At 39.9% G+C, this 72089-nt stretch overlaps 1 protein-coding gene and 1 pseudogene across 1 annotated transcript; both read left to right on the top strand.

Moving 5' to 3' along the window:
- The first annotated feature begins 8322 nt into the window (after nt 1–8322).
- On the top strand, nt 8323–10718 carry LOC119868897 (annotated as a pseudogene).
- Nucleotides 10719–31605: 20887 nt separating this feature from the next.
- On the top strand, nt 31606–69756 carry LOC119878439 (MAM and LDL-receptor class A domain-containing protein 1-like). Its single transcript, XM_038589064.1, has 6 exons — nt 31606–31627; nt 33953–34198; nt 58207–58362; nt 63809–63927; nt 64608–64667; nt 68802–69756. Exons 1-6 carry the CDS (start codon nt 31606–31608, stop codon nt 68832–68834), a joined length of 636 nt encoding a protein of 211 aa, XP_038444992.1. The 3' UTR covers nt 68835–69756.
- Nucleotides 69757–72089: the final 2333 nt, after the last annotated feature.

Below are 72089 nucleotides of genomic sequence, written 5' to 3'. Positions count from 1 at the left end.
TACATTAAAACAAAAAAGAAAACATGGAACAATACATCTCCAAAGCAACTAGAAAACATTTAGACATGGAGAGAGAGGGAGAGACATGGGCAGAGGGAAAAGGAGGCTCCCCATGGGGAGCCAGATGCAAGACTCGATCACAGGACCCTAGGGTCACGCCCTGAGCCAAAGACATATGCTCAACCACAGACCACCCAGCATCCCAAAAGCAAGTTTTTAAAGGGCAAAAATAAGTCCTGATCTATCAATAGCTACTTTAAATGTAAATAATTCTCCAACCAAGACAGACAGAATAGCTAAATGAATTTAAAAGAGAAAGAAAGAAAGACCTAATATTTTAGCCTCAAAGACACACATAGACTGCAACTAAAGGGAAAGGAAGAGATATTTCAAGAAAATGGTAATGAGGGAAAAAAAAGCAGGAATAGCTGCATTTATATCAAACCAAGAGGCTTTAAAATCATAAAAAAGAGAGGCACCTGGGTGGCTCGGTCAATTAAGTGTATGCTTTGGGCTCAGGTCATGATCCCCAGGGTCCCCAGCAGGGAATTTGCTTCTCCCTCTCCCTCTACCCCTACTCATGCTCTCCCTCCCTCTCTCAAGTAAATAAGTAAAATATGTGAAAAAAAGAAAAAAACAAAGTAAAATTATAAAAAGAGAGAACAAAAAGGTCATTATTTAATGATAAAAAGGTCAACACATCAACAAGATATAACAACTAGATATTTATGGAACCAACATCAAAGCATCCGAATAAATAAAGCAAAAAAGAACAGAGGTAAGAGACGAAATAAACACTAATACAATAACAGTTAAAGACTTTAACATGTTACGCTCAACAATAGTAGATTATCCAAGGAATCTATAAGTTAATAGCAGATTTGAACAATGCTAGAGGCCCAATGGACTTAGACGTATACAAAACATTCTGTGCAATAACAGCCAAACTCATTCTTCTTAAGTGCACATGGAACATTGTCTAGGATAGACTATATGGTAGGCCATAAAACAGGCCGTACCAAATTTGAGAAAATTAAAACCATATCAAATATTTTTCTGACCACAGTGATGTGAAAAGAAGTTGAGGGCAGCCCGGGTGGCTCAGCAGTTTAGCGCCGCCTTCAGCCCAGGGCGTGATCCTGGAGACCTGGGATTGAGTCCTGCATGCTGCTCCCTGCATGGAGCCTTCTTCTCCGTCTCCTGTGTTTCTGCATCTCTCTCTCTCTCTCTCTCTCTCTCTCTCTCTCTCTCTCTCTCTCCCATGAATAAATAAATAAATAAAACCTTTTTTAAAAAAAGACAATAGAAGTTGAAAATAAGGAAAACAGGAAAATTCATGAATACTCAGAAATTAAATAACACATTCCTGAACAATCAATGAATCAAAAAAAATGGGGGGGAATAAAAGTTCCTTGAGACAAATGAAAATGGAAACATTACAAAAATTAAGGGGTGAAGCAAAAGCATTTCTAGGAGGAAAGTTCATACCAATAAATGTCTACATTAAAAGGCAAGAAATATTCCAAATAAATAACCTAACTCTATCCTTAATGAACCAGAAAATAACTGAGCCCAAAGTTAGCAAAGAAAATGGAAAACAATGAAGATTAGAGCAGAAATAAATGAAATGGAGAAATTAAAAACAATAGAAAAGTTAACCAAACTAAGAGTTGTTTCTTTGAAAAGATAAACAAAATTGATACATTTTAACAGGAAAAAAAAAGAAGTCAAATTACAAAATTATAAGTGAAAAGGGAGATATTACAATGAATACCACAAAGGTACAAAAATTCATACAAGGTTACTACAAACAACTATACACCAGGAAACTGACAACTGAGAAGATATAAAAAAAGTCTTTGAAACATACAACTTACTAAAATGGCGTCAGGAATAAATAGAAAATAAATAGACTAATTACTAGTAAGGAGAGTGAATCAGAAAAGGAAGAAAGGAAGGAAGGAAGGAAGGAAGGAAGGAAGGAAGGAAGGAAGGAAGGAAGGAAGGAAACAGAGAACAAAGGAAAGAAAGAGAAAGAGAAAAAGAAAAAAGAAAAAAGAAAAAAAAAACAGAAAAAGAAGTTCCTATGAAGAAAAGTCTAGAACCAGATGGCTTCACTGGTATATTTTACCAAACTTCTAAGAATTAATATACCAATATTCTCAAACTTCTCCAAAAAAAAAAAAAAAAAAAGCAGAGAACATTCCCAATAAGCCTTATGAGGTCAGCACTATCTTCATGCTGAAAGACAGATGAGAACCCTACTAAAAAAGAAAACTATAGGCCAACATCCCTGATGATTATAAATGTGAACATTCTCAGCTAAATACTAGAAAAGATATCAGCAGCCTATTAAAAGGACCATTCACCATAATCAACTTGGATTTATCCCTGGGATGAAAGGATGGCTCAAAATATGGAAATCGATCAATGTGATACATCACATTAATAGAGTGAAAGAAAAGAATCCTATTATCATCTCAATAGACACAGAAAAAGCATTTGACAAAATCCAACAGTCATTCATGAAAAAAACAGTTAACAAATGAGGTATGGAAGTAACATGCCTCAAAATAATAAAGGCCATATTGACAAGCCCATAGCTGATGTCACACTCAATGGTGAAAGGTTGAAAGCTTTTCTTCCAAAATCAGGAACAAGATAAGGTGCCCACTCTCACCACTCCTCTTCAATATAGTACTAAAAGTCCTAGCTAGAGCAATTAGTCAACAAACAGAAAAGGCATCAGAATTCAAAAGGTAGAAGTAAAATGGTCTCTGTTTGCAAATAACATGTTTTTGTATAGAGAAAATCCTAAATATTCAACCAAAAAACTGTTAAAATAATCAACAAATTGAGCCCAGTTGTAAGACACAAAATTGACATACAAAATAAAATTTCTATAATAACAAATTTTCTGAAAAGGAAATAAAGAAACATATCCAATTTATAATTGCATGAAAAACAATAAAATACTTAGGAATAAATTTAAGGAAGTGAAAGATCTATGCTAACAACTGTAAGACAATGATGAAAGCAATTGAAGAAGACATAAATGAATGGAAAGATAGGGCAGCCCAGGTGCCTCAGCAGTTTAGTGCCGCCTTCGGCCCAGGGTGTGATCCTGGAGACCCAGGATCAAGTCCCACGTTGGGTTCCCTGCATGGAGCCTGCTTCTCACTCTGCCTCCGCCTGTGTCTCTGTTTCTTTCTCTGTATCTTTCATGAATAAATCAATAAAGTCTTTTAAAAAATGGAAAGGTATCCTATGTTCCTGGACTGCAAGAATCACTATTATTAAAATGTCAATACTACCAAAAACCATCTATAGATCAATGCAGTCCCTATTGAGATTCCAGTGGCTTTTTTTTTAAAGCAAAAGTAGAAAAAAAAACCCTAAAATTTATATGAAGCCAAAAAAAAAAAGCAAGAAATCCTGAGAAAGAGCAAGGCATGAGGCATTATTGTTCCTGATTTTTTTAATATTTATTATAAAGCCATGGTCACTAAAACAGTAGAGTACTGGCACAGAAGCAAAGAGAACAATGGAATAAGGAATTCAGACACAAATCCAAGCATATATGGTCAACAAATATTTGACAAGCAAGTCAAGAATGCTCAATGAAGAATTGTCTCTTCAATAAATGATGTTGCAGCAAATGGATACTCACATGTAAAAGAATGAAACTGGGCCCATAGCTTACACCACTCACAACATTAACTCAAAATTAAATAAATGCTTAACTGTGAGACCTGAAACCATGAAACTCCTAGAAGTAAAACACAGGATAAAAGCTCCTTGACACTGGTCTTGGTAATTATATTTTGGAAATCACACCTAAAATGTAACCAAAAAATAAAAAATAGACAAGTGGGAATACATCAAACTAAAAAGTTTCTTCACACCTGAGGAAGCCATCAACTAATTGAAAAGACAACCTACAGAACAGAGAAAAAATATTCACAAACCATATATCTGATAAGGGATTAATAGCCAAACCAAATAAATAATGCACATAACTCTATGGCAGAAAAATCACCCAATTTAAAAATGAGCAAAAAACCTAATAACCATTTTTCAAAAAAAGATACACAGATAGGCAACAGGTATATGAAAAGATGTTCAACACTTCTAGTCATTAGGGAAATACAAATTAAAACTACAATGAGATACCACCTCATGCCTGTTAGAATGGCCATCATCCAAAAGACAAAAGATAACAAATGCTGGTATGGATGTAGAGGAAAGCGAACCCTTGTGCACTCTTGGGGGCGGTGTGTGTTGTAAACTGGTACAGCCACTGTGGAAAACAGAATGAAGGCTCCTCAAAAATTAAAAATAGAACTAGTTACAGTCCATTTCTGGGAATATATCCAAAGGAATTGAAAACACAAGAAAAGATAAATGAACCTCCCGATACACAGCAGCATTATTTATAATAGCAGAAACAGGGAAACAATCGAAGTGTCCAATGATGGAGGAATGGTTAGAGCAGTTGTGGCATATATGGTTGACTCCTGAACAACGAGGTGTGATCCTCCACATAGTTGAAAATCTGCATATAAAATTTGACTTTCCAAAATTAAGAGGCAGACTCTTAATAGCTTACCGTTGACTGGAAGCCTTACTAATAGCATAAACAGTCAACTAATACATACTTTGTTTATGCATTATATATTGTATTCTCACAATTAGGTAAACTAAAGAAAGGAAGGCGCTATGATGTATACCTTAAACCTCATTCAGTGATGTATGTCAACTATCTCTCAATAAAAGTGAAAAGAGATGAAAAGATACAATTGTCACTTGCTTTTTTGAAATATTTGCAGTAGCCTCCTACTGACTCCTCTTTCCTGAAGGACCCTAGAGGTCCAAGTTGGGAGTCATTAATCCAGTGAGGGAGGGGGGGAATGTGCTTCTCCCCCCGCCACTATCAGAGTCTTTAGTATCACCCAAGAATCTTCTATTTCTCCATTAGTCCTAGTTTCCAAGACAAAATTTCCATAGTGATCACCACCACAGCTCCCCACCTTGCAGAGTCTACCCCTGTATACTCCATCACTCCTCTGTTACCACAGATAAATTGTTTGGGTTCCTAGCAGAGGCCATTCTCTACTCATATACTGGGTCACATCCTCTCTTGGCTATTCAACTCTATCTCTCCAGAAAATCCTCCCCCCTCTTGCATCACGCACACTATCCTTCTTTATTCTCCACACCTCTTCCACAAGTCTAGAGAAACATGTTGGTAAACTCTCTTGGCCCCATTTCATGTAAGAGCCACCACCTCATTTCTCAGTTTTCCTAAATGAAATCTTAGAGGTTGATGAAAATTATAACTTTCCAATTTTCTCTTGAGCTCCCTCCATTCAAGCTTTCTCCTCTTGCTAAGATCCACAATTACTTCATAACATTGTATCCGAAGTCAATTCGCAGTCCTCATCTTGGTCTATCAGCAATATGTGACAGTTAACCAGGTTTTCCACTATCTTGAAACACTGAGAACTTGCCTTTCAAGACAGTAAATTTTCTGAATTTCCTTCCTTCTTTCCTCATTGTTCCTTTCTTCATCTCTGCTGGTTCTTCCTTTGACCCTTGTTTCTAGATCTTTGATCTTCTATCTTCATTACTTTAGAGAACTCTTCTAGTTGCAGGATTTAAGTGTCATCTCTATGCTGATGTCTCACCAATCTGTATCTCCAGCCTGAACCTCTTCCTTGAACTCCAGATTCATATATCTAATTCTCTATTAGACATTTTTTTCTGGGCAGCCCAGGTGGCTCAGCGGTTTAGCACCACCTTCAGCCCAGGGTGTGATCCTGGAGCCCCAGGATCAAGTCCCATATCAGGCTCCCTGCATGGAGCCAGCTTCTCCCTCTGCCTATGTCTCTGCCTGCCTCTCTCTCTCTCTCTCTCTCTGTCTCTCTCTCTCTCTCTCACACACACACATAAATAAAATCTTTAAAAATATATATTTAAAAAATACATCTTTTCCTGAATATCTAACTGGCATCTCCAATGTAATACAACCAGGAATGATCTTCTGAGCTTTTCCTTCAAACATTCAAACATAAGTTTTTCTTAGAGACTCCTAAGGTCTTAGCAGACAGATTGTGAACCTTGGTTGCATGTTATAGTCACATGGGGGGCCTGAGTTCCACCTCCCAATGATTGTAACCCAATTGGTCATGGCATCCAGAGTGTTAGAAGCTCTCTATGTAGCTTCTCCAAAGAAGCCAAGATTGAGGACTGTAGCTCTGGATGGGTTGCTTCTTCCTTTAACCTCAAATCCTATTATTTTTTCCCCATAAACACTCTCCTCCAGCCACACTGGTCCCCTTGCTATTGCTCAACTCACCAAATATGCTCCCCTTTCAATTCCTTCTTTGTGCCTGGAACACTTTTACCTAAAATAGCCTTAAGATTTATTTCCTTATCTTTTCAAGTCTTTGCTTTAAATCACTGTGTCATTGAGATCTACTATGACCACCCTATTTAAGTTTGCAAAGTTCTCTGCCAACCACATCATTTCCCCATTACCCTTACCAGGACTTTTTTTTTTCCTTCAGCATTATGCCATTCAAAAAGATGTAATTTACTCATTTATTATAGGTTCAGTCTCTCCCCAGTTAGGAAGCAGACTCTGAGAGCAGAGGAATATCTGCATTTTTGCTTACTGTGGGATCTCAGATCATGCATGATATATAGCAGGTACTCAAAAAACGAGCACTAGTGACATTCCTTTTTCTAATATGAAATTTTCTCCTTTCTCATTTTCATCAAATTCTTGGTTCTGTTTAAGAGTTAGACCTATTTGCTGGTATCCCAAAACAACCCTACTTAATAGTTCATCCACTTCTAATTTTTTTCCAAAGGCTTATCTTTCCTTACATTTCCTTAATTATGAGCTTCTCCTTAGGGTTTAGTATTTGACCCTTTATCCTTATTTATATTTACACTTAATAACCTCTCTCCTTTGAAAAGAGGAGACTTCATTTTTCAGACTTCAGCTAGAATGGAAAATTTAAAGTGGTGCCGCCATGTCAAAGTTTTAGTTAAGAACACTGGACCTTCCTCTCACCCAGGTAAGTCCAGTACAGTATCAAAGCTTCAATTATTTATGTCAATAAATCCAAATATTGTTTCTCTAATGCACTGTTCTCTTATTAGTGTCAAAAAAAGTAATGATCTCCTCCCTCCCTCCTTCTCCCCCCCCACACACTCTATATCTTATAAGTCAAGATAAAAATTCAGGAGTATTACTTAAAACATCCCTTTTCCCTTTCTCCCAAAACTCAGCCAAGCGTTTCTTTATTCTACTTATTAAATTTTTATTATGACCTATCTCTTCCATGTCATTTCTGTTCATGATAATCTCTTACCTTTCCTCTTAAAGCCTCCCAACTGAAACCATTATTTCCCTACTTTCCCCTTCAATACATTCTACACACTGCCAAAGTATAAACATTTAAAGACCTTTAAAATTCATGCAATTGCATTAAAATCCTTAAATGGCTTTCGTATTATTTAGTATAATAATCCTTACCATGGTTAAGCTAATACTCAACAATCTCTATGCTTCTCTTGCACATAAGCTCAAAGTATCACAGTTTCTTTAATAAATCAAGATTACTTTCCTCCTCACTCATTTTAATGCCTTACCACAGTCCATTTCTTCTGTTTGGAACCTCCCATTTACGTTCACTTAGCTATTCAAATTCATTCTATCACATCCTTTTAAAAGTTAATGAGATTCATATAGTCAATGGATCTTGACAAAGGACTAGACAACACAGTGAAAGAAAAGGACAGTATTTTCAACAAATGATAATGTAAAACTGGACACCACATGCAAAAATACTGAGTCCAGACACAGACTTCACATCCTTCACAAATATAAACTCAGATCACAGTTCTAAATATAAAATGCAAAATTATAAAACCTCTGCAAGATAATGTAGGAGAAAATGCAGGTGAACTTGGGTATGGCTATGATTTTGATCCAACACCAGGGCACAATCCATGAAAGAAATAACTGATACACTGGACTCCATTAAAATTTTCTGTTCTGCAAACAGCAATGTCAAGAGAATAAGAAGACAAAGCACAGAGTTGGAGAAAATATTTACAAAAGAACCATCTAGTAAAGAACTGTTATCCAGAATCTATATAGGGAGCGGAGGGACGGCCGTCGGAGCCGCCGAGGCCAAGTGCTGCCTGGCTGGGCCTACAAAGGGGATGTCAGGCCTCCAAAAGGAGCGCAGTGGAAGCGAGGGCCTCCCTGAGCCGCTGCTGTGACGGCCAGTGAGCGAGCCGCGGAGGATGTCCACCACCAGGACGGTCGCGCCCGCGGGGATCCCGGGGAACCCGCGGGAGGTCTCCAACCCCGCCAAGCCTGGCCGCAAGACCAAGCAGCTGCAGTACGCGCAGAACGTGGTGGTAAAGACGCCCTGGAATCACCAGCTCGCCTGGCCCTTCTACCAGCCCGTGGATGCAATCAAGCTAAACCTGCCCGATTACCATAAAATCATAAACACCCGATGGCTATGGGGACTATTCAGAAGAGACTAGAAAATAATTATTACTGGAGCGCCGGCGAATGTATGCAGGACTTCCACACCATGTTTACAAATTGTTACATTTACAACAAGCCCACAGACGACACAGTGCTAACGGCCCAAGCCTTAGAGAAAATTTTTCTGCAGAGAGTGGCCCAGGTGCCCCAGGACGAAGTTGAATTATTACCCCCTGCTCCGAAGGGCAAAGGCCGGAACGCGGCGCAGGAACCCGGAGTGCAGGTGGGCAGCAAGTGGTGGCCGTGTCCTCTGTCTCCCCAGCAACCCCCTTCCAGAGCGTCCCCCCACTGTCTCCAGACGCCTGTCATTGCTGCCCCCCTCTGCCGACCATTACCGCAAACATCACGTCGGTCCCTGCGCCCCCGCCGCCGCCCCACCCCCTCCCTCGACGCCCATCATCCATCCCTGTGGTCCCTCCCACAGCGCCTGTCGTCAAGGAAAAGGGTGCAAAGCGGAAAGCAGCCACCACGACGCCCACTCCATCCGCGAGCCGGAGCGAATCGCCGCCGCCATCGTCAGACCCCAAGCAGGCCGAGGTGGGGGCTCGGCGAGAGAGTGGGGGCCGCCCCATCGCACCGCCCTGGAAGGGTCTAGAGGACGGCGAGGTGCCTCAGCATGCGGGCCGGAAGGGCGAGCTGCCGAGCACTCGCGGCACTGTGACAGCGTCCTCGAGGACATGCCGTGCAAGAAGCGTGCGGCCTGCGCCTGGCCCTTCTCCAGCCGGTGGACGCCGAGGCCCTGGAGCTGCACGACTACCACGACGTCACCGAGCACCCGATGGACCTCAGCACTGTCAAGAAGACGGACAGTCGCGAGTGCCCAGACGCGCAGGGCTTCGCTGCTGACACCCGGTTCATGTTCTCCAGCTGTTACCAGTACAACCCCCAGGCCACAAGGTGGTGGCCGTGGCCAGGAAGCTGCGGCCGTGTTCGAGGTGCGGTTTGCTAAGATGCCGGCTGAGCCCGCAGCCCCCGTGCTGAGCAGGGGCGCCGAGAGCAGCCGCAGCAGCGAGGAGAGCTCGGAGGAGGAGGAGGAGGAGGAGGAGGAGGAGGAGGAGGAGGAGGAGGGGAGGAGGAGGAGGAGGAGGAGGAGGAGGGGGAGGAGGAGGAGGAGGAGGAGGAGGAGGAGGAGGAGGAGGAGGAGGAGGGGGAGGAGGAGGAGCGGGCCCGGCTGGCGGAGCTGCAGGAGCAGCTGAAGGCTGTGCACGAGCAGCTCGCCGCCCTGTCGCGGGCCCGGGAACAAGCCAGAGAGGAAGAAGGAGCCGAAGGGAAAGGAGGAGAAGGAGGAGGACGCGGACGAAGACGAGGACACGGAGAGGCACAAGGCCAAGTCTGAGGACGAGAAGGCCAAGGGGGCCCCGCCGCCAAGCAGGCCCAACCGAAGAGGGCTCCCGCCGAGAAGGCCGGCAGCGCAGCCAGGCCAGCAGGCAGCCGAAGCAGGGCGGCAAGCAGGCATCGGCCTCGACGACCCGGAGAGGAGGAGCAAGGCCTGCCCGTGAGCTAGGCCGAGGGCGCCAGCTCAGCCTAGACCACCCGGCTGCCCGGGGACACGGGGCTGCGGGGTCCACTTCATCCAGTCCCGGAGCCCTCGCTCAGGGACCCAGGCCTGAGCAGAGAGAGATTGACTTTGAGCCTCTGAAACCCACCACTGTGCGGGAGCAAGTGTTGTTGACAGGAAAAGCAAAGGGAGCCTTTCTCCACGAGCGGGAAGAAGCAGGCGGCCAAGTCCAAGGAGGAGTTAGCTCAGGAAAAGAAGGAGTCGGAGACGCGCGGCAGGACGTCCGTGGGCAGCTGAACAACAACGAGAAGCCTGCCAAGGAGGAGAAAGCGGGCTCTGCGCCCTCGGGAGGGCCGCCCGGCTCAGCAGCAGCAGCTCCTCGGTCCGGGAGCAGCAGTTCGGCGGATCCAGCTCCACTGCAGCGACTCAGACTGAGCGCTGGACTCGCACATCAGGACAAAACCAGCGAAGTCGCACCCGCCGGAACTCTGCAGTGTCCCTTGCTCTGGTTGATCTGCTGCTCTGGTTCCGCGCCTGCAGGTTTTCTTTAAAACTCAGTGTTACGGAATCCAGGGATCCCGGGTGGCGCAGCGGTTTGGCGCCTGCCTCTGGCCCAGGGCGCGATCCTGGAGCCCCGGGATCGAGTCCCACGTCGGGCTCCCGGTGCATGGAGCCTGCTTCTCCCTCTGCCTGTGTCTCTGCCTCTCTCTCTCTCTCTCTCTGTGACTATCATAAATAAATAAAAATTAAAAAAGATAAATAAACTCAGTGTTATGGAATCTTCCAGTTTTGGCTTTAATAGGTCTAAGATCTTTCTCGTGTGTATGTGAGGCTTTATGAGAAGGTGTGAACCCGCATAAAGCCTTCCCTTCCTTACTGAGTTGAGTTGCTTGGAGACGGCAACTTCAAACGCTGACCTGATGACCGTAGAAAACCATGTCAGATGTGATCTGAAGTTTCTTGCAAAGCCCCTTTCTTATGCCCAAGCTGGTCTGTAGCTCCAGAAAGCATTGTTTGAAAGGAAGTTTCTCTGAGATGGTACTGCACCGAAGGCTGTCAGCTTTGCAAACAGGCGATGTCTCTGTCCCCCCAGCTCAGCCCCGCGGCTGGGGTCACCTCTTGCTGCAGGGTGGGGGGACTGTGGAGGTGCTGCGGGCTCCAGTCCGGGCTTCTGCAGGGGTGGGGAGAGGCGGGTGGGCACCGAGGGAGGGGCCTCGGGAGCTCCTGGGAGGGAACACGGGGGCGCGTGTGCCACGCGCAGCTTTCCATACACTGAAACTTTTACCTCAACTGAAAAAAAAAGATAAAAAACAAAACAAAACTAAAGGAGACTTTTTTGTAAGGTTCAGCAATTTTCTACGAAAATCTAATGTAAATTTCACTATCTACATGGTAAAGTTCTGCAAGGCAAGGAGACATGGGCTGCTAAGGAAACTTGGTGTTGACTAGGGGAGGATCATTGTCTCTTCTTATACTTTTCATACACACTGCTAGTATGAAAATAGAAACAAAATGGACCAGAGCGATACTTACGGGAGAAAAGAAAAAGACTTGAGAAGTTCTGACATACAAGCAAAAACAAAAACAAAAAATGCCCCTTATAGTTCTAATTTATAACTTTTAGAGTGAAGAACAATGATCTTGCAGAAAAATAAAATCCAAAGGAGCTCAAAGAAAAGGCACAGGAAAAAAAACTACTCTCTCCATAGACATCCTTGATAATGTAACTTATTGAAATTTAATCTTGAATAATCATAGAAAAATACTTTCTTATTAAATATGGATCTTATTCTCAATAGAATTTTCAAATAAGAAAAATCTTTTATTTTTTGTCTTGACTCCATAGTATATACTTTATGTTTTATTATTTATTTCTACTGACCTGAATTTCTCTAATCCAGCAACATAATTATCTACAGCAAAGATTCTTCAAAATACCATGGGTTATTTACCAGATTTTACTTGTCTACAAAAAATATATATTTTCCCCCAGTCAGTGATCAGTGACTCCATAAATGGGAAGGAATGGACTTTTTCTCCATTTCTTGGTTTTATGTCACAGTAACGATGAAACTTTTACCTCAACAACTTCTCATTCCAGTCTTTTACAATCACTTCTGTCGAGGGACTGTGTTTGTTCACTGCCAAACAGTGTCTAAATTATAACTTGAGGACAATATGAAGATGACAATAAAAATCCAGTTTACTAAGAAGAAAACAACTAGATACCCTTCTTTCTACAAGGACTTATTTATGAATATGCACTTAATAAAAAATAAGATGCTCGATAATTAACAAATTTAGGTTTATTCTGCAGTTAGGTTTATAGAAAAGAGCATAAACTGGAAAATAGTCGCTTCATTCCCCATCTTCTATTTTAGGAAGACTTTAAATCTATAATGAAGTTTAAAAATGCCAAATCTCACACACAAAAAAAAACACTTTCTTGAAACATTTTTTTCACAATATATGCAGAAAAAGCACAGCCCTAAATAGAAGACCAAGATGTGCACACACACACACACACACACACACACACACACATCCACATGCTCAATATATTCACAGCAAAAAAACATAAGGGATGGGCAATTCAAGCTTTCTCCCAAAGCATACATGGGATGAAAGAAATTCCTAAATCTCAATGCAGAATAGAACAATTACTACCAGAGGGTAATGAATTAATGAAAACATGAATACAGTTACTACTGGAACTGGCTTCCGAAGCACCAACACACAAACTCATTCAAGACTCTCTTTTAGATCTCAGCTACAGAAATGCCAACCAACATTCCTATATTTAGCAGATATAGTAGTTTGAGGAAAAGCTACAATTAGTATTTTAAGTTTGAAAATGAACATCAGGGATCCCTGGGTGGCGCAGCGGTTTGGCACCTGCCTTTGGCCCAGGGCGCGGTCCTGGAGACCCGGGATCGAATCCCACGTCGGGCTCCTGGTGCATGGAGCCTGCTTCTCCATCTGCCTGTGTCTCTGCCTCTCTCTCTCTGACTATCATAAATAAATAAAAATAATTTAAAAAAAAGAAAATGAACATCATAAAAAATAATAAATCACTCCTTTTTCCTATATTGTTCCACCTGTCTTTGCTTAGCCTTTACTGAATCCAAATGCTAAGTATTGACTTATGTGGTTTTCCTGTGAACAGATAAAGTAGAAAATGAGAAATAGTTTAGATCTCAAAAAGAAAAAAGCACATGACTCAAAAGTTTGCAGGCAGAAATAAATTACAGTGATCAAAAATATTGTTTGGGAATATTAAAATATCTTTACTGTGTACAGAGTTGTTTATGAAAACTTTGGCTTTCTCATCTACATTATACCATGGAGAATAGAACAAAATAATGTAAAAATGTCCTGTTTACACAACGTAGACTTGAGAAAATGCACCACTGGTGCTATTTGATGTATGAAATCTTCATTTTCCAGTATATGGGTTATTTTCTGGGACTAAATCAAGCTCAGTGTATTTTAGTCTGAGAAAGCTAATATGTTTTCACAAAAATAGAAACTTCTGAAGAGTATCTTCATGACCATGAGAGGATTAAAAGCAAATTTCAAAATGCACTTTAAGCACAGACAAACTAGAACATTTCTATTTTGTTGCTTTGACTGTTTTTTTAACATAGTGACCCTTAAGGGAAAAAAATGGGTGGGGGGCAAGGTGGCAGGAAGATAGGCTTCATAAAATACACTTAGGTTGAATTAAAGTAGTTGTAGTTTAGTATTCTAAATAAGGAAACATTCAATTAAATAATCAAGATTCTCAATAATCTGCAAATTGCTATAACCTCTAGTTTTGAAATCCCCAATTTTTTTTTGAAATCCCCAATTTTTGAAAAAAATTCTTTTTTCGTGCCAAAATTGTGTTAAAACATATGTTTGGTATTCTCTTTCCTAAAAAGTTTGGAGATATTTTAGAAGCACCCAAAACCTAAATCCATGGCAAATTTAATAACTCTTTGGAGGTAAGTAATAGTCTCATCTAAAAGAAAGAGAAATCGAGTTGGGTTACAGATGCTTACAAAAATGAGAAAATTAGGATAAATTTCATTAAAAAATATTAAATATCTGAAATTCTAGATTGCCAGTATTCCTTTTAAGGAGGATTTATGTTTATGAATAGAAATCCTCAGGGTGGTATTGTGTTTTTCTCCTCATAGGAAACGCCTGTTTTGTCAAGCAATTAAGGTTCTCTGTGGAGAAACTGATATGTCAGTCAGTCCACCACCAGACTCTCAGCCTAAAATCCATGGGCTTCTTCTCTCCCTTTGCTGCAAAACAAAGACCCCTACTCTTATTCTCCTGAACTCTTTGTCTTTTCCTCAACTCAAGTGTCAGAATTTTTAACACATAGATTCATAAAAATTGGGTAAAAAAAACAATTTCTATAAATAAAACAGATCCACAGTATAACATTAATTCTGCCAAAAAATCAGACAAAGAAATAAAAATAAATACTCTAGAAATTTGGAGCTCATTTGCTAATTTTCTTTTTTTTTTAATTTATTTTTTTTAAATTTTTTTTATTTATTTATGATAGTTACAGAGAGAGAGAGAGGTAGAGACACAGGCAGAGGGAGAAGCAGGCTCCATGCACCGGGAGCCCGATGTGGGATTCGATCCCAGGTCTCCAGGATCGCGCCCTGGGCCAAAGGCAGGCGCCAAACCGCTGCGCCACCCAGGGATCCCCTCATTTGCTAATTTTCTAACTCAATTCACTATGATCATGGGTCCATAGCCAAATCATGGTCTCCTATCCTCTTTTCAACTATCTTATTAAATATAATGTGATTAAATAAATAATTACTAAAGGGAAAGGATAATCTTTTTATTTAAAAAAAAGAACATGAAGAATCACATCACCAAGATGGCAACATAGGATATTCCTGACTTCACTCCCCTCCCAAAACAAATGAACAACTATTCAAGAGCAAGACAACATTGAAAGAACCCTAGAACATGATGGTGAGGTACTCCCCACACCTCAGAGGCCAAGACAAACTGCATAGGAAGAGAAGGGGCCACACGCTGGCTGCACTTCTCCCCCCAAATCCAGGCCATTTCAGCACCAACCTGAGGTCTCAACTAAGCCTCCAATTCTTCCAGTGGGAAAAGAGAGCACAGGGGGGAATAGCCAGCCCCCCAACTCAGCACTGTGGCTGCTTTGTTTGAACCCCTACTCTGATCTCATGCCTACACAGGGATTGCTGGAAAACTATAAGGTTCAAACACTGGGATTCTAACTGTGACAAAGAATAGGAGAGAGGCTTGCAACAACTAGCATACGACCTTGGCCGACCAAGTCCATACTTGCAGTGTCCAAGTAATAATACCAACCAGAGGCTTTCCTCATTATCAGAACCAAGATGGATATATACTCTGACCAGGGAATTAGCAGAATATAGATCTTATTTATTCTGATCAAATGAATACTGTTGACCATAGAGCCAAGTTTGCCTAAGCCCAGGCAGGGAACTGAATCACAGCTCCCTTCCTCGACTGTGGAGAGTATCTTCTAGTCCAATTTGACAAGAAGGGCTGGAGAAAACTCCTGAAAGCTTTGTGACCCAATAGCAGTCAAGCTGAGAAGCTGGTAGAATTGAAGTTGCACAGCGGCCCTGTTTGGTCAGGGAACTTGGGGAATGGATCAGCCTGAGTTGAAACAACAAACAAAGAACAATAGCAGCTTTAACTGCTTCTCCCACTGCACCCAGACAGGGAATCTAATTCATAACCCTGCTCATTGTTGAATGCCATCAGTCTATCCAACCAGAGAATCTAACCAAAGCACAAGGAAAGCTCTGTAGCCCATCCAACAGCCCTACCTACAGTGGCATTTGAACAAAGAGCATAGCCTGTGGCTTCCCCAGTCTGCAGAGCAAAACCAGTGGCCTCACCTGACCAAGCAACTCAGTGCAGACACTACACTGATTCGGGTCCACCAACAATGAGCTATACAGACCCTGGTTCTATCTGCTGTCATGCTAGGGAAGGGAAACTAATTCATAGTCTTATCTACTGCTGAATATAGTAGCCAGTCCAGACCATCCATGAAGCCTAACCAGATTAGGAGAGAATCCAAGCAATTGTAGAGAAGCCAGGCAACTGCAAAGCCCATCCTATAGCTTTTCTTAGGGAGGGAACCAAGCTGGCAGTCCTATACAACTCTCTCAGTCACTGGAACATCTCCTATCCCTGACCTTAAAGTATGAAGCATGGCCCCATCCAAGAAAAGACCACAATAGCAGACCCCATTTGCCCAAAGAAATTACCAGCAAAGGCCCAGAAACTGAAACTGAGCTGAATGGTGAAGAAGTGTCTCTGCCAAAGCAAACTTGTCAAGTATGGAATTGGAGCCCAATTACTTAAATGCACAGATTCCAACATCAGGAATCAAAGATCACTAAAAAAAAAAAAATCAGGTAAATAGGACACCACCAAAATAAACTCATAAAGATCCAAAAGCTAAACCTTAATAAATGGAGATCTAGGAACTGTCAGAAAGAATTCAAAGTGAACCACCTTTAGGAAGTTAGTGAACTACAAAACACACAAACACAGACACACACAGAAAAGCAAATGAAATTAGGAAAATAATGAATAATAAAAATGAGAACTTTGAAAGAGCAACCATCAAAAACAAATCCAAATATAATTCTTAGATTTGAAAAATAAGTAAACTGAAGAATTCAACAGAAAATGTCAAAAGTAGACTCAACCATGCAGAAGAGGGAATCAGTAACTTGAAAGAGAAGTCATGGAAAATAATCTAGAGGAGCAAAATGAAAAAAGAATGACAGAGAGTGAAAAATCCTACGGGAATTATGAATCACAATCAAAAGGAATGACATTTGCGTTATAGGAATTTCCTGAAGGAGACAAGAAAGGGAGAAAGACCAGTAATGGCTGAAATGTCCCCTAATCTAGGGGAAAAAATGAACATCCAGATTCATCAGGTCCAGAGGACCTCAAATAGGATGAACCTGAATAGGGCTACACTGAGACACATTATAGTCAACTGCCAAAAGTCAAAGACAAAGAAAGAATTTTAAGAGCAGTGCAGGAAAAGTTACGCACAAAGGAACACCCAAAAGATTATTAACACATTTCTCACAAAAACATTTTAGTCAAAAATCAAAACATTTTAATCAAGGAATGGGATGACATACTCAAACTATTGGAGGAAAATAACTGTCAACCAAGTATTATTCTATATTGGCTAAACTGTCCCTTGAAACAAAGCAAGGATAAAGACTTCCCTGAGCAAATAACCAGTAAAGGAGTTCCTTATCACTATATCTACCTTACAAAAGATGCTAATGGAAGTTCTTTAAGTAAAGGAACAATAATTATCACAAAAACATAAAAAGATAGCAAAAATCTCAGTGGTAATGGTAAACATACAGTCATATATTCTGCAATATGGTAACAGGGATAGTTAATTCACTTAAAACTCTAGCTGAAGTTTTAAAAAATGTACTAAAAATAACTATGTTAATCTGTTATTACACAATGTAAAAGCGATAACCAAAAAGGAGGAGAGGGAGTAAAAGTGTAAAGGTTATCAATTTTATCAAAGTTGTATCAGTTTAAAATGAGGTGTTATAAGTTTAAGATATTATATGTAAGCCTCATTGTAATTACTAGGAAAATCCTTTAGTAATTACATAAAACATAGATAGGAACTCAAAGCACAATGATACCAAAAGACATCAAAACACACCCTAAAAAAGTAACAGGTTTAAATAAGAAATAATGGGTGTACAAAATAACCAGAAAATAATGAACAAAATGGCAATAGTAAATCCTTATCTATAAATAATTACTTTAGTTGTAAACAGATTTCTTCAATTAAAAGCCACAAAATGGCTAAATGGATTAAAAAACCATACCCAACATTATGGTGCCTAAAAAAGACTCACTTTACCCTCAAAGACACACAGAATAAAGGGATGAAAAAAGACGTTTCAAGCAAATGGCACTAAATTACTGGCACTAAATTTACTTACATTACATGTATTATAAAAACGATATGAGATAAAGAAGGTTATTATATAATGAGAAAATGGCCAATGCTTTAATAAGATAACAACAATTGTAAATATTTTGTGCATAACGTTGGAATACCTGAATATATATAAGGCAGAAACTGACAAAGCTCAAAGGAGAAATCAACAGTAATGCAATGGATAGATCATCCAGAAAACCAATCAGGAAACAGTATACCTAAAAAACATTACAGACCAAACAGACCTAACACATACATAGAACATTCTCTTCAACAATGGCAGAACAGATATTTTTATCAAGCAGGCAGGGAATACTTTTTAGAACAGACCATAAACTTTGCAACAAAACAAGTCTTAGCAAACTCAGGAAGACTGAAATTACACCAAATATCTTTTTTGACTACCGTGCATGAAATTAAAAATCAATCCCAACAGGAAAGCTGGAAAACTCATGACCATATGCAAATTAAATAACACTCTCCTTAAAACCATTTGATCAATTGATAGTTAAAGGAGAAATAGAAAAGGTTTTTTTATTTTTTATTTTTTGAGACAAACAAAAATGAAAGTACAACATACCAGAACTTGTGGGCTATAATAAAAGCAATTCTAATTGGAAGTTCACAGCAATAAACATCTACATTAAGAAGCAAAAAAAGATCCTAAATAAGTAACCTAAGTCTCTAAGCCTTAAGGAACCAGAAAAAGTGGAACTGAGTCCAAAATTAGAAGAAATAAAAATGAAAGTAAACATAAATGAAATAGAGAATAGAAAAACAATAGAAAGGAATAGCCAAAGTAAGAGCTGGTTCTTTGAAAAGATAAATAAACCCTTAGGCAAACCCTTACGTACACTAACAAAGAAAAGGCAAAAGACCCAAATCAATAAAATTATAAATGTAAAAAAGCACATTACAAGTGATACTACAGAAATACAAAGACCTTAACAATATACCAATATACTACACAACATAGAATAAATGAAAAAAATTATCTGAAATGCACAACTTACCAAGAATGAATCAGGAAAAATTAGAAAATGCAACTAGACCATCTACTAGTTAGATGATTGAATAAGTAATCAAAAATGCCCCAAGGGGGAATAAACATTGTTAAAATGACCACAGGACGCAAAGCAATCTACAGATTTAATAAAATCTCCATCTACCAACAGCACTTTTCACAGACCTACATAATCCTAAAATTTGTATGGACCCACAAAAAACCCCAAAGAGCCAAAGCAATCTTGAAAAAGAAAAACAGAACTAGAAGTAGCACAATCCCAGATTTCCAGTTATATTGCAAAGCTGTAGTAATGAAAATCATATAGTACTGGCACAAAAATAGGCACATGGATCAAGAACAGAACAGAGGGCCCAGAAATAAGCCTGCAGTTGTTAGGTTAATTAATCTACAACAAAGGAGGCAGGAATATGCAATGGGAAAGAGTCTCTTAACTAAAAGGTGCTGGGAAAACTGGACATTGAGAGCTTGTTTGGAGGTTCTAGCAGGGGAGCGCAGCTACTCGTGTACCCTTGACCGAAGATCAGTCCTCCTCTATTGGGGATGGTCGTCGTCTTCCACCGATCACCCAGCTTCGGGAGGGACGCACATGGAGCAGTGAGAGAGGAAGGGGACACCCGCCTAGCCAGCCAGATCGCCGATCAACCCTGGTGATCAATGGGGTGACAGGTGTCGCAGCCAGATCGCCCTCACATCCAACAGCTACAAGCAAATGAATGAAGTTGGACCTACACCATACACAAAAATAAACTCACAATGGATTAAGGACCTAATTGGGAGACTTGAAACCATAAAAATCCCAGAAGACAACATATCTGATATCAGCCACAGAAACATTTTTCTAGATATGTCTCTAAAGCAAGAGAAATAAGAACAAAAATAAATTATTGCAACTACATCAAAATAAAAACTTGTGCATAGCAAAGGAAACCACCAAGAAAAGACAACCTACTGAATGAGAGAAGATATTTACAAATGACATATCTGATAAGGGATATCCAAAATATATAAAGAACTTCTACACTGAATGCCAAAAAAACCAATCCAATTTAAAAATGGGCAGAAGACATGAACAAACATTTCTCCAAAGATGATATGCAGATGGCCCACAGACACATGAAAAGATGCTCAACATCACTCACCATCAGGGAAATGCAAATCAAAACTGCAATGAGATATTACCTCACATGGGTCAGAATGGCTAAAATTAACACAGGAAACAGACGTTGGCAAGTATATGAAGAAAAAGGAACTTTTGTGCAATAATGGTGGGAATGCAAACTCAAGTGCATCCATTGTGGTAAACAACTTGGGATTTCCTCACAAAATTAAATATAGAAGTTCTATATGATCCAGTAATTCCACTGCTGGGTATTTACCCAAAGAATATGAAAACACTAATTTGAAAGATACATGCATCCCTATGTTTGCTGAAATATTATTTTTAATAGCCAAATTATTGAAGCAGTTCAAGCATCCATCAATAGGTGAAAGGATAAGAAGAGGTTGTGGGGATCCCCAGGTGGATCAGCGGTTTAGCGCCACCTTTGGCCCAGGGCATGATCCTGGGGTCCCGGGACCGAGTACCACATCCGGCTCCCTACATGGGGCCTGCTTCTCCCTCTGCCTGTGTCGCTGTGTCTCTGCTCCCCCCCCCCCCCGTCTCTCTCTCTCTCTCTCATAAATAAAATCTTAAAAAAAGAAGAGGTGGTGGACACACACACACACACACACACACACACTAGAATATTACCCAGCCATAAAGAAAAAAAGAAATCTTGCCATTTGCAACAACATGGAATGATCTTAGAGGGTATAATGCTAAATGAAATAAGTCAGAGAAAGATAAATCCCATATGATTTCACTCACATGTGGAATTTAAGAAACAAAACAAAAAAGACATACCTAAAACAGACTTTTTTAAAAAATTTATTTATAATAGTCACAGAGAGAGAGAGAGAGAGAGAGAGAGAGGCAGAGACACAGGCAGAGGGAGAAGCAGGCTCCATGCACCGGGAACCCGACGTGGGACTCGATCCCCGGTCTCCAGGATCGCCTCCTGGGCCAAAGGCAGACGCTAAACCGCTGCGCTACCCAGGGATCCCTAAAACAGACTTTTAAATATAGAAAACAAACTGGTGGTTGACAGAGGGGAGGTAGGTGGGAAGATATGAGCAATGAGTGAAGGGGATTAAGAGTACATTCATTATGATGAGCACTAAGTAATGTATAGAGTTCCTGAATCGCTTTATTGTATACTTGAAACTAATATAACACTGTATGTTAACTATAGTGGAATTTTTAAAATAAATAATTTTTTAAAGCTGCAACCTCCCTCCCCACATGAGTATCTCCCTATTATCATTACCTGATTAGTTTTTCTCCATACTATAAACATTTTACTTCTTTAATAGCCTACATTCCACTTCTTAAATTTTTTTAAAGATTTTATTTATTTATTCATGAGAGACACACACATAGAGAGGCAGAAAAACAGGAAGAGAGAGAAGCAGGCTCCATGCAGGAAGCCCAATGTGGGACTCAATCCCAGGACTCCAGGATCACACCCTGAGCCAAAGGCAGATGCTCAACTGCTGAGCCATCCAGGCGTCCCTCCACTTCTTAAATATAAACTCACCTAGGGCAAAGACTTTTTGTCATTTTGATCAGTGCTCATTCCTGGCATATAAAAAGTGCTCAATAAATATATGTTGAGTAAAAAAAAAAAAAATGTCCCAAAGAAGAAAAGTCCAGGACCAGATGGATTCACTGTGAATTTTACCAAACATTTAAATTAAGATTTAAAACCAATACTTATCAAATTCTCCATAAAATTAATAATGAAGGAACACTCTCAAACTCATTTTAGGAGGCTAGCATTATCCTGATAACAAAATCAGAAAAGAATGCTACTAGAAAGAAAAGAAAACTACAGGCCAATATCCTAATGATTATAGATGCAAAAATTCTCAACAAAGTACTAACAAAAAATTCAGTAGCCTATGGGGCGCCTGGGTGGCTCAGTCAGTTAAGCATCTGCCTTCAGCTCAGGTCTTGATCTCAGGGTTCTGAGAGTGAGCCCTGCATCAGGCTCCTCTGCCCCTCACTTGGTTTGTGCTTTCTCTCTTACTCTCTCAAGTAAAATCTTTAAAAAAAATTCAGCGGCCTATCAAAAGAATCATTAGAAGGATAATTGACCATATTCAAGTGGGATTTATCCCTGGGTTGAAAGGATGGTTCAAAATATGGAAATCGATCAATGTGATACATCACATTAATAGAATGAAAGAAAAGAATCCTATGATCATCTCAATAGACACAGAAAAAGCATTTGACAAAATCCAACATTTATGAAAAAACAGTTAACAAATTAGGTAAGGAAATAACATACCTCAATATACTAAAAGCCATATATGCCAAGCCCATAGCTGATATCACACTCAATGGTGAAAGGTTGAAAGCTTTTCTTCCAAGATCAGCAACAAGATAAGGTGCCCACTCTCATCATTCCTATGCAATATAGAAATAAAAGTCCTAGCTAGAGCAATCAGTAACTAGCTAACTAAATAAATGCCATCAGAATTTTTTTTTTTAATGTATGGTCTCTGTTTGAAGATGATTTGTTTTTATATAAAGAAAATCCTAAAAACTCAACCAAAAGCCTGTTACACCAACCAACAAATGCAATAAAGTTACAGGACACAAAATCAGCATACAAAATTTAAAAGAATTTCTACATAGCAACAGCAGATTTTCTGAAAAGAAACTTATCCCATTTTGCAATTGCATCAAAAACAGTAACATACTTAGGAATAAGTTTAACTGAGAAAGTGAAAGATATGTACCCTGAAAACTAGAAGGCATTGATAAAAGCAATCCAGGAAGACACAAACTGTGGATTAAAAAAATTAATACTATTAAAATGTCAATACTACCAAAAGCCATCCATAGAGTCAATGAAATCCCTATCAAGATTCCAATGGCTTTTTTTCCCCGAAGGAAACCGCTCCTAAAATTTATATGGAACCAAAAGAGATCTCAAATAGGCAAAGAAATCCCGAGAAAAAAGAACAAAGCAGGAGGCATCAGTCTTCCTGATTTCCACCCATACTATAAAGTTCTAGTTACCAAAACATTATGGTACTGGCACAAAAATGGATAAGGGATCAATAGAAAGAATAGAAACCCAAAAAATAGACCCAAACACATAAAGTCAACAAATATTTGACAGGGAAGACAAGAATACTGTATGAAGAAAGGACAATCTGTTCAATAAATGATGCTGGGGTAACTAAATATTCACATGTAAAAGAATGAAATTGGACCCATATCTTACACCACTTATAAATATTAACCAAAAATGGATTAAGACTTAAGTGTGAGACACGAAATTCCAAAAATAAAACATAGGACCAAATTTCCTTGACATGGGTCTTAGGGATCATTTTTTTGCTACAACATCTCATGCAAAAGCAACAAAGTCAAAAATAACTAATGTAGTATGACTACACTAAAAATCTTTTGCACTCTACAGAAACTATCCACAAAGTGAAAAGACTACCTACAAACTGGTAAAAAAGCATTTATAAACCATTTATCTTCTAAGGGATCACTATACAAAACATAACTCATGAAATTCAATAGCAAAAACCAAATAAGTCCATTAAGAAATGGCAAAGAGGGGCAGCCCGGGTGGCTCAGCGGTTTAGTGCCACCTTCGGTCCAGGGGGTGATCCTGGAGACCCGGGATCAAGTCCCACATCGGGCTCCCTGCGTGGAGCCTGCTTCTCCCTTTGCCTGTGTCTCTGCCTCTCTCTCTGTCTCTCTCACGAGTAAATAAATAATTAAAAAAAAAAAAAAGAAATGGCAAAGAACATGCATAGACATTTCTCCTAAGAAGATATATAAAGGGTCAACAAGCACATGGGAAAAGACATTCAACAGGGATGCCTGGGTGGCTCAGGGGTTAAGGGTCAGCCCTTGGCTCAGGGCATGATCCCAGGATCCTGGGAATCAGTCCCACATTAGGCTCCCTGCAGGGAGCCTGCTTCTGTCTCTGCCTCTGTGTGTCTCTTATGAATAAAAAAATAAAATCTTAAAAAAAAGACATTCGACATCACTAGTCATTAGGGAAATGCAAATTAAAGCTACAATATCCCTTCACACCTGTTAGAATTGCTACTATGCAATTGATAAATTATCGAACCCTGCATCTGCAGCTAAGTATGTACTACATGTTGGCTAATTCAATTTAATTTTTTAAAAAAGAAAAAGGGTTGCCTACATGAAGCAAAAAAAGAAAAAGAGTGGGTTCTACCAAAAGAGAACAATTATTGGCATGGCTGTAGAGGAAAGGGAATCCTTGCTGATAGGATTGTAAATTCATGCATCCAATATGGAAAACAGCATGGAGAATCCTAAAAAAAAAAAAAAAAAAAAAGATCTAGTTAGGATCTAGCAATTCCACCTCTGAGAATATACTGAAGGAAACAAAAACACTAATGCAAAAAGATACCTGCACCCGCATTGTCACAGCAGCAGTATTTACAAAAGCCAAGACATGGAAACAACCTAAGTGTCCATCAGTAAGTTAATGAATAAAGAAGTAGTGGTATGCATACACAGATACACACTTCTCTTCTGAATAGCTCCTACAGTGTTTGGCTTTGTTAGCAGACAGCACAAGTCAGATACCACAAAACACAGCGTGTAGGAAGCTTCTCCTTTTGGTTCCAGTGCACTTATTGGTTTTCCTTTCCTTTCCTTTTTTTTTTGTTTTTTTGTTTTTTTGTTTTTTTTTTTTTTTGGCTTGTTTGCTTTGGCCCTGTGACTGCTAGCAATTTAAAGCAACCCAGTTACAGTCCTCCTTCAGTGAGTTTTACAGGCATCCTGATGAATAAATTCTCCCTTTCCCTACCAGCTACTAACCAAATCTAGGTCACAATATCCCGGCAAATTTTTCTACCTTCCAATGGGTCCCAGTAACACACCCTCTCCAATAAAGTCTAAAACTCATTTTTTGGATGTGTGGGGGGGGTGCTCTCATCCAAAATGATGCCTCCCTTGGACTGTCTGTCTCAGAACTAGAAGTAGTAAGTTGCCCCTCACATCTGTCATTCCTCTCTTCCTATTGTTCTTTTGTTTCTCGTTGTACATAACTACTCTTTAAAATTACATAGTTATTCTTTTTATTACATTTTCCTTGTTCACATTTCTAGTGTGGTTTCTGTCTCCTGAATGGACACAAACTGTTAAGAAAGTCTATAAAATGAGGCTAGTAATAGTGACTCCTTAGATTGGTTTTCATGATTATAGGAGTTATATGGATAAAGTTATTTTTTGATAAGATTTCATTTATTTATTTATTCATGAGAGACATACAGAGAGAGAGGCAGGGACACAGGCAGAAGGAGAAGCAGGCTCCATGCAGGAAGCCCGATGGGGACTCGATCCCAGGACTCCAGGATCATGCCCTATGCCGAAGGCAGGCTCTAAACTGCTGAGCTACCCAGGCATCCCTAGATAAAGTTCTTAAACCATGTAGATTGGTAATAGTCTTTATCTATTCAGAGACAGGTTTACAACTGGTAATCCCTGTCAAAACTTTCAATAGATAATTCTTGTAACAAAAACAAAAAAATTTAAGAAATTCCTGCTGAGAAATTATCTACCTTCTTTTTTTTAAAAAAAAATTATCTACCTTCTAAAGAACACATTCTCCAATCCTTAGAGTTGTAACAACACCTTGTTTAGACCTCTATTCTAATTACAGTACAACCCTACTATATACAAACTATTTCTTACCCAAAGGACTCAGCTTCTTGAGGAAAATCATCACATTTTATTATTTACTGAATCTCTTGGTATAGTATAGATGCTCATGTAGGTTTGTGATGAGTCAGAGTACAGCTACCTTGCCAACATATCACAACCCAACAATGTCCCTGATTTTTCTCAAGTCTCTTTTTAAAAATATTTTATTTAGTCATGACAGAGAGAGATAGAGAAAGGCAGAGAGAGAGGAGGAAGGAGAAGCAGGCTCAATGTGGGGCTCGATCCCAGGACCCTGGGATCACGACCCAAGCCGAAGGCAGATGCCTAAACAACTGAACTACCCAGGCACCCTTTTTCTCATCGCTCTGATCTACATTCTGCATGGATTGCTGAAAGAGTCTTCAATAGTATGCTCCACCAAACTTCATAAAAATAACCATGCCCCTATATTATCTTTACTCAAAACTACTTGAGTTTCATTTCAGGTATCGGTAGATCAATAAAATCTGATATTCCTATAACCTTCCCTCTTGCCTGACTTAAAGATCTTCAACAGGAATTAAATAATTTTGCAAAACATTGTCCACCAACCCCATCCCCTCCTTTTCCTTAGTAATTTTCAAGGGACAGTAGGATAACTTTAGAGTCATATAAGTATAATGCAGAAAGAACGGATGCACTGCCTTCAGAAAGGAAAAACTTAAAAGAGACCTTCAAAGATTTGTAAACATACAACCAAGCGAGATCTATAGTTTTATGACCAACTTATTTATTGGTACACTATAGTTTGAAAGAATATTCTTCAGTATTATATAGTCTTCTGCCATTAATTTTACTTGAATGGCAATTGTTTAGAGTAAGAGCTAGCATTCTTATATATACGAAAAAAATTAGTAAAGGAATTTTTATACTATACCCTTGTTCTTGTCTTTTGAGTTCTATCTTGCATTTATTTCAAATTCTACACTCCAACACAGCAAAACCAAAAGTTAAAGAGGTTTTCTTTTTTTGCTACTGTTTTAAAGCTAATCTGGTTTGCTTTCAACTGCAAGTCATTTTCGTTTTATAAAGGTCTCCATTCTGGCTGACTTCATTAAATATTCACTTGAGTAGTGTGCACTTTACATTCAGAGAGTAAATATGACAGTATTCCCCTCTTGTCTCTGGTTTTGTTCTCTGTGGTTTCACAGTTACCCAAGGTCAACCGCACTGCAGGAAGCAGATGATCTTTTTTCCGATGTATGGTCAAAAGGTCAATAGTAGGTTGCCTTTTGTTTTGTTGATTGTTTCCTTTGCTGTGCAAAACCTTTTTATTTTCGTATAGTCCCAATACTTTATTTTTGCTTTTATCTCCCTTGTCTCAGAAGACATATCTAGAAAAATGTTTTGGCTTATGTCAGAGACGTAAGAAAGCCTGTGCTCGTTTCTAGGATTTTTATGGTTTCAGGTCTCACATTTATGTCTTTAATTCATTTTGAGTTTATTTTTATGTATGGTATAAGAAAGTGGTCCAGTTTCATTTGTTTACATGTCGCTGACCAATTTTCCCAGTTTCCTTTGTTGAAGAGACTTTTTCCAACTGGATACTCTTGCCTCTTTTATTGAAGATTAATTGATCACATAGTTGTAGGTTTATTTCTGCGTTTTCTATTGGTCATTGGTCACTGCGTCTATTTTTGTGCCAGTACCATACGGTTTTGACTCCTAGAGCTTTGTAATAGAACTTGAAGTCCAGAATTGTGATACTTTCAGCTTTTGTTTTAAAAATTGCTTTGGGGATCCCTGGGTGGCGAAGCGGTTTGGCGCCTGCCTTTGGCCCAGGGCGCGATCCTGAAGACCCGGGATCGAATCCCACGTCGGGCTCCCGGTGCATGGAGCCTGCTTCTCCCTCTGCCTGTGTCTCTGCCTCTCTCTCTCTCTGTGACTATCATAAATGAATTAAAAAAAAAATTTAAAAAAAAATAAAAATAAAAATTGCTTTGACCATTTGGAGTCTTTTGTGGTTCCATATATATTTTATAATTTTTTTTATTTCTATGAAAAACGCTCTTGGCATTTTCATAGGGACTGTATTAAATCTGTAGATTGTTGTGGATAGTATAGATATTTCAACAAAATTTGTTCTTCCAATCCATGGGCAAAGAATATTTTTCCCTTTATTTGTGTTGTATTCAATTTCTTTCACCAGTGTTTTATAGTTTTGAGAGGGACAGGTCCTTCAACTGTTTGGTTAAGCTTATTCCCTGGTATCTTATTATATTAGGTGCAATCTATTGAATGGGAGAAGATATTTGTAAATGGTTTATCTAAAAAAGTTTTAATATTCCTTTCTGATATTTCCTACCCATTTTTTCTCCCTTCCCTTCTATTCCCTTTCACTATTATTTATATTCCCCCAAATGAATGAGACAGTATAATGTTTGTCCTTCTCCGACTGACTTATTTCACTCAGCATCATACCCTCCAGTTCCATCCACGTTGAAGCAAATGGTGGGTATTGGTCATTTCTAATGGCTGAGGAATATTCCATTGTATACATAAACCACATCTGCTTTATCCATTCATCTTTCGATGGACACCGAGGCTCCTTCCACAGTTTGACTATTGTGGACATTGCTGCTAGAAACATCGGGGTGCAGGTGTCCCGGCGTTTCATTGCATCTGTATCTTTGGGGTAAATCCCCAGCAGTGCAATTGCTGGGTCGTAGGGCAGGTCTATTTTTAACTCTTTGAGGAACCTCCACACAGTTTTCCAGAGTGGCTGCACCAGTTCACATTCCCACCAAAAGTGCAAGAGGGTTCCCTTTCCTCCGCATCCTCTCCAACATTTGTGGTTTCCTGTCTTGTTAATTTTCCCCATTCTCACTGGTGTGAGGTGGTATCTCATTGTGGTTTTGATTTGTATTTTCCTGATGGCAAGTGATGCAGAGCATTTTCTCATGTGCATGTTGGCCATGTCTAGGTCTTCCTCTGTGAGATTTCTGTTCATGTCTTTTGCCCATTTCATGATTGGATTGTTTGTTTCTTTGCTGTTGAGTTGAGTAAGTTCTTTATAGATCTTGGAAACTAGCCCTTTATCTGATAGTCATTCGCAAATATCTTCTCCCATTCTGTAGGTTGTCTTTTAGTTTTGTTGACTGTATCCTTTGCTGTGCAAAAGCTTCTTATCTTGATGAAGTCCCAATAGTTCATTGGTCTTGATTGCAACCACTTAACAGCCATTTTAGTGTGAAAGTAACCATAGATGATGTGTAAACAAGTGGATACGGCTAGGTCCCAATAAAACATTATTTACTTAAACTGGTGGTTGGCCAGATTTGTTCGTAAGATTATAGTAGAGTCTATTTCCTTCTAGAGTTACTTTGCCCCATACTAAAGTGTACCTTTCTGGAGTTCCTACTGAATACCCTGTGTATTCACCAATCACTCTCTCTCCACTCTGGCTGGTAGAAATTCACATATATATGGCCCTCTGTGGATTCTGGCAGTTTTTCAGTTTATAGCTCCTAGTTATTGCTGTCTTAGAAGTTTGTTTTCTATCTATCCTTTGGGATTTTACCTACAAATATAAAAGCTAGATTCCAAGACTTAAGCATATCTCTTGATCTTCTTCTCTGTCTAGCTCCCTTTCCTCCACCACCCAGTATTGAAAATTCTAGATGTTCCAAACTCTGTCTACTCCTATGTGTAAGCCCATTTTCTGGTAGGCTGACCTTTAGGAGTTATAGTTCATAAGTGCCTCCATGCAGAAATCTAGGGGTGATCATAGGGTGTGCCTTTTTTCACACAGTCCTGTGTTTCCTTATGTTCAATATCTGAAAACACTTGTTTTATGTATTTTGCCCAAGTTTCTAGTTGTTTGTTGCTGAAGAATAATTTCATATTTTTTTTTTTTACTGTTTCTTACTGTGTTTAAATTGGGCACAAATTACTTAATCTTGATATTCTAATTGTCTCTGATTTGACCAGTAAGTTTCTCTAAAAGCTGGCTCCTGGGATCCCTGGGTGGCGCAGCGGTTTGGCGCCTGCCTTTGGCCCAGGGCGCGATCCTGGAGACCCGGGATCGAATCCCACGTCGGGCTCCCGGTGCATGGAGCCTGCTTCTCCCTCTGCCTGTGTCTCTGCTTCTCTCTCTCTCTCTGACTATCATAAATAAATAAAAATTTAAAAAAATTGATTAAAAAAAAAAAAGCTGGCTCCTTAAACCTTTCATCCTAATGCTATAATTTTTTGAGCACTTTCTTATTTTCTGGTATAGAAACAAATCTAGGCTCATTTTGAATTTTTTTGTTTTTAGTTCTAAACAGACCATTTTCTCAAGGGGACCTGGCTCATTTTAAAGTGAAATAGTATTTAAATAGAGGTTGGGATAGAGGAGTGACATTTAATTATGTTAAAATATCACATGGCTATCTTTTGTTTAATGGACCATAAAGGGTCAAAGGAGATCAGAAAGGAAAGCATTGTAATAAAGTCACACAAAATGATAGTCACTTAGACCAAAATAGTAATGGTGAAAAATTGTATATGAGTTATGAGATAAAAAGTTGTACACACACACTACTGGGGCCAATACTTAGTTAGAAGGTGGGCCTCTATTCAAAATTTGGTTTGGATGTTAAGACTGACAATACCAGTGGCACCTGGACGGCTCAGTCAGTTAAACATCTGCCTTCAGTTCAGGTTATGATCCTAGGGTCCTGGGATCAAGCCCCATGTTTGGCTCCCTGCTCAGCAGGAGAGTCTGCTTCTCCCCCTCTCTCTGCCACTCTCCTGCTTGTGCGCTTTCACTCAAATAGAAAAAAAAAACTACTTTCAGACATGCCTTGGAGCTACCCTTATGTCACAGAAAGCCTCATTATGTGAGTAATAGACACTTTCAATCCTTTTTAAGAGACCAAGGAAAAGAAACTGACTTAGAGTTTTATGGTATTTGGAAGATGGGTCTGGGGTGAGAATTTCTGTGCATTGATAAGGGCATACTTGGTGTGAACCTCCTGCCAATAAGGGAAGCACCTGGACTATATTATTAGGTTTCCAGATGTGGAACACAAAGGAAGAGCTGTCAGCAATCAAGTCTAACATCAAGAAGTAGAGTCAGACTCTATTACACAGAGCTCCTTACAAGATTTGTTTTGCCTCTGAGTAACTGGTGTTGTAGAGTTGCCATAGACACAGTTGAAGAAAGCTGTTAACTTGAAAAAAATTTGGAGGGGAAGAATCAGAGTTTGCATTTCAGCATGTTAAGCTTCAGATTCAGTCTCTAAGATTTATTTGCATTGGAGATTTTTTTACTTTCATAATTTGTTCTTTTTTACAAAAAAAAAAAAAAAAAACCCTGCCCACTAAGAAGGTCTCTGCCTAATGTAAATAAAATATTTTTACTAAAAATCAAAGTTACATAATTTCATAGAAGCTTTAATCCCAGAATCACGGGGATCCCTGGGTGGCGCAGCGGTTTGGCGCCTGCCTTTGGCCCAGGGCGCGATCCTGGAGACCCGGGATCGAATCCCACATCAGGCTCCCGGTGCATGGAGCCTGCTTCTCCCTCTGCCTGTGTCTCTGCCTCTCTCTCTCTCACTGTGTGCCTATCATAAATAAAAAAAAAAAAAAAAAAAAATTAAAAAAAAAAAAAAAATCCCAGAATCACTTAAAGATATACACCCTCCCTTAGTAGCTGATTTCTTTGGACAAAACAACAGACATGGAAAATAATTTGGAAATAGGTAAATAACATTAGTCGATAATTTTGATTATTGCTTGATATTTAGCAAAAAGGTGTTTTATGGGTAGGATACATGATAGCAGTAAAATTGTCTTTATTAATGTGAAGGGTTTTCTGTTCAAAATTAATATTATGTAATATTTAAATTATTGTCTTTTTAAATTATGTAGCTATTATGTTTTAGAACTTAAAAATTATGATTATTCCAAAATATGAGCTGTATTGATTCTGTAATATATTGGGATTTGTAATGTGATTCCATTTAGAAACATGTTCAAATTATTTTCTTATTTGCTTTAAAAGGATTAAATATAAGCTTGATTCAGTCTCTTTGGAGAAAAGTATCTCAAGAACCAGTTTTGTTTTTACTCCCCAAATAAACTGGAATTGACGGAATCAATACAAATGCCTACTTGTGTAAAATTAAATGATCTAGTAATTTCACAGGTTTTCAACAGTCCCATGAGAAATAATTCATCTGGTGGTCAACACCACCATTTCTCTTCCTTGGTGGTCTCGTCTTGTGATAGTTGACCTGGATCACTGCTCTTCTTTTCAAGTCAATAGATTTAAAAAATAGTTCAGAAGATAATAGACCTGGGTGCAAATTGTACCTCTGCTATCAAAAAATCATCAAGTCATTTAACATCTATAATCCTCATTTATCTTTCATCTATGAATGGAGGTTAATGTAAATGATCTCCATTTCTAGGTAGCTCAGGAATGCTTTAATGTTCTGATTCTGAGTCAAGCTCTGTGATTGAAACATTAAAGGTCTTTTGCCTTACCCCCAATCTGCTAAAACTGAACTGGGCAGCTAAATAAAAATAGTTTAATCCCACGCTGCAAGAAAAGAAAATGTTAGCAATTAACCCAGACAAGAAAGTTTTGTTAGAGGCAGAATGCATGGTTGAAACTTATTTTCAAAAGCTTTGCAAGTGTAAAGGGCATTTAATTAGGCAATTTTGAACAAGCAGTCCAGAAACAGCTTAACACACAAAATGGCTAGAAGCTTCCAGAACACTAGTCTTCTCCCCCAGTGGTTTCTACGTGACATCACATCCATCTCCTCCCACTTCTTCCCTCTTAGCCTTCTATTTTCTAAAATGTGGGACTGACGGAGGACATGAAAGCTTCTTTGTAAAATCTTTGAAGATTTTAATCAGCAGGAGATTTTAGCTTCCAGAACACCTTCCCAACTTACTTCTCAGCTCTAATCCACACCAATCCTCAGCCACCAGACAACCCCAGGCCATAGAAGCTCAAGTAGAAGTAAAATAGGGAGGCATTATTGGTTCCTCTACCTACCAGATAGGAAAGACAGGAAGGAAGAAAGTCTCAGATACCATAGTGTCACAGAGCCTGGGAAGTGGATATTCCAAGATGGATCTTCAAATGACTTTTCTACTGAAATATTGTTACCCTGGTGCTATGCCCTATTGTAATATTAGAGCAGGATAACAATTATACCCTAAATGTGAATATGGAACTGCTTTGTCATATCCAGAGCACTGTATTTCACTTCTCCGTTTATTTGACTCATATTTTTTAGTCACCTACTAATGGCCAGGCACTGTTCTAGATGCTGAGAATATCAACAGTAGTCTCTTCAATGAGCTTAGCTAATTAAGCCAAGTCTCATAGCTGAGAAGTATCAACACCAGGATTCAAACTCAGGTCTTCAAAAACATTGCCCTTTATTTTAAGCTTTGTGGGAAAAAATATTTATTGTTGACATTGCTATGTAGGCAAATTGGTTCTAAAATTCTAAATGATTGACAGATATATGTGCATTTTGAAGGAAAAAATCTGTTAGAAAGTTGAATATTACTTATATATTCATACCCCTGATTTTGAAGAAGTACCATGTATCTATTTGGTTTCTGATAAATCTTGAAATGTGTGGGTGGTAATGGAATAGACTTCCAAATACAACATAATACATAAGCTCTGAGTACCCTAAAGATTTTGTTTCAGGATAAAAAATTGAAAGCCTCACTTTGGCTTTCAGATCTAATTTATATCCTTGAACTTACAGGAAATGCTGTATGTGAGGAGACTTGGGATACTTTCCTAGATCAGTAACATGATACTTGATTTTTTTTTCATTTTGAGTAATCCTCGTGAGTGATCTATTGGGCAAAACCCTGGAGGGGACCAGGAGAGAAGGATAGGAGTCAGATAACTCACATTCCTAAGAACACCATGTTTCTTTATGTGTTAAAGTGAATCTACTCTTACTAGCTTTTAAGCTAAGTAAGGATGTCATGTAGCTTCAGATGTGTTAGTAGTATTTCCTCATCTTCATTTGTTTTCTGTCTTCTAGGTATCTGTCCCCCTGGCTTTCGAGAATGTCAGAACGGCAAATGTTATAAACCAGAGCAAAGCTGTAATTTTGTAGATGACTGTGGAGATGAGACTGATGAAAATGAATGTGGTACCTCCTGTACTTTTGAGAGAGGCTGGTGTGGCTGGCAAAACTCCTTGGTTGAAAACTTTGATTGGGCTTTGGGAGTTGGCTCTCATCAAACCCTAAGACCTCCCAAAGACCACACACTTGGAAACAAAAAAGGTAGGTTATGAGTCTTTTACAGCATCTCTAGAGAGATTACTCTGGTACCATGGCAAGCGAGGCAAACATTTGGTGAGCGTATTTGTCTCCTGGGGCTGCCATCACAAAGTACCAGAGATGTAAGCCACAGGCATTGTTGCACAGTTCTGGAAGCTAGAAGTGTGCGATTAAGGTGTCAGCACAACTGGTTCCTTTTGAGGGCTGTGAGGGGAAATCACCAATTCTTTGCTTCTCTCTTAGCTGCTGTAGACTCACACGTTACTTGGCTTGTAGGTGGCATTCTCATGTGTCTTTACATTGTCTTCCCTCTGTGCACGTCTGTCTCTGTGTCTGAATTTATCCTTTTCATTACGACACATTCTTAGTATGGATTGAGGCCTGCCCTGATGACTTCATTCTAATTTGGTCATCCATAAAGGGCCTATTTTGAAATAAGATAACGTTCACAGGGGAATGGAATTGGGACTCCATCATCTTTGGGGGAGTGGGGGATGCGGGGATGCAATTCGACACATAACGGGGGAGTTACCAAATTTTAATATCATTCTATTAATTGTAGATAGATGATAATTTATGCTGCCATCGGGCACTTTTCCTAAATGACATAATTTATAATTAATAACCCAAAATTCTATCACTCATGTGATCATTCGTATGTCATATAGTTTTTCAGATTCTCAAATTTCTCATCTGCAAATGGAAAGAATCAAGTTTTCCCTGTGTCCCAAACAAGGATTAGAGAAATGGGATGATATGTGTGAAGGAAGGTAGTTGGGAAGCTGCAGAGGTGCTGTGCTGATGTGACTGTAAGGTCACACATGTCAGAAGTGTTGGGAATGCCTCAGTTTTGCCATGAGTAAATGAGGTCAAGTCTCAGACTCAATGGTCAAGGGATGTCAGTAAAGAAGGGACCTCGAATTCCTGGAAGCTATAGAATAGGAAAGATGGTGTCTAAGTGTGGAAACTCCATGGGCTTATGATGAAACAGAGCCCTCCAGGAGCCCAAACTAACCACACCAGAGAAAGAAAGGTCTGAGCCCCGTGCAAACACTCAGCTCTACGTACATAAAAGTATTTGGATACACAAATGTAAAACAATATCTTTTTTTAAGATGTATTTATTTATTCATGAGAGACACAGAGCAAGAGAGAGACAGAGGCAGAAGCAGAGGGAGAAGCAGGCTCCCTGCAGGTAGCCCAATACGGGACTCCATCCCCATAAGCCAAAGGCAGACACTCAACCGCTGAGCCACCCAGGCATCCCAAAACTCAATATCCTTCATGGTACATAATAAGATTCTCAGCATTTTACTTGTGCATTCCGTAGGTGACTGAATTTGTGAAAGTACACCATAATTCCTTTATATATTTTTTGTAGATAGTATCTTTGCATTGTTTTACAAGTGGGTAGTTTAGGGGGTCCATGAAATGATTTCTATAACTATTTTGTTGATTCAGTGGCATAAATATCCTGTCACATCGGTTAATCTGCATTCTGTGAAGTACTTTGCTCAAAGCACAGACAGTGCTTTGAAATTGTTCTGTCAGTGAGCTAGAAGCAAGGCTATTGGGTTTTCTTTCTGTTTCAAATGGAAATGCCTTTGGCAGCTCATAGCCTATGAAATATACTTAAAAACCCTAAGTAAGATGGAGGAGCTAAAATGATCCCCTCATTCTTGTTCGTGCCCTGTCTGAATGCCGTCCTTGTTCCTAGGACACTTCTTGTATCTGGAGGCTACTCCATTGGGTCTTCGGGGTGAAGAAGCACACCTCAAGAGTGCTGTGTGGCAAGAATCCAGCACTGCCTGCACCCTAAGCTTCTGGTATTTCCTATCTGCAAAAGCCACGGGGTCCATTCAGTCCTCATTAGGGTAGGATCTTTGCCTGTGATTCCTCTGGGCTTATCAAAGTGCCCTACAGGCCGTCCATGGCCAAAGGGAGTTTTTACAGTTCTGCTACCTTGGCCAGAAGAAGCTTCCTTTCATCTGGGATGGGAGCTTCTACTTGTGGTTCACATGTTCTGTGGGGGTTGATAAGCAGGGCATGGGAACTAGCTTTGAGCTCAACATCATACCCTGTGATTATGACTGAATCCCAGAGACTCCTTTTATGATAACATGTAGTCTAAGACTCATAAATTTCTTCTTGCTGTTTTGACGTTTCCTTCCCTATCCTTCTCAGAAAAAAAAAAAAAAAGATTATTTGTACATCTGAAGGGAGAGTGACTTTCCATTTTAACTTCTGTTTGAGCAATCATTAAGGGAACTAATATTAGACATTTTGGTTCTAACCACACCATGCAAAGGACCGAACTGCTCCGGAGAATGATCAAGGTGTGATTACATTGAACTGCTTATTAACTATGACACAACAATGCATTTTCTTAGTGATGATTCATTGGATGTTTCTGTCAGGGCTTTAATTTAGTATAACAAAGTGACAGTGTTCAGGGAGCAAAATAACAACGTATATATTAATATTAATAAGACCTGATTCATATACCTTTACTCTTTGGCAAGTTAAAACAGCAGCAAAAACGAGATGAGTGTGCATGCACGTGTGTGTGTGTGTGTGTGTGTGTGTGTTCATTTGAGAAATTTAGTTAGAATTCTGAGAGAGCTGGCTTTAAAAACATGCTCTAGAGGCCACTGCTGTTTTGTCACACATGAGCTTTGCTGAAGTACCCTAGCACTGTTGGAGAACGCCTGACTAGAATACTGAAGGGCTCTCTTTCGGAATAGGTGATGGCTGAATAGTCTGCATTTTATCCAAAAACCGAGTTAACTGTATATTTTAGGGTTATTCGATAATCAGAAATGCCTACCTAATAAAACACGTGCAGCAAATACCACTGTGATTTATGCTTGCATATAAATGTAGGAGCTTAAATATAATGCTTAAAGTTTGCACAAGAGTGTTCTGCAAGTACATTGCCGCATGTGACACCTGGCTACACAGGGAAGGATTTCTCAGGTGAAAGATTTTGCTCTGCCTTGTGGACTTTGCTTTAGTATTTGTTTCCCTCACATTCACCTTAGTCTCTCTTCTATCATAGTAACAAACTTTATATTACTAATAAAATGTATAATTAAACTATTGTGAGAGAGAAGTCTTCCTGTCAAGTCATGTTGAACTCCTATGATTCCTCCGATTGATTCCTATAGATATTTAACAGTATTTTTAAAAAACTATCTTTCTGCTATGTTTTTTTAAAACCCAGTAACACTTTTTTTTTTAAGAAAAAAAAACATGATTATCTTCATTTAGTGATATTTATTGCAAAAGAGAAATCTTTCATCGTGTATATTATATTCAGGAATTTTAGAGCAATCGTTTTATTTTGGTAATTAATATAATACATATTTTTGATCATCATTACAAAGTACTTCTTAGGCTTCTCTCTTTGTGGAACCATGCTGGATTTTAACCTGCTCATTAATTTGAAAGCATCCTAGCCAGATGGCAGACATGATAGGAGCAAGAATTCTGCCCTTTATTTATTTATTTCTTTACTTCTTGTCTTTTGAAATGGTCTCAATTTATGCAGGTGTTGCCTCTGGCTCAGTCTCCTCTGTCTCTTCTCAGGAATATTTCCTTCTGTGTTTCCCTCTTTTGCCTCCATACCAAACCCAACACAATCGGGTAGATTGAGCTTTTTGCAAAACTTTCCTTGACCAATTTTGCCCACCATGATTACTCCTCAGAATAATAAGCTGTGTCCTTCACAGCTCCAAAAAATTCTTCTTTTTCACTAAATGTTCAATTATACTTATTCTGTTTCAACAGGCAGGTCATAAAATCTTGAGAGCAAGACCTTGAAATTTTAGGCTTTTTGTCCTTCTGGGCTCTTCAGAGAAGGGCCTGCAGAAGAGGAGTGGTGCTAGGCCAAAGCACCTCTTTTGGGGACAGTCGAAGGAGTGACTGTTATGGGTTACCTGCACAAAAGTAAAATCTAGTCTGGGAATTGAGGGTAGTTCAAGATGATGGTGTAGGAATACCCTAAATGCAACTCTTTCCTTAGACACAACAAATTTCTAGCTATACATGTAATAATTTTCCTCTGTAAACAAACAAGGAAAGCCCCCTCCCCCCATGAGAACTAGATGACTAGCCTTTCCACAGTAAGAGACAAAAAAGACACTTTGCAAAGGATAGGAGAGGAAGAGACATGGCCTCCCTGGGCCCTGTCTCAGATGCAATAACCCCACAATAGGGACCAAAAGAATCATAGAATTATAAGGAACATATATCCCACTCTAAAAGGGCTCATCTGCAAATGCATTCACATGGAGATCTAGCACAAGAGGAATAGACTTGAAAGCACCTAAACCATAAGAAGGGAGATGCACTAATTTTAAAATGACTGCCAGAGGGTCAGGAACCTGTGAGGACATTATCCAGGGATGGAAGTGCTGGTGTGTCCATTTTTGCCACTCATCCTAACTTCCTGACGATAGAACAAATGTGTGCCATCTTTGGTGCCCTCCCTCTAGCTAACACATGAAGGTCATGGTCTGCTCTCCCTGCCACATAACGAGGCTGGGGGAAGCTCCCCACATTTCATTCACTCTGTGCATTATCGGAGCTGCATCAAGACCAGGTGAGTGACAGAGCCCATCTCCCTCATGTAGCAGCCAAGCCACAAGCAGGTCAGATGAGCACCCTGAACTCTACCTATCTGGTGCATAAATGGAGTGGGCAAGTGGTGGGAGCCCTGATCTCCCTGCACAGCAACTGTGGCTCTATCAGAGCCAGCAGACTTACTCAAACCATACCGCAGATGCCCATAGAGTGCCTGGTTCTGGTGGCCAGGGGAGGTTGTGCTTCTGGCTCACATGGAAAAACTCCTACATAAGACTACTCTCTCAAGATGAAGGAAGGTAGCCATTTCACCCAATACATACAGAGAAACAGAGAGAGGCAAAATGAGGAGACAGAGGAATATATCCAAACAGCAAGGAAACTCCTCAGAGAAAGACCTTAATGAAACTGAGATAAGCAACACACTTAATAAAGAATTCATAGTAATGGCCATAAAGAGGCTCACAGATCTCAGGAGAAGAATGGATGAACACAGCAAGAACTTCTGCAGGGAGTTAGGAACTAGATGAAAATACCAAAGAGAAGTTAAATCTGAACTGAGAAACGCACTGTAGGGGTTCAACAGCAGAACGGATGGAATAGAAACGTGAATCAGTAAAACAGAAGCAAATCCATGGAAAACACCCAATCACAGCAGGAAAATGAAAGCAAAAAAGAGTTTTTAAAAAGACAAAATGCCTTAAGGGACCACTGGGACAGTATCAAGCAGAATAACATTTTCATTATAGGAGTCACGGGAGGAGAGAGAGAGAAAGGGCCAGGAAAATTCTCAAAGAAATAATGGCAGAAAACTTACCTAATTCAGGGAAGGGAATAAATATTCAAGTCCAGAAAGCCCAGAGAGTTTCAAATAAGGTGAATCCAGTGATGCCTGGGTGGCTCAGTTGGATGAGTGAGCAGCTCTTGGTTTTGTCTCAGGTCGTGATCTTGTGGGTTATAGGATTGAGCCCTCACGTTGGGCTCCGCACTCAGTGGGCGGGTTGCTTGAAGATTCTTTCCCTCTCACCTTCCTCCTGCTCTCTTTCTCTCCCCCCATAAATAAATAAATAAATCTTTTTTAAAAAGAGAAAAGATGAATCCAAAGAGAAACACACCAAGGAACACTATAATTAAAATAGTAAAAATTAATAATAAAGAGAAGATACTGAAAGCAAGAGAAAAGCAACACGCTGTATAAAAGGGAGCCATTATAACTCTATCAGAAGGTTTCTCAGCAGGAAATTTATAGGTCAGAAGGGCATGCATGGCATAATATATTCAAAGTTCTGAAAGGGAAGAACTCCCAACCAAGAATTCTCTACCTGGCAAGTCTGTCATTCAGAATTGAAGAAGAGATTAAGAGTTTTCCAGGAAGCAGAAGCTAAAGGGGTTCATCACCACTGAACCCAACCATACAAAAAATGTAAAGAATGCTTTTCTAAGCTAAAAAGAAAAGGTACTAATTACTAGTAAGAAAACTAAAGAAAAAAATGAGAGAAAACTAAGAAAACAAATGAGAGTTAAAAATCTAACCGGAAGGACAAGTAATCAAGGTAGTGAGTGGATCAACAACTTATAAAACAAATATGAAGGGTAAAAGACAAAGGTAGTACAATAAAACTACCGCAATGAGTTAAGGGATAAATAAAATAAAAAATATGTTAAATGTGTTATCAACAATATAAAAATGCAGAAGAGAGGAGTACAAATATAAAACTTTGGGATACATTCAAAATTAACTTACTGTCAACTTAAAGGAGACAGTTATATACATGTTATATGTGAACCAGACCATAACCACAAAGAAGAAAGCTTATAGTTAAGAACACAAAAGTAAAAGACAAAGCAATCTAAATATAAAGAAAACAAACACGAAGTAACAAACCAAGAAAGGAACAGAGAAGGACAACAATAACAGTGAGGAAACAATTAACAAGATGACAGTAAGTACATACCTAGAAATAGTGACTTTAAGTGTAAGGGAACTATCCTTCAATCAAAAGACATGGGATGGCTAAATGGATAAGGAAAACAAGACTCTTCTATAGGCTGCCTTATCCAAACCTCAATGAGGTATCACCTCACACCTATCAGAATGGCTATTATCAAAAACACAAGACATAAGTGTTGGTGAGGATGTGGGAACCCTCCTACACTGTTGGTGGGAATGCAAACTGGTTCAGCCACTGTGGAAATCAGTATAAAATTTTCCTCAAAAATTTTTCAAAAATAAAACTACCGTGTGATCCAGCAATTCCACTTATGGGTATTTATACAAAGAAAACAAAAACACTAATTGGAAAATATATATGCATGCCTGTGTTTCCTGCAGCATTATTTACTATAGCCAAGTCATGGAAGTAACCCTAAGTGTCCATTGAGATAAATGTTAAAGAAGATGTGATATACAAAAGAATATTGTTCAACTGTAAAAAAAAAAAAAAAGAATGAAATCTTACCATTTGCAACAACACAGATACACTTTAAAGGCATTGTGTTAAGTGAGTAAATCAGAAAAAGACAACTACCATATGCTTTCACTTATGTGTAGAATCTAAAAAAAAAAAGCAAACAAACAAAACAGAAAGATACAGACGACAAACTAGTGGTTGCCAGAGGGGAGAGGGTCAGGGGACAGTTGGAATAGGTAAAGGGGATTAAGAGTTACAAACTTCCAGTTATAAAATAAGTAATTTATGGGCATGCAATGTACAGTCTATGGAATATAGTCAATAACATTGCAATAATTTTTTATACTAACAGGTAGTAACCAGACCTCTCCAGGCGATCATTTCATAATATGCAAAAATATTGAATCGCTATGCTATACACCCGAGACTAATATAATATTCCACGTCAATTATAATTCAATAAAAAGTCTGATCTGAAAAATTTGTATTCTGAGATACATACATGCAATCAGATGCAAAAGCTATGCAACCATTGAGCAATAATTCAATATCAATGTTGTTGGAAAGGGTAGTTCTGATTATACATCACAACCACAGTAGTGGATGCATTCATTGAACATCAAATATTTAACATTTATTGAACATAATACTTAATACTATTTTATGTAATTAATTCTTAGCACAACCCTCTGAGTTAAAATGCAAGTTCCATTTTACTGAAGGATGGGTAAAGGGAGCTTCATAGAAACGTCTACCTAACTAGTCACTGACAGGCTGGGACTTTGAATCTAGGTATATTTACATCCAAAACTTACATTTTTACCCTCACCTTTATTCCCGAGAGTTTTTCACTGATACTAATGAGTTCTGCTTTTATAATGAAACACAGATTCTGTTTTAGAGAGATCTATTTTCATTGGCTCAAATCATGGAATAATTTTCTTTTTTAGGAAAACAAAATGAGTAATAGTTCCTAGCATGCATATTTGTGACTCTTAAACTACTCTTGTATTAAAGGAGTTAATTTAGGGAAGTATCAGGATAGCAAAACTATTTGTTTAGGAAACATTTAGTAAAGAGCTGTACAATTTTCCATATTCTATATATTATATTTTTATTCTATATTGCTTGCCTACAGTCACATGAGAATTAGTTTTCACTAAAGTGATGTATCTGGAACAAATGTAATCTTTTTTGTCTTAAGGTGATGAGTGAATTACGCAAAAAAGTATGGAAAAAGTATTTCATTGAGAAATTATTTTTTTCTTTCCTTTGAATTTCCTTTAGTTATATATGTAGAAACACACAAAATAAAATGAAGTGACTTTTTCAAGAGAAATAACTTTTTAAAACATAACTAATTTTTTAAATAACATTGGACAATTTACCATATAGGAGGATAGATCTGTCACTCATTTCTTGGACCAAACCACATTGCGAGTAGGATTTAGTCGATGGTAACTGGTTATGTCTTCATTTATGATGAGTCAATGAAAACTCAGAGGGACTAAATATTAAGTCAAAGGTTGTAAGTAAGTGGATGAGCTAGGACTTTAACTCAGGTGATTAAAAATTAAGCTTAGAATGTTACACAATCGGTTTTGTTTCTGTCTTTCTATAGAGGAAAATCAGATGTTGATAATTTAAATTACATTGCCAGGTCTTTTTCTGATTTAGTAATTCTTTTTTTCAAAAAATTTTACTCATTCTTGATAACATGTCTCCTTTTACTTATATTTACTTACCTTTTACTCATTTACATCCAGCATTAAATTTCTTGTGAAGTGTAAATGTATTGCTTTTCAGATCATCTAAGATTTAAAACAAAAAATGAACCAAGTGCTCAGAGGTAGAACAAAGCTGTGTTACATAAAAGTCAACTTGTTTTTACAAATATATTTAATTTTACCTGTTTTTCTGGCTACTTGTTTTCTGATCGGGTTAATTATGGATGAGTTATATGTAGATTTTAATGGTCAAAAAATAATTTGAGAGGGGTTTTTAAATGTACCTGTGTTTGACAGTTTGTTTTCATAGGTAAAAGTCTGTTTAACCTCATCAGGAAACAAAAGACTTTTGCATCTTTTCAGCCAGCCATTTGAATAAATGCAGGAACACCTGCTACCTGAAGAGTATTATTATGTTTTGGAACTACTCCATCTGTAATAAACTGTTGAGATTTTAATCAAGATGACTGTGTGCTGTAGGGAATTTTGACTGAAGGCATTCAGGGCTGTTACACTGTTATGATAGAAAAAAATAATATATTCAAGCCAGAAGTGGAGAAAAATAATGTATTTCAGGAGCGTCCTCCTGATTATAGCAACCTAGTTATGCTGAAAGACCATTGCTCAATTAGTTCATTGTTTTATCTTGCTTAGTGGTTCAGAGAATTTTAGAGCAGATGGGGTCACCTGTAATTTGTTTAAACTATTCATTGAGAGATAAAGGGGCTAAGATTATGAGGTTATATTTCTTGCCCCGGCTCACATGGTGTTTTAAGAACAAGAATATGAGTCCAGTTTTTTCTGACTTCTAATTTAGAGCTCTGATATTTATCTATCTGGAAATTCTATCTGAAGATCATATTAAGTATGGAAATACAGATTTTGTTCAATAGGCTGTGAAAAATGTCAAATCAACAAACGAAAGGCCAGATCCCTTTGCCTACTTAGAAGACTGGTTGTTCTGGGTCTGCTTTTACCCTGAAGCTAGTGAACAGTGAGCCTCAGTTTTGTGTAAGGGTTAATCGACAAAGCAAACATTCTCCATCCTTCCTAACTCACGACTATGCCACCCCTGACACATATGCTCACCACAGTCCTACTCTGAGAAGATTTACAACTAATTGCTAACACTACAGGTGTCTAACTATTGGAGTGTGTCAGAAACATTTTCGGATTTAGGCGTATTTTGATCTGTCCAGACTACCAAACGTCTGATACTATTTTAGTCATCTTGGCATTTTATTCATTATTTCAGAGAAAGGAATATAGAAAACATGGATAGAGAAGATAGATAATCAGGATATAGAAAGCTGATTTTTTTCAAAGACTGTCTTGTAGATTTTAGATTGTAAATTGATTAAACTAAATCTTTAGTGCCAGAACTTCACTTGCTTTTCCAGAATTGCTTCAGCATGTTAGCAATTCAATTTACATAATTTTGTCTATATTATATTATTGACCTGGACCAGATTGAGAGAGAAAACAGTTTGATTTTGGCATTTTAAGCTATAGCACACAAGTAGCAACTTGTGTTTTATTAAATTAGTTGTCACAGGCTCACAGTGCCCTGATTTATATAAAATCAATGTTCCTTTTTATCATCTTGGGGAGTGTGGCAATATTTGTTCAAGGCATAGTTTTGACTGAGATTTTTCTGAAGTTCTTTCTACCCCCCCGCCCCCGCCATGATTTACCTCTTTCAGATGTCTTGAATGCTACCCACTATGGCTTCTGAGAAGCCGGTGCCTCTGGAGTCCCTTGTGTCATGAAGAGAGAATTTCTGTTAAGATGCTAACAATTTTAATTGAATTTAATTTTAATTGATTTAGTTTCTCTTTTAACAGAATGATATGGCCAATTCTAAAGAATATAACTTTCATACCATTTTTGCTATTTTCCTTTCATTTCTTGTCCCACAACTGTTGCTACTCTTGTGATCGATTTCCAGTTACAAACTGGTTCCTTTTTTCCCATATGATGTGCTAATTCTTTTGCACTTGTTAAGTCTCTTAATCTTCAGAATAAATTTACAAGATATCGATATTTTATCCTAATTTTTCAGGCCACAGAATTGAGACCCAGGTTATATAAATTGTAATAGTATAATCAGCATTAAAAACCAATTCTAACTCCGAAATCCATCCTCTAAACCATTGCATTCAACTTCTGCTATTAGAACTTAAAACGTTCTCGTATCCAGGAAACAGTAATATTAGTGATGATCAGTGCTTTCTAGGGGCTCTGATCCACATATGTTAGAAAGGGGAAGTGATTACTTTGTGTTAAGCAATTATTATAGTTTCGTTTGTTTTCTAACTTAGCTTGTCAACAGCTGGTAACAGTAATTATGTTTATCTAAACCATTCTGCCTCACATCTACCATAATTCAAAAATTTCAAAATCATATTTAATAGCATTTTAAAGTTAGTGAGGAAAGAATGAATTAGAAACCATGTAATTTGATTTTTGTAAGAGCAAAGCTAGCTAGATAAAATCTCTTAATTATATTATTTTTTGTTCAGGGTCTTCCTCTCTCTTGGCTTTTTAAACTTGGTCAATAACAATTTTTCCCTCTGAAGATAGAGACATTGTAAATTAAAAGCAGAATTCTTCACAGTCACCAGTTCTCTTTTTAAAAAAGATTTTTTTATTTTTATTTTTAGAGACAGAGTGCACACATGTGGGGGGACGGGGAGAGGGAGAGGATCTTCAGGAGTCTCCATGCCGAGCATAGAGTCACATGTAGGGCTTGATCCCAAGACCCTGAGATCATGACCTGAGCAGAAACCAAGAGTTGGACACTTAACCAACTGAGCCACCCAGGCTCACAGCAACCAGTGGTTCTTAATCATGTGTGTTATGTATCTCTGTGTGTCACAAATCTCTTTGGCAGTCTGATGAACTTCTTAATAATACTGTTTTATTTTTTTAATAATAAATTTATTTTTTATTGGTGTTCAATTTGCCAACATACAGAATAACACCCAGTGCTCATCCCGTCAAGTGCCCCCCTCAGTGCCCGTCACCCATTCACCCCCAATAATACTGCTTTAAATATATGAAACAAAATACTAGAATTACAAAGGAAACAATACCAATTATTAAAATATTTTTAAATCCCAAATTTTGACTTAGTAAATTAGTAAATTAGTAAATGTATATTAAGTGACAAGGTCTGAAGGAGAATGGAATAAACACAAATGACTGATAAGCATAAGTGACATTCTTGAGATATTTTCAGTTCTACAAAGTGATATTAAAGCTTTTTTTTATCATTGGTGAGAGAGTCACAGGTACTACTATTACCATGATGTATTGCTTGCATTCATGATTAAAGAAAACACCAAATTTTAGTTGAGGTTACCAAAAATAAAGATGTATTTCCCTCATCCATGTTACACTCTCTTGAAAACCAGTACCTCATATATAAGAAGCCTTGAAAAGTTTTCATTGTGTTCAGCATTTACATTTATTTGTTAAGAAAAATCAGTGTGTCTTCAGTTTCCAGTAACTGAAGCACAAAGACACTGAAGATAGCATTCTATCTGAACCAAGTTCAGAACAGGTGAATTGTACATAGACGTAGGTGACACCACAGCAAAGAACTGGTTCAGCAGGCTAGGTATCAGGTTCACAGCCAGGTACAAGCAGCCATTTACGGGCTTGCTGCTGGGGGATTAATATATTGAGATTTTTCACCCAGATTATGAGTTGTTTTTTTCAAAAGTCAGAAGTAGCTAGTACTATAAAATAGGGGAGAAGGCAGAGAAGAGAAACTGTTGGAATTTACCTAGTTTAAGATGTCATTAGCTAGGGATCCCTGGGTGGCGCAGCGGTTTAGCGCCTGCCTTTGGCCCAGGGCGCGATCCTGGAGACCTGGGATCGAGTCCCACGTCGGACTCCCGGTGCATGGAGCCTGCTTCTCCCTCTGCCTGTGTCTCTGCCTCTCTCTCTCTCTCTGTGTGACTATCATAAATAAATAAAAATTAAAAAAAAAAACTAAAATCAAAAAAAAAAAAAAAAAAAAAAGATGTCATTAGCTAGTTGCTTCACAGGTTTACTGTTCATTTGTTTACAGAAAAGTCATAGGTTGCAATTGTGTACAGAGTTGCCTCCTGTAGGAATCCCATGTGCCAGTTAATTTCACTTGTTTGTTTCCTGCTAATGTTCGCTTTTTAACTGTTTCAAACAAATTTCTCATGGGAAAACAGTCCTTTGTTCTCTCACTACATTTCTTTCTTTCCTTCTTTCTTTTTTTAAAAGGACATTGCCTGAAAAATCACAATAGTCCTCAGCACATGGTGGTAAATCTTTTGGAATTCACAGGTTCTCATCAGTTAATTTTTTTTTTAATTTTTATTTATTTAAATAAAAATTAAGTGAGAGAGAGAGAGAGGCAGAGACACAGGCAGAGGGAGAAGCAGGCTCCATGCACCGGGAGCCCGATGTGGGATTCGATCCCGGGTCTCCAGGATCGCGCCCTGGGCCAAAGGCAGGCGCTAAACCGCTGCGCCACCCAGGGATCCCTCATCAGTTAATTTTTAATGCCTGCTCTGTTAATTTTCTATGCAGCCTGTAACATAGGCTTCTATCAATATAAGTTGGAATTGCTTATCTGTGGGTTGATTATTCTAACCGAAATCACATCTCTGACTCAGAGGCTGCTACAAGATTGGCGATCTGTGTTTACTAATTATAGATCACAGTTAGCAATCTTTGCTCTATAAGAGATGAATATATCACATGCTCCTATTTGTACTCTTTGGTGAATTTCAGCTAAAACAAATGTTTAAAACCTATTCTTTAACAATGAAGAAATATTTAGGCCCAAATTCACATTTTCCAGATGAGTTCATCTCTTTACATCTTCTAAAGAGGCCAGGAATATTTTCCATTAATGTGTGAGTTGTTTCAACAAAGGCCCTCGGCGAGTTCTGCTGGGATTCCGCTTCTGTGGATAGCATTATGTGACACATAAATTAAAAAAAAAATCTGGGCACTTTAGGGTATACTGTGCACTAATTTATACAGTCTATTGCTAACTAACCATTTCTTTATTGGACTACAACTTTCCTTTGCAAATACTGAGTTCTGTCTCAGTCCCTACTCTGTCCAGGCCTTACTTCTAATTCATGCACTCAAACAAATCTTTGCTGAGCTTCTACTAAATATACTCCTAGCTGACATGAAGCTTGTGAGTTTGAAGTGGAATTAACTGTTTGCAAAAGGCAGCTGTATGCCAGTCAGTCTTTCTACCAGAAGCGGCCAATGCTCTCCCATTAGTCCTTGGGTGTTCTTCAGTATTTAATTGTCCTCTTTCTGAAATTATCCTCTTTCTGAGAAGTGACTTATGACTTCCTGTACTGTATTCTTGGAATGGAACCTTTCCAAGCCTGCACCCTCCCTGAGTGGCTTTGTATCCCATACCCCTGGGGCTTTTTTCATGGTCCTACTACCCTGCTGGATGACTCTGTGCATAAAGCTCTGTTTTCCAATGACTAGGAAGCTTTAATGATGAGCAGAGACTGCATCTGCCTTGTTTACTGTCCTATTTCTAGCTGTAGCAGAGTGCCTAGCATATAGTAGTTACTTTAATTGCATGAGTGAAAGGACAAGCAGTGCATAATTACATGCCAGTTACCTACAAAAAGCATTTAATATTCTAGGAATTCAAAAATTATCTAGGAATTCAAAAGCTATCACATGTTTATGTACTGAGAGTGTTGGGAGGAAATAAGAAAAAATTGAACTGGATTTTGAGAGTTAAGGATTTGGATAAATAGAGCAAAGAAGAGAGGGTATTTCAAATGAGAAAACAGAAACATAGGGAAGCATAAGATGCAATCAAAAGACCTTGAATTTACCAATTATCAGTAACTAAAGATATAATATTAAGGAAAAGTAATAAAGTAAGCATTAATTTAACTCTTCAGTTTATATCTGATACTGCAAAGTAACTGTTATTCAACACAATATTGCTTACATTTATTTTTATAGTTGTCAGTTGTTTCTGATGTGTTATCTTTACCTTTTGTCCTTTTTTGGGGGAATACTCTATTTTATCCATGTTTTTAATTTTTACTGAAGTATAAATGATATACAAGATAATATTAAGGTATATATCATAGTGATTTGATATTTTTACATGTTACAAAATGATCCCCATGATAAATCTGCTTGTCATCTCCCACTATGTGAAGTTAATACAATACTATTGACTATATTCCCTATGTAGTACATTACATCCCCATGACTTATTTCTTTTATAACTGGAAGTTTGTGGCATTTAATCCACTTCACCACATTTACCTGTTTCCCCCATCAACTCGTATCCCCTCTGGTAGCCTATAGTTTGTTTCTTGTACCTATGAGTCTGCTTGTTTTGTGTTGTGTTTTTAGAGTTCACATATAAGAGAAATCATAAAGTTTTTCTCTTCTTCTGTCTGACATATTTCACTTAGTGTAATAGCACTGATCTAAGTCCATCCATGTTGTTGCAAATGGAAAGATGTCATTCATTTTTGTGGTTGAGTAATATTCTGTTGGATATACCTACCACATCTTCTTTCTTCATTCATCTATCACTGGACCATTAGGCTGCTTCCACATCTTGGCTGTTGTAAATAATGTTGCAGTAAACCTAGGGTGCATATATTTCTTCAAATTGGTGTGTTCATTTTCTTTGGATAAATAAGTGAAATTGCTGGATCATATGATAATTCTAAATTTAATTTTTTGAAGAACCTCTAAAATGTTTTCCATAGTGGCTGCACCAATATACATTCCTCCCAACAGTGCGTTGGAATTCCCTTTTCTTCACAGACTCCAACACTTGCTGTTTTTGTATTTTTGAAAGTTAATCTGGCTGGAGTGATTTGCATTTTTCCCTGATGTTGAGTGACGTTGAGCACCTTTCCATATGCCTGTTAGCTATGTTTGTCTTCTTTGGGAAGATGTCTATTGAAGTTCTCTACTCGTTTTTAAATCAGATTGCTTTTTAAATATTCAGTTGTATAAATTCTTTCTGTATTTTGGATGCTAACTCCTTATTGAATATATGATGTGCAAATATCTCCCCCCATTTGGTAGGTTGCCTTTTTGTTTTGTTGATGGTTTCCTTCACTGTGCAAAAGATTTTTACTTTGATGTAATTTCATTTGTTTGTGTTAACCTTCGTTCTCCTTCCCTGAGGAGGCTGGTCCAAAAAAATGTTGCTAAGATGAATGTCAAAAGTTTATCGCCTGCATTTTCTTCTAGGAGTTTTATGGTTTCAGGTCCTACATTCAGGTCTTTAGTCCATTTTGAATTTATTTTTTGTATATGGTAGTAAGATAGTGGTTAAATTTCATTCTTCTACATGTGGCTGTCCAATTTTCCCAAAATTATTTCCTGAAGAGAATGTCTTCTCCATTGTGTGTTCTTGCCTCCTTTGTCATAGATTAATTGACCATAAATATGTGGATTTATTTCCAGGGTCTCTATTTCATTGACCTAAGGGTTTTTGTGTCAGTACCATACTGTTTTGATTACTATAGTTTGAAATTAGGGACCATTATGCCTCCAGCTTTGTTCTGTGTCAAGATTATTTTGGCTATTTTGAGTCTTTCATGGTTTCATACAAATTTTAAGGATTCTTTGTTCTAGTTATGTGCAGAGTGTCACCAGTATATTGATGGGAATTGTATTGAATCTGTAGATTCCTTTGAGTAGCATAGACATTGTAACAATATTAATTCTTCCAATCCTTCCAATCCATAGCACAGTATATCTTTCCATTTATTTGTGTTGTCCTCAGTTTCTTTTTTCAGTATTTTATAGTTTTAAGGATACAAGTTTTTCACCTCCTTGATTAAATTTATCCCTAAGCTTTTTTTTTATTTTGATGCAGTTGTAAATGAGATTGCATCATTAATTTCTTTTTCTCATAGTTACTAGTGTAGGGAAGAAACACAATGAATTTCTCCGTATGCTAATTTTGTATCCTATAACTTTATGAAATTCACTTATTAGCTCTAATAATTTTTTGGAGTCCTTAGGGCTTTCTATATATAGTGTAATGCCATCTGCAAATAACGACAGTTTTACTTCTTCATTTTCAATTTTTCTGCGTTTTTTTAATTATCTAATTGCTATGGCTAGGACTTTTAATACCATATTGAATGAAAGTGACAAGGTTGGGCATCCTTGTCTTGTTTCTGATCTTTGAGGAAAACCTTCAGTTTTCACCACTGAGTATAATGTTAACTGTGGGTTTGACATATATGGCCTTTATTACGTTGAGATATATTTCTTTTATACACACTTTGTTGAGACTTTTTTTTATCATAAATGGAAGTTGAATTTTATGATATGCTTTTTCTACACCTGTTGAGAAAAATCATATGATGTTTATTCTTCATTTTGTTGATGTGGGTACATCATGTTGATTTGTGAGTGTCGAACCATTCTTCCATCCCTGAAATAAATCCCATTTGATTATAATGCATTCTCCTTTTAACGTGTGTTGAATTAGGTTTGCTAATATTTTGTTGAGGGTTTTCATATCTGTGTTCATCAGAGACTCTGGCATGTGATTTTCTTTTTGTGTGATGTCTTTGGATTTGATATCAGGGCAGTGCTAGCCACTTAAAATGAATTTGGAAGCCTTCCTTTCTCTTCAGTTCTTTTTAGGGGGAGAGGAATAATTTGAGAGTTATAGGGCTTTAACTATTTGGTATAACCATCAGTGAAGCTGTCCAGTCCTTGTTTTGGGGAGTTTTTATTCCTAATTCATTTTCATTATTCATCATTGACCACTAAGATCTTATTTAAAACAAATAATTTTGAAGATTTTATTTATTTGAGAGAGAGAGAGAGAGAGAGAGAGAGAGAGAGACCACACAAACAGAGGGAGAAAGAGGGAGAGAAAAAGCAGGCTCCCTGCTGAGGAGGGAGCTGGATATTGGTTTCATACCCAGTACCCTGGAATCCTGACCTGAGCTGAAGGCAGATGTTTAATTGACTGAGCCACCCAGGCATCCCTATAATTGACCTACTAAGGTCTTCTGTATCTTCATGATTCAGTGTTGGAAGATTGTGCATTTTTAGGAATTTATCCTTTTTTTTCTAGGTCTTCCAGTATGGTTATGTATAATTGTTTCTGGCCATCTCTTATAGTGTTTTTGTATTTTGTGGTGTCACGTGTAACATCCTCTACATTTCTTTTTTATTTTCTTCAATCTTTTTTTTTTAATTTATGATAGTCACAGAGAGAGAGAGAGAGAGAGAGAGAGAGAGAGAGGCAGAGACACAGGCAGATGGAGAAGCAGGCTCCATGCACCAGGAGCCTGACGTGGGATTCGATCCCGGGTCTCCAGGATCGCGCCCCGGGCCAAAGGCAGGCGCCAAACCGCTGCGCCACCCAGGGATCCCAAGATTTTATTTATTTATTCATGAGAGACACAAGCAGAGGGTGAAGCAGGCTCCACGCAGGGAGCCCGATGTGGGACTCGATCCTGGGTCTCTAGGATCATGCCCTGAGCCAAAGGCAGGTGGAAAACCACTGAGCCGCTTGGCCTGCCCTTCCTCTACATTTCTGGTTGTATTTGTGCCCTCTTTCTTTTTGAGGATTATGGCTAGTTTATAGGCTTTGTTTATCCTTTCAAAGAACCAGGTCTTGGTTTTATTGATCTTGTCTATTGTGCATATCGATTTTGTTTGTTTGCTTGTTTCTACTTTTTTTTTGTTGTTGTTCTTGTTGTTTTGTTTTGGTGGTTTTTTTTTTTTAAGTCTCTAGTTCATTTACTTTTTCTATGATCTTTTTTCTTTTTTTTCCTTTTTTATTTTTTTATTTTTTTTCTTTTTTTAAATAATAAATTTATTTTTTATTGGTGTTCAATTTGCCAACATACAGAATAAAACCCAGTGCTCATCCCGTCAAGTGCCCCCCTCAGTGCCCGTCACCCATTCACCCCCACCCCCCGCCATCCTCCCCTTCCACCACCCCTAGTTCATTTCCCAGAGTTAGGAGTCTTCATGTTCTGCCTCCCTTTCTGATATTTCCTACCCATTTCTTCTCCTTTCCCTTCTATTCACTTTCAGTATTATTTATATTCCCCAAATGAATGAGACCATATAATGTTTGTCCTTCTCCGATTGACTTATTTCACTCAGCATAATACCCTCCAGTTCCATCCACGTTGAAGCAAACGGTGGGTATTTGTCATTTCTAATGGCTGAGTAATATTCCATTGTATACATAGACCACATCTTCTTTATCCATTCATCTTTCAATGGACACCGAGGCTCCTTCCACAGTTAGGCTATTGTGGACATTGCTGCTAGAAACATCGGGGTGCAGGTGTCCCGGCCTTTCATTGCATCTGTACCCTTGGGGTAAATCCCCAGCAGTGCAATTGCTGGGTCGTAGGGCAGGTCTATTTTTAACTCTTTGAGGAACCTCCACACAGTTTTCCAGAGTGGCTGCACCATTTCACATTCCCACCAACAGTGCAAGAGGGTTCCCTTTTCTCTACATCCTCTCCATCATTTGTGGTTTCCTGTCTTGTTAATTTTCCCCATCGTCACTGGTGTGAGGTGGTATCTCATTGTGGTTTTGATTTGTATTTCCCTGATGGCAAGTGATGCACAGCATTTTCTCATGTGCGTGTTAGCCATGTCTATGTCTTCCTCTGTGAGATTTCTCTTCATGTTTTTTGCCCATTTCATGATTGGATTGTTTGTTTCTTTGGTGTTGAGTTTAATAAGTTCTTTATAGATCTTGGAAATTAGTCCTTCATCTGATACGTCATTTGCAAATATCTTCTCCCATTCTGTAGGTTGTCTTTTAGTTTTTTTTACTGTATCCTTTGCTGTGCAAAAGCTTCTTATCTTGATGAAATCCCAATAGTTCATTTTTTGCTTTTGTTTCTTTTGCCTTTGTGGATGTATCTTGCAAGATGTTACTGTGGCCAAGTTCAAAACGGGTGTTGCCTGTGTTCTCCTCTAGGATTTTGATGGAATCTTGTCTCACATTTAGATCTTTCAACCATTTGGGTTTATCTTTGTGTATGGTGAAAGAGAGTGGTCTAGTTTCATTCTACTGCATATGGATGTCCAATTTTCCCAGCACCATTTATTGAAGAGACTGTCTTTCTTCCAGTGGATAGTCTTTCCTCCTTTGTCGAACGATAGTTGACCATAAAGTTGAGTGTCCACTTCTGGGTTCTCTATTCTGTTCCCCTGATCTATGTGTCTGTTTTTGTGCCAATACCACACTGTCTTGATGACCACAGCTTTGTAGTACAACCTGAAATCTGGCATTGTGATGCCCCCAGATATGGTTTTCTTTTTTAAAATTCCCCTGGCTTTTCGGGGTCTTTTCTGATTCCACACAAATTGTAAAATAATTTACTCTAACTCTCTGAAGAAAGTCCATGGTATTTTGATAGGGATTGCATTAAATGTGTAAATTGCCCTAGGTAACATTGACATTTTCACAATATTAATTCTGCCAATCCATGAGCATGGAATATTTTTCCATCTCTTTGTGTCTTCCTCAATTTCTTTCAGAAGTGTTCTATAGTTTTTAGGGTGTTGTTAGGTGTAGATCCTTTACCTCTTTGGTGAGGTTTATTCCTAGGTATCTTATGCTTTTGGTTGCAATTGTAAATGGGATGGACTCCTTAATTTCCCTTTCTTCAGTCTCATTGTTAGTGTATAGAAACGTCACTGACTTCTGGGAATTGATTTTGTATCCTGCCACGCTGCCAAATTGCTGTATGAGTTCTAGCAATCTTGGGGTGGAGGCTTTTGGGGTTTCTATGTAGAGTATCATGTCATCGGTGAAGAGGGAGTGTTTGACTTCTTCTTTGCCAATCTGAATGCCTTTAATATCTTTTTGTTGTCTGATTGCTGAGGCTAGGACTTCCAGTACTATCTTGAATAGCAGTGGTGAGCGTGGTCATCCTGTCTTGGTCCTGATCTTAGGGGAAAGGCTCCCAGTGATTCCCCATTGAGAATTATATTTGCTGTGTGCTTTTCGTAGATGCTTATTGAGGAATGTTCCCTCTCTCACAACACTCTGAAGTGTTTTGATCAGGAATGGCCGCTGTGTTTTGTAAAATGCTTTCACTGCATCTAATGAGAGGATCATACGGTTCTTGGCTTTTCTCTTGCTGATATGATAAATCACATTGATTGTTTTATGAGTGTTGTACTAGCCTTGTGTCCCGGGAATAAATCCTACTTGGTCATGGTGAATAATTTTCTTAAGGTACTGCTGGATCCTATTGGCTAGTATCTTGTTGAGAATTTTTGCATCCATGTTCATCAGGGATATTGGTCTGTAATTCTCCTTTTTGGTGGGGTCTTTGTCTGCTTTTGAAATTAAGGTGATGCTGGCCTCATAGAACGAATTTGGATGTACTCCATCTCTTTCTATCTTTCCAATCAGCTTTAGTAGAATAGACATGGTTTCTTCTTTAAACGTTTGTTAGAATTCCCCTGGGAAGCCATCTGGCCCTGGACTTTTGTGTCTTGGGTTTTGATGACTGGTTCAATTTCCTCCCTGATTATTGGCCGGTTCATGTTTTCTATTTCTTCCTGTTCCAGTTTTGGTAGTTTGTGGCTTTCCAGAAATATGTCCATTTCTTCTAGATTGCCTGATTTATTGGCATATAGCTGTTCATAATATGTTTTTAAAATCTTTTGTATTTCCTTGGTGTTGGTAGTGATCTCTCCTTTCTCATTCATGATTTCATTAATTTGAGTCTTCTCTCTTTTCTTTTTAAAGGGTGAATAATGGTTTATCTATGTTATTCATTCTTTCAAAGAACCAACTCCTGGTTTTGTTTGATCTGTTCCACAGTTCTTCTGGTCTCGATTTCGTTGAGTTCTGCTCGAATCTTTATTAACTCTCTTCTGCTGGGTGTAGGATCTATTTGCTGTTTTTTTTTTTTTTCTCTAGGTCCTTTAGGTGTAAGGTTAGCTTTTGTATTTGAGTTCTTTCCAGCTTTTGGATGGCTGCTAGTATTGTGATGTATTTCCCCCTCAGGACTGCTTTTGGTGTATCCCAAAGGTTTTAAATGGTAGTATATTCATTCTCATTAGTTTCCATGAATCTTTTTAATTTCTCCTTAATTTCCTGGTTGACCCTTTCATCTTTTAGCAGGATGGTCCTTAACCTCCACGTGTTTGAAGTCCTTCCAAACTTCTTGTTGTGATTTAGTTCTAATTTCAAGGCATCATGGTCTGAGAATATGCAGGGGACGATCCCAATCTTTGGGTATCGGCTCAGATCCAATTTGTGACCCAGTATGTGGTCTATTCTGGAGAAAGTTCCATGTGTACTTGAGAAGAATGTATTTTCAGTTGAGTTTGGATGTAAAGTTCTGTAGATATCTGTGAAATCCATCTGGTCCAGTGTATCATTTAAAGCTCTCGTTTCTTTGGAGATGTTGTGTTTAGGAAACTATCAAGTGTAGAAAGCGCTAGATTGAAGTCACAAAGTATAAGTGTATTATTATCTAAGTACGTCTTCACTTTGGTTATTAATTGATTGATATATTTGGCAGCCTCCACATTCGCGGCATATATATTGAGGATTGTTAAGTCCTCTTGTTGGATAGATCCTTTAATTATGATATGTGTCCCTCTTCATCTCTCACTGTGGTCTTCGGGGTACGTTTTAGTTTATCGGATATAAGGATGGCTACCCCTGCTTTCTTTTGAGGACCATTCGAATGGTAAATGGTTCTCCAACCTTTTATTTTCAGGCTGTAGGTGTCCTTCTGTCTAAAATGAGTCTCTTGTAGACAGCAAATAGAAATAGAGGTCCTGCTTTTTTATCCAGTCTGACAGCCCTGCAGCCTTTTGATGGGGTCATTAAGCCCGTTCACGTTCAGAGTTACTATTGAAAGATATGAGTTTAGTGTCATCATGATACTTATTCAGTCCCTGTTTTTGTGGATTGTTCCAGTGGACTTCTTCTTAAAGGGGAATTTTGAGAGTCCCCCTTAAAATTTCTTGCAGAGCTGGTTTGGAGGTCACATATTCTTTCAGTTCCTGCCTGTCTTGGAAGCTCTTTCTTTCTCCTTCCATTCTGATTGAGATCCTTGCTGGATAAAGTATTCTCGGTTGCATGTTTTTCTCATTTAGGACCCTGACTATATCCTGCCAGCCCTTTCTGGCTTGCCAGGTCTCTGTGGAGAGGTCTGCAGTTACTCTAATACTCCTCCCCATAAAAGTCAGGGATTTCTTGTCTCTTGCTGCTTTAAGGATCTTCTGTTTATCTTTGGAATTTGCAAGCTTCACCATTAAATGTCGAGGTGTTGAACAGTTTTTATTCATTTCAGGGGGGTGGAATCTCTCTATTTCCTGGATATGAATGCCTGTTTCCCTTCCCAGATTAGCAAAGTTTTCAGATATGATTTGTTCAAATACATATTCTGGGCCTCTGTCACATTTGGCGCCCTCTGGAACCCCAACGAAACGTAGGTTTTTCTTCCTCAGGCTGTCATTTATTTCCCTTAATCTATCCTCATGGTCCTTTACTTGTTGTCTCTTTTTTCCTCAGTTTCCCTCTTTGCCATCAACTTGTCTTCTATGTCACTCACTCGTTCTTCTACCTTGTTAACCCTCATCATTAGAACTTCTAGTTTGGATTGTGTCTCATTCAATTGATTTTTAATTTCTGCCTGATTAGCTCTAAATTCTGCAGTCATGAAGTCTCTTGAGTCCTTTTTGCTTTTTTCTAGAGCTACCAGTAGCTTTATAATAATGCTTCTGAATTGGCTTTCTGACATTGAATTGTAATCCAGATTTTGTAACTCTATGGGAGAGAGGATGTTTCTGATTCTTTCTTTTGAGGTGAGGTTTTCCTTCTAGTCATTTTGCTCAGTGCAGAGTGCCCAAAAACATGTTGTATTGGGAAAAGGAGAAAAAGAGAGGAGAGAAAGACGGAAAGAAAAGAAAAAAGAAGAAAGAAAAAAGGAAGAAAAAGAGAAGAAAAAGAAAAAAAGAAAGGAAAAAAGGGGTGGGGGAAGCAAACAGAAATAAAAAATAACAACAACACAACAACAACAAAACAAGGGGGAGTATCGTCTGATTCTGTATCCTGCAAGTCGCTTGTCTTACCCTGGAACTTTCCAGTGCTGCTTGGTCAATAACTTGTTTTTCCCCTGTCCTTCTCGCTGGTCTTCTGAGGGAGGGTCTATTGTGCTGATTTTCAGTTGTTAGCACTTGGGGGAGCTGCTCAACCCCCTGCCTGGTGCAGGGCTCAGTGGGGGTTGTTTACCCCGTGAGGCCCCAGTGCGCAGGCGCCAGCGAGGGGCTCCCAGCGTGCACTGGGCTCGAGCGCGGTCCCCCGGACTGACGGCCAGCCGACCCTGCGGACAGACGGGCCACAAAGCATGTCGCCCTGCGCCTGCTGAACCGCGAGCGCCCGAGGATGTCAGCGCTGAGGAAGGTGCGAGCCGCGGGGGCCGCGGCGGGCGCAGGCAGGGACCCCGAGCTGCCGGGGCGACCGGTCGCGGGCTGCGCGGCGGCCTCGTCCCTCGCGGCGCCTGGGTGCCTCGCCGGCGGTGCTTCCCGGACCCTGCACTCCCGCGGCGTGGGTGCCGCGCGGGCTGTGCCGGGCAGACGGGCGGGTTGCAGGAGCTGCGGTGCCTGAGGAGGGGGCGGCGTCCGGCTCCCGCGCGGCAGCGGCGAGGGCCCAGGGGCCCAGGCGGAAGCGGCTCGTGTTTAGGGCAGCGCGAGCGGCGGACAGACGGTCCCTGGACAGCTCGAGAGCCTCCGTCCACGTCGCCCGAGGCAGCAAGTGCCGGGTCTGTCCTCCGGATGCGGGGCACCGCCCCTGGGGGGACGCGCGCTACCTTCGTGTCGCCCTGGCACCGGCCGCGCAGGCGCGCTGGGACCGTGGGGCTGCGGGCGAGCTGCACTTGCTGCAGGCTACCGCCGCCTCCAGCGCCAGGGGACCCGCGCCACAGGTGGCATCCGGGGCGGGGCCTGCGCGCCGGCAGGGGCGGGGGAGCGGTGGGGCGGAAGGATCCCCGGACGACGGGGCGCGGCGCTGCCTGGGCTCCCCGCGCTCGCCTGGCCCTTCCCCAGGTGCCTCCGCGCGCCGGCCGGTCCCCAGCGCGCCAGGCCTCCGGGGCGCCCAGTGCGCAGGCGCCGGCGGCGGGCTCCGAGCGTGTGCCGGGCTGGAGCGCGGTGGGGCGCGTGGCGGCGGCGGCGGGGGAGCGGTGGGGCGGAAGGACCCCCGGACGACAGGGCGCGGTGCTGCCTGGGCTCCCCGGTGCGGGTGTGGCCCCTCCCCAGGTGCCTCCGCACTCAGGCCGGCCCCCAGCATGCGGGGCCTCCCGGTCGACCAGTGCGCAGGCGCCGGCGGGGGGCTCCCAGCGTGCACTGTGCTCGAGCGCGGTCCCCCGGACTGACGGCCAGCCCTGCGGATGGACGGGCTGTGTGCCCTGTCGCCCTGCGCCTGCTGAACTCCGAGCACCCGAGGATGTCTGCGCTGAGGAAGGTGCGGGCCGCGGGCGGGGCGCGGGCAGGGACCCGGAGCTGCAGGGGTGACCGGTCGTGGGCTGCGCGCGGCGGCTTGGTGCCTCGCCGGCGGTGCTTCCCGGACCCTGCACTCCCGCGGCGTGGGTGCGGCGCGGACTGTTCCGGGCAGACGGGCGGGCTGGAGGAGCTGCGGGGCCTGAGGAGGGGGCGGCGTCCGGCTCCCGCGGGGCAGCCGCGAGGGCCCAGGGGCCCAGGCGGAAGCGGCTCGTGTTTAGGGCAGCGCCAGCGGCGGACAGACGGTCTCTGGACAGCTCGAGAGCCTCCGGCCACGCCGCCCGAGGCAGCTAGTGTCCGGTCCGGCCTCCGGCTGCGGGGCACCGCCCCTGGGGGGACGCGCGCTACCTTCGCTTCGCCCTGGCACCGGCCGCGCTGCGGCGCTGGGACCTTGTTGTGGCCAGCGAGCAGCACGCGCCTCAGGCTAACGGCCGCATAGGGCACCCGGCGAGCCCGCGCCACAGGTGGCATTCGGGGCGGGGACTGCCCGCGGGCTGCGGGGTGGCGGAGGCGCGGCGCTTGCCTGGGCTCCCCGCGCTTGCCTGGCCCTTCCCAGGTGCCTCCGCGCGCCGGGCGGCCCCCAGCGCACCAGGCCTCCGGGGCGCCCAGTGCGCAGGCGCCGGCGGGGGGCTCCGAGCGTGTGCGGGGCTGGAGCGCGGTGGGACGCGTGGCGGCGGCGGCGGCGGCGGCCCCGTCCCCGCGGATTGTTGGCTGGCGGTGCGGATGGACGGACGGGCCACAACGCATGTCGCCCTTCGCCTGCTGAACTCAGAGCGCTCGAGGACGTCGGCGCTGAGGAAGGTGCGAACCGCCGGGGCCGCGGGCGGGGAGCGGGCAGGGACCCAGAGCAGCAGGGGCCACGGTAGCGGGCTGCACGCGGCGGCCTCCTCCCTCGCCCGGGCTGGCTGTCTCGCTGGCGGGGCCTCCCGGACCACGTGCTGCCGGGGCATGGGTGCGGCGCAGACTGCGATGGGCTGGTTTTCATGATCTCCTAGTACTTATCTGTTGCTTTTTAAAATTTTTTCCTTGTTGATGATTTTGAAAAGCCATAGTTTAAATATCGGGGCCGTATAATTAAAAAGAAATCGATTATCTTCAGAAGTTGATTTTTTAGATGTGTTTTCTATTTTATTTGTAAAAGGTTTTACTTATTGATTTGTGAGAGAGACAGTGAGAGGCAGAGACCCAGGCAGAGGGAGAAGCAGGCTCCCCATAGGAAGCCCAATGTGGGGCTGGGTCCTGGGCCAGAATCACGCCCTGAGCCAAAGTTAGACGCTCAGCTTCTTAATCACCCAGATGTCCCTGTGTTTCCTATTTTAACTTATATAATAAGGCATATGTCATCAATCTCAAAGTGATTTGCTATTTGGTTACTCCCCCAGACGCCTTTCAGGTTTCATCCACAGATTAGAAATTATAGGGATCTTTCACTTTATGTGTTTTATGCGGATGCTTATTCCTCTGCTCCTCTTGGTGGTTCATTCGAGAACCAAACTTTTTGAAGTGGAGTAAAGGTATAGACAGAATTCTAGTAAGGGGCAGTTGCCACTTGAGGAAGTCTTAAGAAATCACTTTATTATTTTTTAAAACTCTTTTTTTTTTAAGATTTTATTCATTCATAAGAGAGCCACACAGAGACAGAGAGAGAGAGTTAGAGACACAGGCAGAGGGAGAAGCAGGCTCCATGCAGGGAGTCCACAGTGGGACTTGATCCTGGGTCTCCAGGATCAAGCCCTGGCCCAAAGGCAGTGCTAAACTGCTGAGCCACCCGGGCTGCCCAATTTTTAAAACGTTTTTATCAGGGACGCCTGGGTGGCTCAGTGCTGAAGTGTCAGCCTTCAGCCCAGGGTGTGATCCTGGAGTCCCGGGATCGAGTCCCACTTTGGGCTGCCTGCATGGAGCCTGCTTCTCTTTCTGCCTATGTCTCTGCCTGTCTCTCTCTCTCTCTCTCTGTCCGTCTCATGAATAAATAAAATCTTTTAAAAATTCATCAAATGCCTCTTTTGTGCCAACCACAGGACTACGTGCCTTGTTCCCTTGCATTCTTATAACAATGTTAACCACCACTTCTCCTCTTGCTTTAACTGTACTTTGAGATAACTGTGGATTCATGTGTTGGAAGACATAATACAGATCCCGTGTACCCTTGACCCTGCTTCCTCCAGTGGTGACATCTCGCATAGTTATGGTAACCACGTGGGTACATCGTCACTGATGCAGTCCCTTAGGCTTTTTCAGATTTTACCTGTGTTATATGCACACACTTGTGTATCTGCATACGTATGTATATTTTTTCCTGTCCAGTTTACTATAGGTGTAGATTCCGTTTCTTTTGAACATATGATGGAAAGAAGGCTGAGGTAAGTTATGGGGGGTAAATGAAGTATAGACCTGGTTTGAATCTAGGTCTGTTTGACTCAGAGTTTTGATTTTTCAATAGCAGTAGCGATGGACACTCCTGGGTGATGCAGTGGGTTGAGTGTCTGACTGTTGGTCTCAGCTCCAGCCATGATCAGGGTCATGATTTGGAGCTTCGTGTCAAGCTCCATGCTGAGCGTGGAGTCTGCTTAAGATTCTGTCTCCCTCTGCCCCTGTCCCCTGCCTCTCTGTAAAATAAATTAATCCTAAAAAAAATAATAGTCCTGATGAATAACAGGAATAACAACAATAGCTGAAGCTCACTAAGTTACATATGAAATAGACTATTTACCATATGCCGGGGCTGTTCTAATACATTACCTCAGTTATCGCCCCCCCCCCCCAGAACTATACCTCATAAATTATGTTATAGTTGAACTAGTATTATTAATTAAACTAACCATATTTCCAAGGAACAAGGAATTCCTTTTGTTGCTCCTAAATCAATAATAAAATAGCGAAATTCTACCTCCTTTTTACCTAATTTTCAATTTGAACCTCTGACCTTAATCGCTGATCTTGGCAATTGTCATGTTTTTAAAGTTGTGTGTATCTGTGTACGTGTAAAGTGAGACCTGCATTATTATACATCGAATTATGTTGGGACACCTTACAAATAGTTTTATGAAATCATAAATAAGAGCTAGCTTAGGCATGATGCCAGGTTTTTAAGGGAATAAGTGTAAATCATCAAGAATACTTAAGAATGTAATAGGGAGACATTTTCTTCCCCCTAAAGTAGAATAGATCTTTTTGGCCACATGCAGTCCCAGGAATGTTTGAGTTTAACGTCTCATGTTACAGATCCAGCTTTCCAAGGCAAAGCGAATACATTTGGTGAATGATCACTGATTATCAGAATATGATAATACTTTAGGAAGATAATAGATAGACTAATCAGCAGGCCATAATTTATGATTCTTTGCTAGTTACATATCTTGTAAAGCTGTCCCTGTGATGAACAGCAGCACTTCAGAGCAGGAATAACAGCACGCTCCTGTGTCGTAGATCCCAGGAGGTTTCGGTGCTCTTGTAGACAGCAGACAGAAATAAAAGGAAGTTTCTCCTTTTTACCTCGTATAATCCCACTGGAAAGTGAAACGTGTGCTGAGAGTTGATACTGACTTCTTCTAGGTCACCTCCCTGAAGAGGCCCCGGGCAGGCACTGTCGTAACAGTTCTTGGACAGGAGTCTGATGGACCCCAAAGGAGGTGGGAGGGTTTCTGCAACAGGCTACTGGTGGAACAGGGTGCTACTGTCTAGCCCCAGGAAGCTTCTAGTGAGGAGGGCCCCGAGGAACCTGCATCCTTTTCCTTAACTCTTTCAGAGGGTACGGCATACGCCCAGATTGGAGTTAAAGGTAAACTCAGTTCTGTGTAGCTTGTGGTTGTTGCTTTTTGAAAAATGAGCAGCTACAAGAAAGCAACACCACGTATGGCTTAATAGGCCTTAGCTTTTTGGAACTTGAATTTGGATGTAGATAACGCAAATGGTTTTGAAGCTATATATCATTAGGAACTCTTTGGAAACCACAAAACCTTTTTAATGGGCCACTCTATCAATTTTCTGCTCTTCTAAGGAGTTTTTCCTATTCATGACTCCTTTTGATCTTTGGCTAACACTGAGGCAAATGTAGTGACGATTTAGTTTTCTTCTTCCTCTGATAGCTTGTACACGTTTTCTGCCTCGGGTGGTGTCCGCTTGGATGCCTGGAGAATGTTGACAAAGGAAAGGTTAGGCTAGCCTGTTGATGCTACATATTTGGGCTTTAAAAATCAAAAAGGTTCCTTGGCTTCCGCGGAGAAGCATTCTGCTTGATGGCCCAGATTACTGATCCAGTAAAAACGACATGTTCCAGCCATCCTTCACACACACCTTAAGTGAAATTAATGAGATCACTCTATGGTTACGCTTTGTGTTTTATTTTCACTTTCTAGGTCTGTATGAGCTGTTGGCTGTTGTGCCAGGCCGGCTGGGGCCACGTGTGGACAGCCAGGAAGACCTGACCTTCCTCTGGGATATGTTTGGTGAGAAAAGCCTGCATTCACCGGTAAAGGTAAAACCATGCTGATGTCAGATTCTCTTGGTGGGAAAACATATGGAAAAATATTTTGTCATCTCATGCTTTGTTCTGTCCTCCCCTATTCTCTATGCAGAAGTTACTCGTCGAGCACCATTTTCCTTTAGGTTAGTGATTTCTGAATTGTATTCATGAAACATTTCCTTAATGTGTGACCAAAAGGTATTCCCTTTTTCATTTTCACTTTGATTTCGCTACTCTAGATTTTTGTTTATTATGTGTGAATCTGGATCTCAAAAGAAATTCTCTCAACATTTCTTCTTTGTCATATTTGCTCTAGATTATTTTTTTTCATATTTCCCGTTTACTCAATTTAAGAAGTTTCCGTTTATTCTTTGTAAAATGACTTTTTAAATGACTAGCCATTGGACTTTGTCAAGTGCTTTTTATTTATTTATTGTATGATCATATGATTTGTTTCCTGTCAGTCTCAACATAGGAAAGTTCATTGGTTTTTGACTTTTTTTTTTTTTACTGATTTTTGACTGTTCAACTGGCTATCATTGGACTATTATTTGAGATAACCTAATTTGTTCATGATTTGTTCTCCTTTACATATAATCTGCTGGAGTTAGTTGACTCCTAGTTTATTTAGAACTTTAATGTCTCCTTTTATGAGACAGCCCATAATTTTGCTTTCTTATCTCTCTCATCAGATCTTCACAATATCCTGGGTAGCCTTAGGTTGTGAGGTGGAAGTCTCTACTCTTCTGTGGGTAAGTTTATGAAAGACTGAAGTTCGTTTGTCCTTTAGCAGAACTGACTTGTTGGGTTCCTTGGGCCTGGATGTTTTCTTTTTGATAAGGATATTGGTAACTATTTTAAAGATGACAAGAACGTTTAGGCTTTCTATTTCTTCTTGATTAGTTTTAATGATTCATATTTTTCTAAGATTTGGTCCATTTCAACTACATTGTCAAATTTCTGAAAAGGTTGCTTATAATATTTCACATGTGCAGTTTCTATGCTAATTGTTTTTCTTCTTGGTCCTGATATTGGTACTTATTGCCCTTTCTTCTCTTTCCTCAATATTGCCAGAGTTTTGGCATTAGTCTTTTTAGATATAAACCTTTGGCCTTATTAATTTTCCTCATTGTATATTAGTTTTTATTTCATTGACTTTTTTAAAAAAATTCTTTTTCTAGTTATGAACGTTTGTTTTAAATTTTCAACCTTCTTCTTTTCCTAACGTTAGCATTTAAGGCCATTTCTCCCAAGGTACTGGTTTTCTTAACTTAGAATCATTTTGTAGTTGCTTACTTAGACTTTTCTTGAATTTACAAATAAGGATTTTTTAAATTTATCTTGTTCCTGATTTCTACCTTAATTGCTTTGAGGTCAGAAAACCTAATTTGCATTATTTCAGTCCTTTGAAATGTGTTTACACTTTACGGCCAGCTACATATTCAATATCTGTAATGTATCCTGTCTGTGTCTAAAAAGAAGGTATATTCTGCAGTCATTAAGTATAGTTTTCTGTATATGTCTGTAGATCAAGTTTGTAAACCTATTCAAATATTCTGTGTTTTCACTGATTTTTGTTCGTTTATTCTCTGTTACCAAGAGAAGTATGGTAAAAAGGTTTCCCATCATGACCATGGTTTTCTTCTTGCAGTTCTGTTCAGTTTTTTTTTGTGTTTTTTTTTTAAAATTTAATTTATTTATCGGACACTGAAGAAGCAGGAGGAGTGACAGGCAGAGAGAGAGAGAGAGGGAGAAGCAGGCTCCCCCCTGGAGCAAGGACCCTGATGTGGGCCTTGATTCCAGGACCCTGGAATCTTGACGGGAGTTGAAGGCAGGTGCTTAACCGACTGAGCCACCCAGGCTCCCTCTGTTCATTTTTTGTTGTATATATTTAAATTTGTTATTAAATATAAATTTGTTATTTTGCTGGTGAATTACTACACTTTATACTTTTTAACAGAGTTTATTTTAAAGTAGATACGTTTTTGTTGCCATTTGCAGGATATCTTTTCCTATCCTTTTATTGTCAACTCTTCCATATTCCTGCTTTATTGCTTTTGTGAATTACAGTTGGAGCTTTCTGAGGTAACAAGTCAGAAGTCTTTACTTTCAGCTAGAATATCTTCACTACAGTTCATTATGACGTATGATCTTTATAATTTAAAATCTGACGTATTTTGTGTTTTCTTGTCCTGATTTTTCTTTGTTTCTTTTGGATTGGTTAGGGTTTTCCCTGCATACAGTTGAGAAGTCAATACATTCTCTTTCTGTTATTTGAGTGGCTACGTTAGAAATTATGACGTGAATCCTTTTTATAAAATCCTATCTTAATCTGTCTATTGTCATCTGGAAAAGATCCAGAAATCTTAGCGCACTTTTGCCCCATATACTTTCCTGCCAACTTCAGTGCTATTGTGTCCTGTATTTTAATTCTCTCTAGAAAAGAAACAGAAAAGCAAAAACCCCTCACAACCTTGAAGACATCCTTATTTTGCTTTACATCAACGTCATTATTCATTTAGTATAACCACCATTTTGTTTGTTCTAGTCCCAATCTTACAGCTCAGCCTTGTCATCCAGGCTGATTTTTCACCTGTTTAATGTAAAAAAGCTCTAGAATCTCCTGTATTGAGGGTTTGTGGCTATCAAACTATGTCTTTCAGTGAATCAGTACATGTTTTTATTTCCTTCCATTTTTTTTTCGTTTTATTAAATTATAATCGATATATGACACACTAGTTTCAGGCGTGCAACATAAAATTTGGCATTTGTATATCTTGCACAATGAACACCATAGTAAGTCTAGTTAACATCTCTCTGCATGCACAGTCACGCCATTTGTTTTCTTGTGCTAAGAACTTTTCAGACGTATTTTCTGAAAACAACTTTCAAATTTGCAATACGTTATTATTGACTATAGTCACCATGCTGTGCGTGAATTCATTTTGTAAGAGGATGATGGGACTCTTGATCCCCTTTATCCGTTTTTACCCACACAGCCTCACCCCCTTCCCTTTTGGCAACCACCCATGTATTCTCTGTATTTCTGACTTTATTTGTTGTTTAGTTTCAGGTATAAGTTAAATCATACCATATCTGTCTTTCTCTGTCTGACTTTTTTCACTTAGCATAATACCCTTCAGATTCATGCCAGTTGCAAATGGCTAATTTATTTTATGGCTGAATAGTATTCCTTTTTTTTTTTTTTTGCTGAATAGTATTCGTGTGTGTGTGTGTGTGTGTGTGTGTGTGTGTAAATCTTTTCCCATTCATCCCTCAAAGGAAGGACACTTTGGTTATTTCCATATCTTGGCTATTGTAAATAATGCTGCAGTGAACATAGAGGTACATGTATCCTTTTGAATCTTCAGATAAATACCCAAAAGTGGAATTGCAGGATCATGTGGGAGTTGTATTTTTAAGTTTTTGACTGTTCTCCAGATTATTTTCTGTGGTGGCCGCACCAATTTACAACCTCACCAACGGTGCACTAGGGTCCCCCTTTGCCCACAGCCTCATCAGTACTTATTTTTTCTTGTCTTTCTGATATTGGCCTTTCTCAGAGGTGTGAAGCGATATCTCACTGTGATTTTGATTTGCATTACTCTGATGATTTGTGATGTTGAGCATCTTCCCGTGTGCCTGTTGGTGATCAGTATGTCGTCTTTGGGAAAACGTCTATTCAGATCCTCTGTCCATTTTTTAATATTGAATTGTTTGTTTCTTGTTGATATTGAGCTATATGAATTTCTGTATATATTTTGGCTGTTAACCCCTTATTTGATAGAATTGGCAGTTCTTCTTCCTTCTATTCGGTAGATTGCCTTTTTTGTTGTTGATGATTTCCTTTGCTGTGCAGAAGCTTTTTAGTTTTATGTTATCTCATTAATTTATTTTTGTTTTTTGATGCCACTGCCTTTGGAATCATAAGATCCAAAAAGGAAAAAAAAAATCTCCAAGAGTGATGTCAGAGAGCTTACGACCCATGTTTTCTTCTAGGAGTTTAATGATTTCAGGATTTTCATTCCAGTCTTTAATCCATTTTGAGTTAATTTCTTTGTATGGTGTGAGATGATGGCCCAGTTTCAGTCTTTTATATGTAGGTGTCTAGGTTTCCCAGCACCATTTATTGAAGAGATTGTCTTTCTCCATTGTATATTCTTGCCTCTTTTCTTGTAAAGTAATTGGCCTTATATGGCTGGGTTTATTTCGGGGCTCTCTTTTCTGTCCCACGAATCTGTGTGTGTGTTTTTATGCCAATACCATACATTTTGATTACTTTAGTTGTTAGATACTACAGCTTGAATTCAAGGAGTGTAATGTCTCAGACTTGTCCTTTCTCAAGATTTGCTTTGGCTGCTTGGGATCTTTTGTGGTTCTATACAAATCTTACGATTGTTGTATTTCTGTGAAAAATGCCACTAGAATTTCAATAGAGATTGCCTTGACTCTGTAGATTGCTCTGGTCAGTATGGACATTTTTGCAATATTCTTCATGAGCATGGAATATCTTTCCACTTATTAGTGTCATTGTCTCTCCTCAGTGTCCTATAGTTTTCAGAGTATAGATCATTCACCTCCTTGGTTAAATTTATTCTTGGGTATTTTTTCATGCAATTTTAAATGGGATTTGTTTTCTTAGTCTCTCTTCCTGATAGTTTGTTGTTGGTGTACACAAGTGTGACAGAATTGTGTATATCAGTTTTGTACCTGCAACTTTACTGAATTTATTTAGAAATAAGGTTAGAACTAATGTTCTAACAGTCTTTTTTTTTCCACAGAGTCGTTAGGGTTTTCTGTGTATAAAATTGTATCATCTACAAATAGTGATGGTTTTACTTCTTCCTTTACAATTTGGTTCCAATTTCTTTCTTTTTCCTTCCTAGCTGCTGTGGCCAAGACTTCCAATACTGTGTTAGCATCCTCGCCTTGTTCCTGATGTTAAGCAGGAAGCTTTTCCCTGTTGAGCATGATGCTAGCTGTGCACTGGTCATACGTGGCCTTACATTTTGAGGTACATTTGGTCTATACCCACTTTGTTGAGTTTTTCTGGGGTTTAATCCTGGTCTTTCATTGGGAACATGTTTATCTGTTTCCTCATGTTGCCTGACTTTGTATGTATGTATGTCTTTGTGTTAGGTGAAACAGCTATCTCTTCTAGTCCTGAAGGTGTGGCTGTGTGTGGGTGAACATTTTTGTTTATAGTAGCCTTGCTTCAGTGTTTGGTTGTCTCTCATACTGTTTCCCCAATTATTCTAGACCTGTGGGGCTCACAAACACAATCCACCCTGGCCCCAGAGTCTCATATTCAGTAGGCATCCCCTGTGTGGGTTGCATGTACCTGCTGGCTTGGAGGCCTCTGGCAGTGGGAGTGTAACTAGAGGTCAGGGCACTGGCCTCCTGCTTCTGGCAGGGCCGTGGCAGCAGTATGGAGGGGGAAGGAGGTACTAGAAGGTTATGGGAATGCAAAAATAGCTCCTGCCAGCATTGGCAGTAGCAAGGTAGAGAAAGCGTAAATATGGCACCCTCCGGTATCTTTTGTCTTTGGAGGGAATCTGAGTGGGCTTTTGCCCTTCTGGTAGATGCTTTAAGATTAGCAAATGGAACCCCTTCACATCTGGTCTAGGCTCCTTTCAAACTGGTGCTTTTGTACTGGGTCCTGAGGCAAATGAGTCTGATTGTGAGCCCTGTAAAAGCAGAGCCTGCACTCAGTACAGCCCTAGGAGTCTCCTGGACGGAAGCTCCACTGGTTTCCAAAGCCAGGTGCTTTGGGGGCTGTCTGTCTGGTGCATCTCCCATGGGTCATGGTGCCTGATGAGTAGTACAGATTCCCTCCCTCAGGGAGGGGTTCTGTATTTGTGCAACCCCTCCTCCATAGGTCATTGCATGGGGGGAGGTGAGGTTTTCGGCAAAAATACAACTACATCTGTCTCTCCTCCCTGTCTGTTTAATTCTTCGTTGTGGAGTAGCTGTCCTGCTCAGAGATAATTGTTTTATATGTAGCTGTAGATATATTGTGTCTGTTGAGGGAAAGGATTTCAGAAGTTTTTATGTGACTATCTTGAATGATCTCCCTGTTTGCCTGTGTTCTTTTTTTTTTTTTTTTAGATTTTATTTATTTAGTCGTGAGAGAGGCAGACACACAGGCAGAGGGAGAAGCAGGCTCCAAGCAGGGAGCCCAACAAGGGACTTGATCCCAGGACCTCGACCCAGGCCACCTGCGTCTTCTTGAATGGCATTTTTAGTAAGCAAAGAATGCTAGGTAGGCTCTTGTTATCTATCTGTGTATCTATCTATCTATCTATCTATCATCTATCTATCTATCTATCTATCTATCTATCATCTATTTATATTTCAGTATAGTGAAAGATGATGAAATGATTATTCCTAAAATTTCTAGTTAGAGGTCAGCTGTCAGGATCTCTGATTTGAAGTAATCTTTCAAAGCATGTTTTTTTCCTCTGGCTCTTTTAAAGACTTCAATACATACATAACTTTTTTTCTTTTAAATAAGTTCTGTTTACTTCTTTTAAAAATGTTCGGCCCAAGTGTGGCAGGATACAAAATCAATGCCCAGAATTCAGTGGCATTTCTGTACACTAACAATGAGACTGAAGAAAGAGAAATTACGGAGTCAATCCCTTTTACAATTGCACCCAAAAGCATAAGATGCCTAGGAATAAACCTAACCAAATAGGTAAAGGATGTATACCCTAAAAACTACAGAACACTTCTGAAAGAAAGTGAGGAAGACACAAAGTGATGGAAAAATACTCCATGCTCAAGGATTGGAAGAATTAATATTGTGAAAATGTCAGTGATCACCCAAGGCAATTTACACGTTTATTTTTATTTATTTTTTAATTTTTATTTACTTATGATAGTCACAGAGAGAGAGAGAGAGAGGCAAAGACACAGGCAGAGGGAGAAGCAGGCTCCATGCACCGGGAGCCGGATCCCGGGTCTCCAGGATCACGCCCTGGGCCAAAGGCAGGTGCTAAACCGCTGCGCCACCCAGGGATCCCAATTTACACGTTTAATACAATCCCTATCAAAATGCCATGGACTTCTTCAGAGAGTTGGAACAAATTATTATAAGATTTGTGTGCGGGATCCCTGGGTGGCGCAGCGGTTTGGCGCCTATCTTTGGCCCAGGGCGCGATCCTGGAGACCCGGGATCGAATCCCACATCGGGCTCCCGAGGCATGGAGCCTGCTCCTCCCTCTGCCTGTGTCTCCGCCTCTCTCTCTCTCTCTCTCTGTGTGACTATCATAAATAATAAAAAAATTAAAAAAAAAAAAAAGATTTGTGTGGAATCTGAAAAAACCCCAAATAGCCAGGGGAATCTTAAAAAAGAAAACCATAGCCATGGGCATCACAATGCCAGATTTCAGGTTGTACTACAAAGCCGTGGTCATCAAGACAGTGTGGTACTGGCACAAAAACAGACACATAGATCAATGGAACAGAAATGAGAATCCAGAAGTGGACCCTCAACTTTATGGTCAACTAATATTTGACAAAGGAGGAAAGACTATCCACTGGAAAAAAGACAGTCTCTTCAGTAAATGGTGCTGGAAAATTGGACATCCACATGCAGAAGAATGAAACTAGACCACTCTCTTGCACCATATACAAAGATAAAATGATGAAAGATCTAAATGTGAAACAAGAATCCATCAAAATCCTAGAGGAAAACATAGGCAACTCCCTTTTCGAACTTGGCCACAGTAACTTCTTGCAAGATACATCCATGAAGGCAAGAGAAACAAAAGCAAAAATGAACTATGGGGACTTCATCAAGGTAAGAAGCTTTTGCACAGCAAAAGATACAGTCAACAAAACTAAAAGACAACTACAGAATGGCAGAAGATATTGGCAAATGACTTCTCAGTTAAAGGCCTAGTATCCAAGATCTGTAAAGAACTTCTTAAACTCAACAGCAAAGAAACAAACAATCCAATCAAGATACGGGCAAAAGACATGAACAGAAATCTCACAGAGGAAGACACAGACATGGCCAAGAAGCACATGAGAAAATGCTCCGCATCACTGGCCATCAGAGAAATACAAATCAAAACCACAATGAGATACCACCTCACACCAGTGAGAATGGGGAAGATTAACAAGGCAGGAAACCACAAAAGTTGGAGAGGATGCGGAGAAAAGGGAAC

The sequence above is a fragment of the Canis lupus genome, unplaced genomic scaffold, assembly GCF_011100685.1.
Source record: "Canis lupus familiaris isolate Mischka breed German Shepherd unplaced genomic scaffold, alternate assembly UU_Cfam_GSD_1.0 chrUn_S1626H1817, whole genome shotgun sequence".
NCBI classification, from domain to species: Eukaryota; Metazoa; Chordata; class Mammalia; order Carnivora; family Canidae; genus Canis; species Canis lupus.
This window is presented reverse-complemented; position numbering and strand designations above follow the sequence as displayed.

Coding starts and splice junctions, on each gene's coding strand:
- LOC119878439 (XM_038589064.1), top strand. CDS start 31,606: ATGGAAAATAATTTGGAAATAG. Junction 31,628..33,952: donor GGAAAATAATTTGGAAATAG/GTAAATAACATT, acceptor TCTGTCTTCTAG/GTATCTGTCCCCCTGGCTTT. Junction 63,928..64,607: donor GCCTGCATTCACCGGTAAAG/GTAAAACCATGC, acceptor CTCTCTCATCAG/ATCTTCACAATATCCTGGGT.